Here is a 72,089-nt window from a genome sequence, read left to right as displayed (position 1 = left end):
GATTTCAGACTTGTCAGCCCTGCAATCCATGACTCAATTCCTTAAAATAAATCACCTCTCTGTGCACATGCTCTCTCACTGCGTCTCTAAATATATATATGATTTGTCTGGAGAACAGAGAACAGGTATGGTGACATACTTACTTTTTAATATATATTTTTATATTACATTAAATATAATATATTTTAATATGCATTAAATATATCACATATATTTATGTACACAATATATTATATATTTAATATATAGTATAGTACATTCACTTTTATTTATTTTCAATTTTTAATAAACACGGGCCTCAACTATTCAAAAATAAACTAATGAGAAAAAAAGGAAAAGAAAAATTGATTATGCATGTGAGGTTTGATCACTGATATTTAAAATTACCTTTATAAATTATCTAATTTGATTCCCACAGTAATTCTTCTTGGCCTATAGAGTTAATATTATTATTTATATTTGACCTAATTAAAAAATAGAGGCAGAAACCCAAAGGCTCGTAGGAAGAAAGTAGTGAACCAAGAGGTGTCTGACCCTGGGTGCAGTGTTAGTTACATTACAACAGGCTCCCTAATGAGCCCTGGGACCGTTAATGAAAGAAAGGAACATCTGCTTTAATTTGAGGGTAAACCAAGATAGTGGCAGAAAAGTGGAGAATGTGAAATCACAGGCATTTAACCAGGAGCTCAGTGATTGACTCTTAACTCTTCCCTAGGAGGGTAATGCCCCTAGCATATGTCAGCTACATTTCTAAGATAGCGCAGCCACAGATCAGGGGATCTGTGTAATCCTTGCCCATCAGGAGACTTTATTTTATCCCAGAATTCTGGAGCACAAAGGAAAGGAATTGGAGACTGCAAGAGCAAGGCGGGGTCTGCTGGAATGACAAAATCAGATCCTCAGACGTTCTTATGCCCACAGAAAAGCACTGACAAAATGTTACCAGTTTATAGTCTGTGCCATGACAAATATGTACACAGATTTAAAGATCAAAGGTGACTCACGGGAGTTCCCAAGGAGCTGGCGCAGGAAATAGGAGAGATTTTGAATTATGCTAACATACTCGAGGATATTGAAGTCACTGAAAGGAGAAACAAGGAAAGTAAGCATGATAATAATTTAGAAATGATACTGACCACAGTTGTTTCTTTTTTCCAAAGTATATATGGCAATTCACATCAAAGGTGAGATAAATACACTACCAGCTTGTGCTTATCGCCAAAGGAGAATTAGGGTCAGTTGAAAATTTTAAACGCTCTACCAGTTTTTCTGTTTAACTAGATAGTGGGTGGCTTTGGATCGAGAATTGTTATGAAATAAAGTAAATGTAAGCCTCAGGACTTGCAACAGTGTTTACATGTCTTTCTGTTTTCGAAAACTTTTGCAAAAATAGTATTTCTTAAATTACTTTTTCTTAAGAAAAGACTGATAAAAATTATGTAAGTTCCACAAAACCTGCATTTATCTCTTAAGTTGGAGAAAGCGATCTATAGTGTGTAAGGGCTCCTTAATGACTCTCACACACACAAAGGGAGGCCCCAGGCCATGGACAGTACAAAGCTGAACTAGTTTGCAGAATAAGACCTGAGATGTGTGTTTCCCAGGGAAGCCTCGATGTAGCAAATCAGAAAGTGCAAAATATTTAGAGGGAGAAGGAAGGAAGCCCAATGGTAATGTACAGTCCCTCAAATACCCCAAATCCTGAGTGGAGTCTGTGAGACCCACAGGTGCCTTGAGTAGGGAGTTACTGCAGTGAGAACTCACACCAAAGAGGGTTGGTTTCTGATTTTGCACTAAGGGAGAGAGGACAGCTAATTCGGTGTAAGAGAAAAGAGAGATCAACTCTTTACCGATAGCCAGAAATCCTTGTGACTGTCCTACAAGAATTAAGTGGCAAAGACAGTGTGGAAGATAGAACCATCTACCACAAAGTCCATGTCCCTCCTTCCCTGCCCCACTGACCTTAATGCGCTATGACATGAGCTGATCTCTAACAAGAGGCAACAGAGTCAAAGTCTCTCTGGAACTGGGTTGGGTTGGTTTAGTCACACTGACCAGATACCAGGATGACTCAGAACTTCCTTTTTCTGTGGCACATCCCTCGCCAATTCTCCCAGAATCTCCTCTCTTCTGTCAGGAATAGAAGAAGGCTTTGTGAAGAGATGAAAAGCTCAGGCGAGAGACATACATTCCAGAAGCAAGGATCTTTCGGTATTTGGGGAAAAAGTGGTTCGTTTGTCCTACAGTAATAAGAATGAAAAAAGAATACAGGTGTTTTCTACTATTTATTTTTCTTCTGTATGTCTTTGATGGACATGGCTACTTTCTATTGAATTGAAGCCAATTAAGTTAAACATTCAGAGTTAACCACATTTAACAAGTACTTAGTTTGATGCACATTTATTTGAACACCCAGTGTATATAAGACACTGAAGATTTAAAGGAACAGGATGCAATCTTTACCTGTTAGAAAGGTATAATATATCATCATAGCTCTTTGTCAACAATTGCATTTCAATATAAAACTGGAGGCAAAAATAAGCATGATTAAAAGCAATAGTGTTTGAGGTTGAAAAGAGATACATTAAGAAAAATATTACTTATATTCTTTTCAAAACCCATACTTTGAAAAAAAGCTCAAACTCATCCATCTTGGAAACGTTTATCTTCCTAATAAGAGGGAAATTTATGAACGTTAGCTATTTTAGAGACAAGAAATATATCTACTAATGATGAGGGCCAATGTAATAAGTCTACTTTATCCTGGCAATCCAAGGGGATTATTTTTTCCAGTGTGTTCTAAGCTATTTTTATAGGAGGATTACTATTTGTGATAATTATTTAAGCAGTGCTTTTTCCTGCCCCCTATGTCACGCACTGTGTTAGGCATGGTGTTGTAGAGACAACAGAGATGGGAAGCAAACACTGTCGTTGGTGAACCTTCCCCCTCCCCCCACCTGCCAAATATTTGCCTATAGCAATCTATTGTAAGAATGAGATGGAGCATGATGGCCTTTGTCCATCCTGCCTGCTGAGTAGCCGGCTCTGGGTGCCAGGAGCCACTCTCTCTCTCCCCAGGAATAGCTCTCAGAAAATGTTGGATGAACTGTAAAAAATAAACACTCTGGCTTTCTCTTCCCAGGGGGAGCTCGGAAGTATGCTCTGCACTGTTCCCTCCACAGAGAGACTGAAGTATGAACACTTTATCAGCATCTATCCTTACCTATGTCGCTTGTCCACTTTCCCACTTATGGCTCCGGGCAGCACCGTAAACTCAAATTCTTGTCTCAAGGCCTCTTTCTGGAGGAGTCCAGTCTAAACTACATACAAAATCACCACTCTTATCCTTTACCAGGTAGTGAAGAAGGGGGCAGTTATAAAGTGGGGAAAGATACAAAGAAAGCATAGAGGTCAGTTCAAAGGCCACTTCTGGACAAAGTTAATGGTAACATAGAGTAACATGGTAGCTAAGGAGAAGGTGAAGAAATGGATGGGTCTGAAAAAGCTAACTTTTGAAATCAAGAGGAATTGATCACGGATGAGCACAGACCTGTGCTGTTTCGCACAGGCTGAGATGGATTTGAATGGAAATACTTGGTCTCATTTTAGCTTGATGATATTATATATGTTGGAATATACTAGATTTGTTGTCAGAATGGACATAGATCTTTAGATTCTTTCCCTTCATCTACCGCTTGGGATCTTTAGATGTTCAAGTATGACGCCCAAATACACACATAAAGCCAATTTGTCTGAACACAGAAATAATTGCACTTCACTTTTCCTGAATTTAATCACATGATTTAATATTATATGAACATTTAACACCAAGTCTGACACATAGTCCGGCTGTGTTTATTTTTCATTTTTTTTTTAGATTTTTTTTTTGTTAAAAATTTTTTTAATGTTTTTATTTATTTTTGAGAGAGAGAGAGACAGAGCATGAGCAGGGGAGGGGCAGAGAGAGAGGGAGACACAGAATCCGAAGCAGGCTCCAGGCTCCGAGCTGTCAGCACGCAGCCCGATGCGGGGCTCGAACTCACAGACCGCGAGATCATGACCTGAGCCAAAGTCAGACGCTCAACCGACTGAGTCGCCCAGGCGCCCCTAGATTTTTTTTTTGTGAAGTAATTAAGACCCAAGAAATTGAGCACAGGGTTCTCCTGTACCTTTCACCCAGATTGCTCCAAATATAAAATTTGCATTATCAAAACTAGGACTTGAAAACAGTAAAGGCCCTTGACTAAACTGTACACTTTGCTTGGATATCAACAGATTTTACAGGGACTCATCATACGGTTTTAGTAAATGTTAGATGAAGTCATAACATCAAAGCTTCTGTTCTGTTGTTTTCCTTTTGCTTTGCTGTAATAGTAAGAGTGACTTCCTAAAGAATAAGACAGACACGGGGCGCCTGGGTGGCGCAGTCGGTTAAGTGTCCGACTTCAGGCAGGTCACGATCTCGCGCCCGTGAGTTCGAGCCCCGCGTCGGGCTCTGGGCTGATGGCTCAGAGCCTGGAGCCTGTTTCCGATTCTGTGTCTCCCTCTCTCTCTGCCCCTCCTCCGTTCATGCTCTGTCTCTCTCTGTCCCAAAAATAAATGAACGTTGGAAAAAAAAATTAAAAAAAAAAAAAAAAAGGAATAAGACGGACATGAGCCAAAGATATTGTTCAGTCGTTCCCTACATGAGAGTATGTGATGGAAGTAAGGGGGAAGGGGGCACTGGGGAAGGGGGGACATGAAGTGAGATATGCCAGTGAGACATTTGCTTACTTTGTAATTAAGAAAGATTTTTTTCTTTACATTTTTGAAGAAGGGCTTATAATTTCAAATTGCAATAATATACTGTCCCTGCTCTTTTAGAATTTATAATCTAGTCTAGACAATGCACACAAGGCGGTCAAGATGGCTTAGTATACGATCGACCATCCAGCCAGACCCACTCAGACATTTCCTAATAGTACGATTTAGTGAAAAAAATGTATTTCAAGTTTTTATACCATGGAAAATAACTGATTTTTTTCCAACCACAGGACTTGATCTTGACTAATGTGTAAGGAAGTGCATTTCTGAGTGATGTTGTTTATTTATGTAATTCCTTTGAGGCTATACAGCTTTATTATGACATTAATTTGGTGGATTTACACATAGAGTGACATGACATTAGTTCATAAAAAGTCACAGCTTTTATCTCAAAGGAACTCTTGCCTAATGTTTGAATGGAAATACAGGAATTCCCTTAAGTCTAGACCTTGAAGTCTACATTCTTTGCTTCCAGCCCTAAATTAAACTCTTTCCTTTTTTATATGGCTTGTTTCTTTATTTCTTTCTAGTATTTTTGGATAATTAGATTCCTATGAAGTAACATTGGGATCAGAGCTCTTTAATTTGCAATAAGTAAAAACAAACCACACGGTATATCTCATGCTTTCTCAAAGAAAAGAGTTCATGTAATTTCCCAGAAATTTGGGGAGACAACTATTCTATGCTATTTCTCTCATTTTTTATAAGTTAGAGTTTATTTTTACATAGTCATTAGTCGTGACAATGATTGTTAGATTCTAAAGGCAGATGATATTTCTTCCTTTTATAATTGCTTATTTTGTTCCACAGAGCTTTTGACATCCGCATACTTGAGTTTCTTTTGTCTCCATGTAAGACCCATTCAAACCAACATTTCATGAAAGTAGCATAAGGTGTGATTTGTTTAGGAAGATATTGGCCCTTTGTCATTCATTTCACCCTGACACTTTCCTAAGTGGTAGAGAAATCAGTTTATTTAACCAGTATGTGTATATGTGAGGGAACAATTGGTCCCTTGCTTGAATAGAACTTTGGGGGACACATACACAATGTACCTCACTGGGTCTTAACCCAGACCTCTGCCCTTGGTTTAATTAGGTCATTTTAACCACTCATAGGCTTATCCAGAAAAACAAAGACCCAGCCAACAAATCACGTTGCTATCCATTCAAACTGAATTCATCAACAGCAGCTTCTCAGCTCATGGAGGGGACTGTGCTCACAAAATTATCAATTTTGTACAGTTTCCAGCATGCAACTCAATAATTCAATATAATCATCTGTTTCAAGAAACTTCACGTAATAATAGACAAGGAAGATAGAACTAACTGGATGATTGGAAACAACTCATAACTGCCAACAGCCCAACCAAATGCTAGTAAAGGAAGAGTGGGGTTGGTGGAGGCAAAGCAAAGCCAAAAAGAAAAACGAAAAAAAAGAGCTCTGCATTTTTAGGTAGAGACTGATGGGTTGATCCTAAGGCCCACTTTTTTTCTTTTCCTTTTTTTTTTTAATTTTTTTTTAACGTTTATTTTATTTTTTGAGACAGAGAGAGACAGAGTATGAACAGGGGAGGGTCAGAGAGAGGGAGACACAGAATCGGAAACAGGCTCCAGGCTCCGAGCCGTCAGCACAGAGCCCGACGCAGGGCTCGAACTCACAGACCATGAGATCATGACCTGAGCCGCAGAGTTCCCAAAACCTCAAAGCATTTCAAGAGATCCTATAAGAAATAACTTGGAGATGTCATTAATGCTGACATTTAATTGCATTTCAATTTATTTCACACTTTCTAGACTTGAAGGATTTATAATTTAAGTCTCTTATCTCAGGGAAGAATGCATAATTTGTTTCAATTGTCTGTTGTTTCAATTAGCCTCTGGTGATCATTTCATATTGAAAGGGTTCATTTTGGGAAGATTTGTTTCTGCCTCCCGAACAAAAGGTGGAAAAAGCAGAAGCAGCTGAGATTCCCTACAGCTATTCATCCTCCCGGGGACCACACTGAGCAGATCTGTCTTTTGTGGATAGGATTACTTGATGGAAACATATTTTTTTAATTCACTGTCTTATTACAGAATTATTCAGTGTGGGACTGATGTGGGAAGCCTGGATCCGTTCTCCCCTCCCTGTTACTGCCTGTGCTTTTTATTCATGGAAATTGTAGGAGAGTTAATGAGCTTTGGAACTATAATCATGAAGAAAAAAAATTCTCATTGTGTCCTTGTTGATTCCAAGAATATTCCATTATTTTTTTTTTTAGTACCATTGCCACAGAGTTTTCTACTTTCTATTGAGTCCAATTAATTGATTTTTTTTTTTTTACTCTTAATAATAAGACATTGGAACATAGTCACAATTGTAAACCAACAGCTTCTTTCTGCTAGAACGGATGGTTGGAAAAGGAGGCAAGTTTTCTGTCTTCTGAGGCTTATTGTACTGTTGGGGAGTTAATAAACAAGGAAAACACAGATGGAAGAATAGTGGCTTCAGCAACAGTTGTGACCAGGTAAAGAACATGAATTTGGCAATGGAACTGGTACCATGATTCAGCCACTTATTTGTCTTTGTAGCTCTTTCCATTAAAAGATGGTTCTTTTTTTCCCACCCTTGACTCTGGGCTGGCCTCATGACTTTATAGAGTAGAGTTGTATGCCATTTCTAAGCCTAGGCCTCAGGAAATCTATGTGCTTCTGGTCTCCCTCTTATATTCCTGTCACGTGATGAATACAAGACAAAACTAGCCTCCTGGAAGATGCAAGACAGGAAGCCTAGTTGCAAGTCATGCTGGGATGGCAGCCAGCCAATCACCAGACGTGTTGATGAGCTGTGGCTGAAGCTGGAACTGCCCAGTCACGCCCAGCCAACGTCCGCAGAGATGCTGAAATGACGAATGGACCAGATTTGTGACAGAGGTTATACATGATAAAAAGAACTGCTCAACAGACTCATAGATGCCTGAGCTGAATAAATCTGACTATTTTAAGCCATTAAATTTTGCCTTAGTTCATTATGCAGCGATATATAACTGATGTATAAAAATGGGAGTATGGTTTCAGGCTGTCGTCTACAAACTTCCTACCAATTTAGTTATGAGTTGGGAAGGCAACTATAATTACTATCTAAAGTAACTACAGACAACATAAAAATGCTTTTAATTAAAATTCATCAATACGAAGTCTGTTTGGGGTAGCAAGTCTTCTGCAGTTGACCAAAACTCCCAAAAGAAACGAGAAAACCCATAGACACTGCACGTCTTGTAGACAAACGTTTCACGACAAACGTTTCACGACAAACGTTTCACGTCAATTACATAGACGGTCTGACTGCCTTCACTGCCCTAGTGCATTCATTCATTTACAAAACACCTAGGTTTGGGGTTCTGTGATTATTTGTAAAGATACAAAGTAGCATTGGATCCTGAAATAAGAGTTCAGATTCTGTTGGAGGAAAAAAAAAAATCATGCAACAGTGCATGGTACAATGAAATAAATGCTAAAACACAATAAATACCACACACTGCCCCCTGAAGAAAGTAGCAGCTATAAAGTGGCAAGTGGTGCAATAAGACAGTGTAAGGAGGTCCAAAAATGCTAAGCTAAAGAGACAGATGAGAAAGTGTGGAAGACAAAATTTATCTCCACATTAGGGTGGTGATTGTACTCAGGTTATGGCAATAGAGGCGATTTTCATCAGTGAGGACCACTTCAGAGAAAAGGAATGAGGCTTGGGGTTTTATAAAGGAAAGTAAACAAAAAGCTTAACACTGAGTTTCATGGGAGTCAGGAAGGGTAGAGGTGGGTCTCATCTGTGAGTTTTATAGGAGTCACTGAGGAAGAACAGTGCTGCTAATGGGGCAGCAGAGCCAACCTTTGTAATTAGCAACAAAAAAACGTTGGAGAGATTTCTAGATCTGTCCTGCTTTCTAGGAACCCATGGCTCAGATAAAGGGCAACATTGTAAGGTCTGAGGGGAATTTTGGAGTAAGGATGTTGCAATGCTTATGTTACTAATTCAAATTTTGTATGGGATGCATATTTATAAATCATGTGTCGTGTGATGTTGAGTTTTTCTCACTTTCAGTTTAAGGCTCATTTATTATTTTCTAGAAATTGCAAATTTGTGATTCAAAAGTCAATGGCACCAACATCTCTGTGTCTCTGTAATACAACATATCTGTGATACGGACATCTCTGTAATACAATGAGATGATAGCCGTGTGGACTGCATTGGTAACAGCCATTGTGGGTCATGGACAAAGTGGAAACAAAGTTACCTTGTTTTTGGTTCACTCCTTCCAGGGCTGTAAAATCCCTTCTACATCACCTTTTGTCTCCACTCCCTTCCATGTTATTCCTTTACTCTTCTCTCTGGCCTCCCCTTCCTTCCTCTTCCCCCTTTCTCAGTGTATGTTTTCCTCTTGAATCACACCACAGTTGAACCAGATCAGCCATTAGAAGCTCTAAGATAGTGCACTAATCAAGAGTTTCTTACAATGAGAGGATTGTAAGGATGAAAACTGGCTTCTGTTTAGTTTCTGGTGCCAGAACAGATCAAAATAGAGCTGGCTGATCTGCTGGCAGAAGCTCTGTCAAAGAGATAGAGTGACCACTTCAAAATGAGTGGTATTTATATAATTTTTTTTACAAAGTGTGAGAATTTATTCATATACACACATATGTATACATATATTATGTGTACACATTCACAATACTAACACAGACACATGCATGTGCTACCACATTCATCTATTTTCTGTCTTTTTTTTTAAGTTTATTCGAGAGAGAGAGAGAGAGAGAGAGAGAGAGCACAAGTCGGGGAGGAGTAGAGAGAGAGGGACAGAGAAAGAATCCCAAGCAGGCTCCACACTGTCAGCACAGAGCCCGATGTAGGGCTTGAACTCCCAGATGGTGAGATGGTGACCTGAGCTGATATCAAGAGTCAGATGCTCCACCAACGGAGCCATCCAGGCTCCCCAACGCTCATCTATTTTCACATGTATTTTTTCTTAGTTCCACGTCTCTGACCCTGTCCTTATGTCTCCCGCTTTTGCTCTCATTTTCTAATATATTTTATTTTTCAGAGTAATTTTGAGGTTCCAGCAAAATTGAGCAGAGATACAGAAATTTGCCAGGTATTCCCTGCTTCTAAACATGCACAATTTTCCCCGTTATCAATATCCTCCACCAGCCTGCTACATTAGTTACAACTGATGAATTGACATCGATACATCATTATCACCCAAACTCCATCGTTTACATTAGGCTTCGTGCTTGGTATTGTACATTCTATGTGTATATTCTATTGCCGAAGTGTAAAACACTGAAACACCAAATGCTGGTGACAATGTGGAGCAACAGAGCTCTCATTCATTGCTGGTGGGAAATGTAAAATGGCACAGGCTCTTCGGAAGACAGTCTGGCACTTTCGTAAGCATATTCTTTCTATATGATCCAGCAATGTGCTCCTTGGTATTTACCCAAAGGAGTTAAACCTTATGTCCATACAAAAACCTGCACGCAGACGTGTAGAGCAGCCTTATCTGTAATTGCCCAAACTTGGAAGCAACTAAGGTGCTCTTCAGTGGGTTAACAGATAAGTTGTGGTACAACCAAACGTTGGAATATCATTTAGCACCGAGAAGAAATGAGCTATTGAGTTATGAAAAAACATGGAGAAACCTCGAATGCATATTACTGAGTGAGAGAAACCAATCTGAAAAGACTATCTACTGGATGATTCCAACTCTATGGCCTTCTGGAAAGGCAAAATTATGAAGAAAGTATAAGCCGTGGGTTGCTATGGGTTGAAGGCAAAAGGGCATGGATAGGTACACATGGAAGTTTTACAGCAGTGAAAATACTCTGTATGATATTATAATGATGAATATATGTCATTATTCATTTGTCCAAACTCAGAGAATGTACAACGGAAAGAGTGGGCCCTAAGGTAAATTCTAGGTTATGATGTGTTAATGCACCCTCGGGGGACAGGATAGATGTTGATCCTGGAGAAGGAGGAGGCTCTGATAGGGGGGTCACAGAGAGTATCTGGGAAATCCCTGAACCATCCTCTCTATTTGGCTGTAAACATAAAACTGGTGTAAAAATTAAAGTCTTTGAAAGTTGTATTTGTTGTTTTTTTTTTTGTGACCATCTGATGTACTCTAAAGTATCATAATAATTTCTAACACGTATCAAAACCCTGCTGAACTAATTTCCTATAGTCTTTATATGTAATCTAAAAGAGATGATTTTATCATCTCTTTTCCATAAAATTAGAAACTGAAGACTTGATGTTTAAGTGCCTTTCCTTGGAACACAAAACTCATTGTCATGCTAGCATACGCACAAACTTGGGTTTTCTGGCTACAGCATTCCCACTGAGGAAGAAGTCCCGAGTTTTCCACGGGGCGGTAAATCTCAGAGGCAGAAAGCCTGGGTTTCTTCATTTGTCAAGTGAGATTAATGTGAAGACATTCTTTGCACACTTTTGAGAATCAACTCTAACAGATTTAAGTCTCACATGTTAGTTTTATTTCTTTTTTGAAAATTTGGATAACACTGCTCTGTTTCATTTCCTTGGGAAATATTATAAATCTTTCATTTGTGAGGTTGTTCAGATTTTCTTCTGTTTTCCATGCAAATCCGTTCTCCAATATGGCAAAAAGAGGTTATTCTGAAATATAAATCTGATTAAAAACTTCAGAGCCTGGTGATAGCTCCCAACTCAGCTGCACTTTGGATGTATCTGGGCATTTGGAAAATATAGATTTCCTGACCTTCACCCCAATCCATTGAATTAGAAAGTCCAGACATCGTGTCGAATCCCTCTACACTCGTATTGTTCTTTCTAGTCTAGCTGCTTCTCTGCATTCAAGACAAATTAATTTCTTATTCTGTGTTAAGTAACAGTAAGTTGTTTTTTATTGTTTTAACCCTCTTTCTGTGGATCGTCTTTTTTGAGATAAGGCAGGTCCAAATATATCTACTAAAGCTTAACGACTACTTTTATGCCTGTGAAAAAGAGACTTCCTTCTCCCCTTTTACCCACTTTCTTTAAAGTTTTACAACTTAACCATGCAGCTTTCTTCATCTTGAAAACAATTTCCAAGATCTGAGATTAAACTCAAATGTTTAAAGACAACAACACATACACAATAAATACACCATGGAGCCGATATGTTAAATCACTCAGTGTGCAACAAGGAAAACAAAACTCAAGCAAGTCGGGGTGCCGGAGGTCAGGTTAGAAATTGCAAATTCACAATGACCATAAACCTTTCCAGCCTCTGGCTTCTGACCCTGCTTCAGATTGCCTCGCAGCCAATCTTCACCTGTAATCAAATTTTGACAACGGGGAAGGGGCTGTGGGGGTGCAGAGGGAACCAAGAACAAACACAAACAAAACAAAAAAATAGAACAATAGAGACGGTATCACTCTTGTTCTGTTTTGTTTTCAAAATGTTCTAGGAGACAAGCGTATTTCTTAGTATCCTTTAGTAGTTACTTAGTATCTCTGTGCCTTAATTTTTCTCATGGATGAAAGGGGAATAGTGGTAATGATCTCTTAAGGCTGGTAACTATGCAGATCAGAAGTTTTATTCTTTATTAAACACTTACCACAGGGCCTGGATATAGTAAATGCTGTGCAAGAATTAGCTAACGTTCTTGTCATAATATTTCTTGCATTTCTGTTTTCTCTGAAGGTTAGTCAGGTTTTAATCAGAGAAGTAGACTCACTGGATATTTATTATCCTAGTGCTTCTGGGCCTCAGCTTGGGTTTGCTCTCCCCCGCTTCTTTGTATCCGTTTTCCCTTCCTAACTCCCTGCCTTGCAAACTCCAAGCTCCAGGATCAGACACGCAGACAACAGGCTTATAGAGACCGCTAAACCAGCTCCAACAAACGCCCCAAGGCCAGATCTCGGTGGCAAATCCCTTCATAGAAATTCATAATTCAGTCTCCCCAAATTTCACCTGAAGATATAATCAGAAAAGAACACAAATGTTTGTATGCAAGGATATTTCTCACAAGATCGTTTAAGAACGCATGAAACAAATGGATTCGCACAAATGCCTAGTAACAAGGTAATTATTAAATATAAAAATGAAGTTACATTCAGTTAGCTCTTCAAAGGACAATGAAGATGTAGTCATGAGCTAAAAACAAAAGCAAAATACTCATTTATTCTCATATGATGTATATGTTATACCGAAGAAAATATAGAAAATATACTAGATTCTTATGTTAGAAAGATGATAGAATATTATTTTCTAAATGTTAAGTAAATAAAGTGAAAAAAATTGGGGTCTACAGGTAATTTTCATTATCTAGCTAATAACATTACATATATTAAAAATTTCTAAAATAAGCATTAATTGCTTTAATTATAAGCATAAATAAAGCCTTCAAGTACTGCTAAATAAATTAAAATGGCAACAGTAGAAAGAGAAACAAAAGATTTGCATTTTACCATATAAGGCTCACATACCAAATGTTAAAAATATATATATTAAGACGTAAGTAGATGAATGATGAAATGACATGAACTGAGATTTCCAAAAAGAGAGTCAACATAATTAAATAATGATTTAAAACATCACATTGAAAATGACATAAATAATTTAAAAAATCCGTTTCCTACTGAGTCTGACATATGGCTTGTGTTCAAAAAATCATTACTGTTACTGTTTTTAGTGGATACAGAATGATAATAAATCAGCCAAAGATTTAAAAAGGGAAAAAAGATCCAATGCAATGTTGTTGGGTAGGCGGTGCAAACAGAACTTTCTCAGGCACTTCTGGGAGTATAAACTTTTGAAATATTTAAATACTTTGATCTAGGGAGCTGGTTCTGGCCAATGATTCTATGAACATATTGAAACTATGGGTAATTACCAAAAATGTTGATGGATGTATATGTACATAGACTCGCCATACTCTTATTCATAATAGCCAGAAAATAGATCAAACATAAAAAGCTAAACACTATTAAATTAGTCACGTAAATTGTAGATTACACATAAAATGAACTGTCACGCAACCACTGATAAGTATGTTTATAAAATGCTTTAACTACATAGAAATGCTTGTTCAATAGTATTGTATTTATAATAAAGTGAGAAAGGGATCCTAACTACAGAGATGCTAAAACAAAAAAAAAAAAGAGAAAAAATGTTCTCTAAAAAGGGTCATTTTAGACTTGTTCTTGATACCTCATGACAGTTGAAAATACACAAAAATTATTGTCCACATTAATTGGGAAAGGAGAGGGTAGGGCATGTGAGGCTGTTGAAATACCGTATGTGAGAACAGGAAGCCCTATTTGCAGGACCTGGAAACTCCATAAAGCAAATGAAACATCCAATCCACCACGGGGCTCATCTGTGGATAGGGTCCTCATCATAAAAGACTACGTGAGTTATGTTAAGGGGCTTGGATTTTTATCTTCCGTGTTAGGAGCAAAAGGAAGAATTTGTCTGTGGGAAATGATGACCTAAGATTTGCATTCTATTGTGGCATTTACAAAAGTCCCAATAACATCAACCAGCCAACGCTTGTTGGGAGTTCCATGCCAGACCCCTTTACCGACTGCTTTACATATAGCATCTCATTCACGCCTTGCAACTTCTGCTTTGACACAGACATACCATTTGAAAATGTTGGCATTTTAAATAGATGCTGAAGGGAATATTTTCCTTAAAGTAAGTCCACGTTCCAGAGGCATAATACATAGCGCGCAAAGGAGCTGGCGGGGGGGGGGGGGGTGAAGGAGCAATTTGAAATCTGAACAAATAAGCATCACTAAACCGTCACAAGGAAACAAAGTAGAGACTTTATTGGAAAGGAGTTTTGGAGACTAGGGTAACAAGAAGAACACTCTGACCATAAGATCTGCAAATGTCAGGCAGGAAGAAAATTTCTTTTATAGGGAGGAGTACACAAGACTAGGAATAACGTGTCGGGGGGGAGAGGGATGTCAGCGAATGTTTTACACTGATGTCAGTCAACTGTCCTGGGGGCCCTTAATGAGGGCCACATGCTGGCTCAGGCAAGTGTCAGTCATGTCTAATGTTCTGTCACGACACACGTGCATCGTGTGGTGTCCCCGTGGTGCACTGAAAGTCTATGGGACTTATGATGTAGCATAGTCTACTCCCAATGCCCAAATCTTTACCTCCTCTCTATGCTCACCACCAATACCTTTATTGACACCACGAATAACTTTTCCCCGTTACTGCAAAACCCTGTTATCTAGTCCCTGTGTTGTCTGTCCATCTCATACCTGGTCTTCGATTATTAAAAAAGATACCCGATTGTGTCACTTCTATGCTCCGCAGCTACCGTGGATAGTCTACTGCTTGGGACCCGGACCCCTTTGCCTTCTGACCCAATGCTTGGTGTTGATTCTTAAACAAATGGAACATGCCACCCAAACAAGGCACCTTCCTGTTTAATTCTACTATCAGTTTTTAGAAACGCTTAACCCTCAAGTATCCTCTGTCTACCTATATCTACATCTCGTTTGTCAACTGTCCACACATCATCGCTTTTGTGAAAGATACAGAGACCTCTACAGCAGGACGTGGGGGTTTTCATCCACAAAACTCCCATCTTACATGTCCATCATACCTTCGTGCGGGTTCCCATTATTGTGTAGTACCCATCCTACATTCATTACTGAAAAACTATCTGATCGATGAATGGATGGATTCTTTCTAGCTCTCTTTTTTAGTCTTGCCACAAAGTTTTGCCTCTGGGTATATGTATCTGTGTCTTTCATCATCTCTTACACACTTAAGTTTCTACTCAGTGATTTTATAGATTCTCTTTCCAGTTCTCAACCTTGGGTCACATTTCAGGAAGGCCTATTGGGGAAAGTATGGAGATGACTACATGTATACATTGGTGATGCTATAGCTTTCATGTTCTGTTGGGCAGCACTGCCTTAGAACGCGTAAGCTCTTATGTCGATGACGTCAATTATTCAAAGTCACAGGCAACAAGTCATGGCCAACTAGTTAGGTAGACAGATGAATGGCTCATGTCGAACATACTAAAATCTTTCTTCTGCTGTAAAATTCTATCATAAATAAACAGTAGAAAGATTAAGAGGTTTTATTATCCTAAGGGGCATAAAAGATGAAATCAACATTGCATTTCTTCTTATCCCCTTGGCCAAAATAACGTCTCAGGTGTTCCCTGTATTTGAACGAGCTAGGTTAAACCTGAGAACCACTCCTTTAAAACGTATTTATATTTCAAAAGAAGTACGGAACTAACGACTAACTAAATAGATTTTAAAATTGATAATAGCACAGAAGGAGACGTTTCATCAGTAAGCATTGTCTCCTGAAAAACTATTTCTAAGATGCAGGCTTATATACAAATAGGAATTGATAGCCTTGTCTGTACTTTGATTTGATTTGACAATTTTACAAGTGACTCTTCACGGCTTTCCATTCCAGGTGTCATAGTCTGACAACCCAGGGTTTAAAAAATCAGGGCTCTCCACAATATAAATTGTTTACAACGAGTTGAAGGTCTTGGAATAAAGCTTTCACCATTCAAAAAAGTTTGGGGAAGAATGAAATAAATAGATAAAGATTTATTTCTAGAAAGCAGAGTCCATGTGCAAGGAGCTCTGGCTTATAAACCAAGGGCTCTGGGAAGCTAATTATGTGATTTCAAACACATGCTAAATATTCGCATTCTTGAAATTCTTCATTGCCCAAAGGAAATATTTGGATAAAGTTATTCCTGATTTTTTTTTATCATTAGCCCATTGTGACTTTGATATTAAGGGTGATCTTCAAAAAGTAGCATTTCCTAATCAGTATTTACATTATTTATTTCATGAAATCAAAGAGCATCTTAGAGCTGGAAGTCACCCTCTCACTTCAAATTTAAGGTTCAGATGACAATGACCCTCAGGTCAGGTCTCAGTCATTGGCAGAGTTAGAACCTGAGTCCTCTTCTCTAGATGCTAAGGTTCTGTTCCCTTCCACAAGCTTTACCCACCTGATTCTGACCAGCAAACTAAGATGAGAATGTTAATTTTTTGCAATGTCTTTGTTTTGTTTTGTTGTTAGCATTTCCCACTCCCATCCCATATGCAAATGATTGTACAATAACACTTCCATAAACGCCATGTGAGTCACACTTTGTGTGTGTGTATTTGCAAATGTGTCTATTTGCCCTTTCTCATATGTGTAAATGTAGCCTATATTTGAGAGAAAAAAAAATGCATGATGAAGTCATTAGCTTCTGAAGTAGATGAGAGATGTAATAACTGAGTTCCAGCGATGGGGAGAAAAGAAAAAAAAAATAACATTAATAACTAAGTGAATGTATTTCTTTACATGGGCACAATACATACAAACATATCATTAGTCAAGTTCTTATTGTATTTCTTGGAGATGAAATCAGCAAAGGAAATTTTGGTGTCATGGTCACTTGAAGCTTTGATACCTTGCTGCTTTTTTTTTTTTTTTTACTTAGCCTCGCAGTTTATGGATTGTTGCTAATGTTTATTGGACATATGCTGAACTGCTACATTCTATTTGAGATTCAGAAAGATATGATCATTCAGGAGTGAACATGTGTTTCTGGGATCATTTCTTTGGAGCACGGTGTATAATTACCATTAGCACTTATTTAAAAGATTAGTGATTAGGTAAAGTTACCACATTTAAAGAAACATGTTCTTTCTTTTATGAGTCTTAGAAAAGGGAAGATACTAAGGTTCCGTAGAATCTATTATTACAGTCTAGCTGGTCCTATTCATTGCTGTCTCCTCAAAATTATTTCACTCAAATCAGTCAACATGAGCAGAATTTATTCATTAATGTATTGAATAACTCAACAAATATTTATTGAGCACCTTCAGCTCCTCATGCTGGGAGGAGAGTATGAAGGAAACAGATGCTTTCCCACTCCCATGGATTTATATTTTAGTAGGGGAATACATACAGCAAATAAACAATTTCTTTTAAAAAATATAGTAGTTTAGGTGGTTGTATTAGTCAGGGTCCTCCAGTAAAATTGGCTCACATTATTGTGGAGGTTTCATAAATTCAAATGTGCCCAGCCACCAGTCTGGAGCCCCAGAGAGGAGTTCAGTCTGGGTCCAAAGGCAGTATTCTGAATTCCCTGTTGTTTGGAGGAGGTCACTCTTCAGGCTATACAGTTCTTCAACTGATTAAACGAGGCCCACCCACACCATGGAGGGTGATCTACTTTGCTCAAGGTCCACTGATTTAAATATTAATTTCTTCCTAAAAGCATCTTTACAGAAACATCCAGAGTAGTGTTTGATCAAATATCTGGGCACTATGGCCCAACCAAGTTGACACATAAAATTCACTATTACATTGGTATTAAGTGGGATGGGGAAAAATGAAGCAGGATAAAAAGGTAAAGTGTGGAAGCAAGTGCTATTTTAACTAGGGTGATTATGGGAAGCCTCTTTAATAAAATAGCCTTTGAGCAGAGACTTTCAGAAAGAAGTCTTTCAGCTAACTAGGTGGATGATGTTGTGGGAAGAGGAAAGAGTGCATGCAAAGACCCTGAAGTGGGAATATGAATGAAGTTCAAGTGAGGGACCAGCCTGGCTACTTGGGGTAAACTCGAGGGGTGGGGTGGGGGGAGGATGGAGGGAGGAAAGGGAGAAAGTTGAAGAGTTTCAGGAGGGTAAACTTTTTCTGGCCTTACTGGCCACTCAAGAATTCTGAATTTTAGGTTCTGAGTAAGAAGTAAGTAACATGATCTGACTTGTATGAACTACAATCCGATATTGACAATATTGCTTTTTAAATTTTACCTGTGATCACCCAAGCCTGGATTTGTTTCACCCCTTGTGCCCTTGTATCAATCTGGTGCCCTTAATATAGCACTTACCATGCTTTGGTTTCTATTTTCCTAATTAGACTATAAAATCCTTTAGGGTATCCTAGTTGAATACCTACCAATTACTCCTTGTCTACAGAAATTAATGAGACTTGTTCTACATAAATAAATCTAGAGAAGGAAACAAATGTATTTTGTTTTAACTCCCTTATTAATGAAACAGCATATGTGTACCTGCAAATCTTTTTAAAACATTTAAAAACCAATGAAATATTTTCTGGATTTAGTATTCTGACAACTTACACAAAACAAGAATTGTCCAATATGGTAAGCTCTAGGCAGGTGTATTTTCTGAGAATTTGAAATGTGGCTAGTCGGAATTGAGATACCCAAAATACCCACTGGATTCCAAAAAATAAGTAAAATAAAATAAAATAAAATAAAATAAAATAAAATAAAATAAAATAATAAAATACCCAGTAGATTCCAAAGACCTGTTGTGAAATAAAATGTAATGTAAATATTTTCTTTTTTTTAATTTATTTATTTTTTAATTTACATCCAAGTTAGTTAGCATACAGTGTAACAATGATTTCACGAGTAGATTCCTTAATGCCCCTTACCTATTTAGACCATCCCCCCCCCAACCCCTCTAGTAGCCCTCTGTTTGTTCTACATATTTAAGAGTCTCTTATGTTTTGTCCCCCTCCCTGTTTTTATATTATTTTTGCTTCCCTTCCCTTATGTTCATCTGTTTTGTCTGTTAAAGTCCTCATATGAGTGAAGTCATATGATTTTTGTCTTTCTATGACTGACTAGTTTCACTTAGCATAATACCCTCCAGTTCCATCCACGTAGTTGTAAATGGCAAGATTTCATTCTTTTTGATTGCCGAGTAATACTCCATTGTGTACATCTTCTTTATCCATTCACCCATCGAAAGACATTTGGGCTCTTTCCATACTTTGGCTATTGTTGATAGTGCTGCTATAAACATGGGGGTGCATGTGTCCCTTCGAAACAGCACACCAGTATCCCTTGGATAAGTACCTAGTAGTGCAATTGCTGGGTTGTAGGGTAGTTCTATTTTTAATTTTTTGTGGACCCTCCATAATGTTTTCCAGAGTGGCTGCACCAGTTTGCCTTCCCACCAACAATGCAAAAGAGATCCTCTTTCTCTGCATCCTCACCAACATCTGTTGTTGCCTGAATTGTTAATGTTAGCCATTCTGACAAGTGTGAGGTGGTATCTCATTGTAGTTTTGATTTGTATTTCCCTGATAATGAGTGACGTTGAGTGTTTTTTCATGTGTCGGTTGGCCATCTGGATGTCTTCTTTGGAGAAGTGTCTATTCATGTCTTTTGCCCATTTCTTCACTGCATTATTTGTTTTTTTGGGTGTTAAGTTTGATAAGTTCATTATAGATTTTGGACAGTAACCCTTTATCTGTTGTTTGCAAATATCTTCTCCCATTCTGTTGGTTGCTTTTTGGTTTTGCCGATTGTTTCCTTCCCTGTGCAGAAAGAAGCTTTTAATTTTGATGAGGTCCCAATAGTTCATTTTTGCTTTGGTTTCCCTTGCCTCCAGAGATGTGTTGAGTAAGAAGTTGCTGTGGCCGAGGTCAAAGAGGTTTTTGCCTGCTTTCTCCTCGAGGATTTTGATGGCTTTCTGTCTTACATGTAGGTCTTTCATCCATTTTGAGTTTATTTTTGTTTATGGTGTAAGAAAGTGGTCCAGGTTAATTTTTTTGCATGTAACTGTCCAGTTTTCCCAGCACCATTTGCTGAAGAGAAGAGACTATCTTTATTCCATTGGATATTCTTTCCTGCTTTATCAAAGGTTAGTTGGCCATATGTTTCTGGGTCCATTTTTGGGTTTTCTATTTTGTTCTATTGATCTGACTGTCTGTTTTTGTGCCAGTACCATACTGTCTCGAAGCTGTGTAATACAGCTTGAAGTCCAGGATTGTGATGCCTCCAGCTTTGGTTTTCTTTTTCAAGATTGCTTAGGCTATTTGGGTCTGGTTCCGTACAAATTTTAGGATTGTTTGTTCTAGCTCTGTGAAGATTGCTGGTGTTATTTTGATCAGTATTGAATTGAATATGTAGATTGCTTTGGGTAGTATTGACATTTTAACAATATTTGTTCTTATCCAGGAGCATGGAATCTTTTTCCATTTTGTGTGTGTCTTCAATTTCTTTCATAAGGTTTCTATAGTTTTCAGTGTGTAGATTTTTCAGCTCTTTGGTGAGATTTATTCATAGGTGGTTTTGGCCCCAAATATCCATAGTGCCTAGGGGGAGAACTGGGATCTTGCCCCAGCACCGTGGTCTCTCACCTGGATTCCATGACAGCCTTTCCCCCCTCTGCTCCTCTCTCAGCTGCTCTAGTCCATCCTGCAGATGGCAGCCCAAGTGACCCACTGAAAAGCCAAATCTGACCTGATGGGGCCCTTCCCGGGTAACTTGACTGTGTGGCTTCCTGGATCCATAAGAAGTGCACAGGGACCCAGGTGCACCTCTCCATTCTCTCCGCAGTACTGGCCTTCTCCTCGCCACTCTGTCTAGCCACAACCACCGATCATCTTGTAATTGAATGATAGCACCACATACCTTCCCGTCTGCTGCCTCTACCTGGAACTGTACCACTTGCTTTAACCAGCTCCTCCTTGGAAGCTTCCTTGAACCTCAAACTACTTCAAATCCCTCAACCCCCTGATATAGCCAGTCATCCTATCCCTTACATTCCTTAAAAGGACTCATGATCTAAAATTAGAGAATTAGGTCTTTGATTTGCTTAAAATCAAGTATTATAATCTATTACTATGTATTTATGGGTTTGGTTATTTGATTAATTTCCGGCTCCCTCTTAAGTGCAATCACCATGAGAATTAAAGCCACATCAATGTTATTTGTACCCAGTGCCTGGCCACACAGAATGAACATATTAAATGCATTTTAAAAATAAATGATCCTGGGGTGCCTGGGTGGTTCCTTTGGTTGAGCATCTGTCTGGCTCTTGATTTCAGCTCAGGTCATGATCCCAGGGTCATGCATGGGATTCAACCCCACGTCAGGCTATGCACTGACTATGGAACCTGCTTAAGATCATCTCTCTCTCTCTCTCTCTCTCTCTCTCTCTCTCTCTCATTCTCTCAGGGCGCCTGGGTGTCTCAGTCGGTTAAGCATCCTACTTCAGCTCAGGTCATGATCTCAAGGTCCAAGAGCTCAAGCTCCGCGTTAGGCTCTGTGCTGACAGCTCAGAGCCTGGAGCCTGCTTCGGATTCTGTGTCTCTCTCTTTCTGCCCCTTCCCTATTCATCCTCTCTCTCTCTCTCTCTCTCTCTCTCTCTCTCTCTTCATCGCAAAAATAAACGTTTAAAAAAATATTTTTTAAAAAAGGTTGCCTCTCTCTCTCTCTGTCTCTGTTTACCCCACTTACACATACTCTCTAACATAAATGAATAAACAAATAAATAAATAATAAAAATGAATGACAAAATAAATGAAGGATGAGGTGCTGGCCATAAACCTATTTATGAAGCCTGCTTATGCTCATAGGAACGCTGAACAAACTCCAACCATGATGGAGGGAGGAGGGCTGGATAACTCCTTGCCCACTGGTGGAAGGTGAGGGGACCACAGGCAGAGGGCACAGATGTGGGAGGGGAACTTAAGAGGAGAGACCTCTGAAGGCCAACGTTAGGGGCAGAGAGAAGGAAATCACAGGAGCCACAAATTCAGAGGAGTACTTTTCCCCAGTGAGCATCACGACAGAGGGCAGGACAGAGGAGATGGCTGGGAAACACCTGGAATTCTGCAATCCCAAATTAAAAATTTTTAATGTTTATTTATTTTTGATAGAGAGAGGAAGAGCACGAACTCATCTGCAAAGAGTGAAGGTTTGACCTCCTTCTGGCCACTTGGATGTCTTTTCTTTCTTTGTGTTTTCTGATTGCCCAGGCTACTACATCCAATACTATGTTGAATAACAGTGGCGAGAGTGGACATCCCTGTCTTGTTCCTGACCTTAGAGGGAAAGCTCTCAGTTTTTCCCCATTGAGGATGAGATTAGCATTGGGCCATTCATATATGGCTTTTATGATCTCGAGGTATGCTCCTTCTATCCCTACTTTCTTGAGGGTTTTTATCAAGAAAGGATGCTGTATTGTGTCAAATGCTTTCTCTGCATCTATTGAGAAGATCATGTGGTCCTTGTCCTTTCTTTTATTGACGTGATGAATCACATTGATTATTTTGCAGATATTGAACCAGCCCTACATCCCAGGTATAAATCCCACTTGGCTGCAGTGAATAATTTTTTTAAGGTATTGTTGGATCCGGTTGGCTAATATTTTGTTGAGGATTTTTGCACCCATGCTCATCAGGGAAAATGGTCTATAGTTCTTTTTAGTGGGGTCTGTCTCTGGTTTTGAAAGAGAGGTAATGCTGGCTTCATAGAAAGAGTTTGGAAATTTTCCTTCCATTTCTATTTTTTGTAAAAGTTTCAAGAGAATAGGTGTTAAGTCTTTAAATGTTTGGTAGAATTCCCCTGGAAAGCCATCTGGCCCAAGACTTTTGTTTTTTGGGAGATTTTTGATTACTAATTCGATTCCTTTACTGGTTATGGGTCTGTTCAAATTTTCTATTTCTTCCTGTTTTCAGTTTTGGTAGTTTATATGTTTCTAGGAATTTGTCCCTTTCTTCCAGATTGCCCATTTTATTGGCGTATAATTGCTCATGCTATTCTCTTATTATTGTTTTATTTCTGCTGTGTTGGTTGTGATCTCTCCTCTTTCATTCTTAATTTTATTTATTTGGGTCCTTTCCTTTTTATTTTTGATCAAACTGGCTAGTGGTTTATCAATTTTGCTAATTCTTTCAAAGAACCAGCTTCTGGTTTCTTTGATCTTTTCTACTGTTTTTGTTTTTGTTTTTGCTTTTTGGTTTCAATAGCATTTATTTCTGCTCTAATCCTTATTATTTCCTGTCTTCTGCTGGTTTTGGGTTTTATTTGCAGTTCTTTTTCCAGCTCTTTAAGGTGTAAAGTTAATTTGTATATCTGAGACCTTTCTTCCTTCTTTAGGAAGGCCTGGATCGCTATATACTTTCCTCTTATGACTACCTTTGCTGCATCCCAGAGGTTTTGGGCTGTGGTGTTACCATTTTTGTTGGCTTCCATGTACTTTTTAATCTCCTCTTTAACTTCCTGGTTAGCCCATTCATTCTTTAGTAGGATGGTCTTTAGTCTCCAAGTATTTGTTACATTTCTACATTTTTTCTTGTGGTTGATTTCGAGTTTTATAGTGTTGTGGTCTGAAAATATGCATGGTATGACTTCAATCTTTTTGTACTTGTAGAGGGCTGATTTGTGTCCCAGTATTTGATCTATTCTGGAGAATGTGCCATGTATGCTGGAGAAGAATGTGTATTCATTCCACTGCTTTAGGCTGAAATGTTCTGAATATATCTGTTAAGTCCATCTGGTCCAGTGTGTCATTCAAAGCCATTGTTTCCTTGTTGATTTTCTGTTTAGACTATCTGTCCATTGCTGTAAGTGAGGTGTTGAAGTCCCCTACTATTATGGTATTATTATCAATGAGTTTCTTTATGTTTGTGATTCATTACTTTATATATTTGGGTGTTCCACATTTGAAGCATAAATGTTTACAATTGTTAGGTCTTCTTGGTATACAGACCCCTTGATTATGATGTAATGCCCTTCTTCATCTCTTATTACAGTCTTTATTTTAACGTCTAGATTGTGTGATATAAGTATGGCTACTCTGGCTATCATTAGCATGATAGATGGGTCTCTATCCCCTTACTTTCAGTCTGAAGGTGTCTTTAAGTCTAAAGTGGGTCTCTTGTAAACAGTGTATAGATGGATCTTGTTTTCTTAACCATTCTGTTACCCTATGTCTTTTGACTAGAGCATTGAGTCCATTGACATTTAGAGTGAGTACTGAAAGATATGAATTTATTGCCATTACGTTGCCTGTATAATGTAAATATTTTCTTAGTAATTGTTTTGTATTAATTATCCATTGAAAGGATAGTATTTTGAATGTGTTCTGTTAAATAAGATGTATTATAATCAAATTCAAAAGTTTTTCCTTTTCCTTTTTAAAAATGTGCCTACTAGAAAATATAAAATAACACCTGTGGCTTATGTTTCTGACTCACATGGTATTTCTCCCAGACAGCATCGGTCTAGAGGATTCCAAACTGTGCTCCACATATCGCAGGTATGCGGGCTTCTTGGTTGTGATATTTTTGCCATTTATTGTGAATTGGGCCCTTTCTTCCAGACCCTGTTCCTGGTTTTCATTTCCAAACCTGTTGTATTCTCAGTCGACGTAAGGATCAAGACCTCTTGCCCTCTGCTGCATCCTCAGACACAGCAAGACATTTGGCTTCACCTTAGAACATTATGTAATTGTTCCCCGGCCATGACTTAAAAAGAAAAACAAAGAACATCCAGCTAATCAGCAATATGAAATAAGAGAAGAAAATGTATCATAACACCTTTGAAGGGAGCAAGTGATAATTTAGACAAAAAGAGTCCCCAGCCTTTAGAATCACATGTAAATTTCTGAAGGTACGTACTGTGCTTATAACTCATCCCTTTATCCTTTCCTTTTCCTTCCCTGCACTTCTCAGTCCTGCCAGCATTGCAAGAGATGACCAACCCAAGGAACATGAGGGTGTCCAGGTCCGGCATAGGTGCCACTGTGGGGCCTCCTGAGGATGTCACAGTGAAACCCTGGAGGACTTAAAGCATCTTTCATCCAAGAAGGGACTCTTGAGGGTGTTGTCTTCCAACCTCAAATGATCATAAATCCATTCATCAGGAAGTTGTCTAATTCCCAAAGCTTACTGGCAAAAATCCTAAACCCCTAACTCTCTTAGGCCCTCGTCTCCACAACACTGCAGTTTGGGTGTTTAAATTTGACCTACCCTCCATCGACCTTTCTCTTTTCTCTTTTGCCCTGCCTCCATTCTTACACAACCAAACTCGTATGATTAAAAAGCACCCTAATATCTTCAAACTTTTCATCAAATATTTTCACCACCTCCTTGAATGGAAACTTCTCTTAAATTATCACATCTACTGCAACAGGCGGAGAGAAAGGCTGTTTGATCTGTCATCTTCTTCCAACCTGAGATCTGGGAACTACAGGAGGTATCCACGGACACTAGTATTTCCAGACTGTTTTTGTCAAGGCTTTTCCACATTTCTTACATGGGATATTGCAAATGCCTCTGAACTGCCAATCTGAGAAACGTATTCAAATGAGTGGAAACTCTAGCTGATTTCAGGAAAATGCCTCTAATTTATTTGCCACACCATAAGTCAAAGTGACCTTTCCAAAATGCAAATCTGATCATATTATTCTGACACTTAAAGCTTATTTCAATAACTTCTATTTTTTTAGTTTAAAAAAGCACATAAATAAATAATTCTTTATTAAAGCTCTCATGTCCTACTATGATTTGACTCCTAAGTCTTATCTATATCCGCTCTTTCATTTAAATGTCAAAGTTATACCCTACCAGGAATGATCTTAACTTTTTCCTTTAGGATGCCTGCCCCTAAAGATTTATCCTCTGTATCTCAGCTTAGATAACTCTGGGGAGAATTTCTAATGACAGTAAATAGGTATGTGTATATATGACCTCCAATTTCTCACATAAGACCTATGTTAATAGTTATTGTTTATCTTAACATCTGTGTTTCCTAGTCAGTTGTATATTTGTTGAGGACAGAAACTATGACTATATTGTCCAATGTTGTATTCCCAGGGCCTAGCATATGCACAGAGTAATCACAAAATACATACTGATTGAATGAATGAATGACACCTTTGAAATAGTTAATTTTGTAGCTAACAATACCAGACAAAACAGATCTCAAGTTATAAATAATGGTTTTTTGTATATTTCAGTTCTCTGGATTAGACTCTCTTGTGAGAGAATATATAAGTATTTATGATTACAGATTTAGAATTGTACAAACACAAACTTAATTCCCACCTCTGCTACTATTCAGCTGTTTGACCTTGAAACAATTACTTTTCTAAGTATTCTCTTCTTTGGGATAGAAGTCTGTACTACTGACTATGTGCTGTAATTGAAAGAAAGAAATATGGTGATGGCCAAAAATATCAGGTTTACTGCTTACCTAGCACAAAGTTAATGCTCAATGACACCAGCTATTGATATATTTAAGCTAAATCCTTCCAAAACCATGTCTTCCAACTTGGTAATTCCTTTTATCACATTAAAATATTTGAAGGCTCCATTTGTATGGTATTCAAATAAATTTCTGAAGCATGAATGATTTTCACTTCCAATAGATATATGGGCTCAAGGCAGAATCTCATGTGGATAATGTGTCCATGAAACATCAACGTGTTAGCTAGTCTTTGGTCTGTACATAGTTCACTAGTTATGACACAGGCCAAAAATTGTTGCTAGAGACATAGCTAATAATAGAATAGCTATGTTTTGCATCAGATACATATTCTTTTGACAGAAAATGAGGCAAAATACCACCAACGATAGCTTTGATAAATGCTGGCATTGATGCCCTTCTCTGTGTCTCTTGGCCTGCCTAAGAGGATCACAAATTAGCTTTCTCAACTCTGCCTCCTCTTAAGTTCAAGGCAGGAAGAGAGAGGAAAGTCCGTTTTCCAGACACCCCAGAAAACCTTTCCAAAAGAAATGGTCTGCAAAGTGTTCTGTTTTCCAAATCTTTTGGAAGGCAGCAACAGAGCAATGGTGCCAACCTGCATTGTTTGCTGTTAACAAATACCAAATTCTTATTGAGTTCTAGGCTTTGTGTTAAGCAGTTGACTTACATATTTTTAATTGGGTTGAAAACTGTGTCCCTCCCACCTTCCCACTGCCCCCTGCCCGTACACACATACATGTTATGGTCTAAAATAAAATGATATGTCAGATGATTATTTCACCTTGCATTTGCTGGAAGAAGAATTGACCTTACGACTCTACCATCATGACCTTGAATATTCATTAAGGGCTTCCCTCAGCTTCTGGGTGAAGTTCCAAGGTGGGTGAGCCTTGGATTACAGTCTAAATCGGGATGCAGGCCTTGCACGTAGAGAGAAGGCAGACCTAACAGGGATAAAAGAAAGGTTAAGTGCCTGTTTGAGAGAACAGTGGTAGGTGCAAATTGATGTAAATTGTTTTGGAAAATTAGCTTGGAAAGAGGTTCCGGTTCTTTCAGCACAAGGGTTATATATGAAGTTAGGAGAGGTTTTAAGGGGATCTAGAGTGCCAAGATATGTAATATGGATATTGCTTTTCAAACAAGGGAAACTATTAATGGTTTTTTTGAGCAAGGGTAAAGAAATGAAGGAACACCATTAAAAATAATTCCATAGAAATATTAATCTAGGAGCTATTTATTTTTTAGAGAAACATTGGAACGCCAGATAAGGCAGAGAATGGACCAGGAGGGCTAGAACAGATTCTTACTGAACAGTTACATTCTAATTGGGACCTTTTCTGAATTGAGGGCAGACAACGCTAGGATATATCTTCAGAGCTTCTCTTTTCATAAGAAACACTTTCTTTTTCGGATATGACAAAATGGTAATACTCCAAATCAAAGGCATGCACCTACTTTAATTCAAAAGGAACACTCTTCTAAAAGGAAGTTATTACACAGCTCAGTACAGCCTGCTGTACCAATAGAACTGGGCAAATTTCTCCACAAGAGCTTTTGACTTCAAATACATTTGGAGACCCTGAATTATTCAAGTCCTTCTGCATTTATGATTGGTCAGATTGGATTAGCAGAAAGGTTAGGTGTTTGGAATGAAAGACTGTTGGCCTCTGAATCATACAGAAATGGCAGTCTTTGTCCCAGAGAAGCTTACAAAACTATTCATGTATTTTTGCTACTGAATGTCATAAGCTCAGAAGAAAGCTCTGCACCGGTAAACGTTATCATCTGATTGATGAGCTCATTTTCCCTCCCAAGTGTGTGTAGCCCAATGAATCAGGTAATAAAGAGGTCAGCAACTGGAAGTTTGCACTTAACTACCGTTTATTATATTTTAGAAATGATTCAATATGGTGGTGCAATATACAGGATAAATCATCTCCTTTGTATTTATCCATTCTATCACAGCCATGAGAAACTGACATTTCCTTTTGAATGGCAGGGATCTTGAGGATCCCTGCCTAACAGCTTTGGTCCTTCCCAAATTTAGCTTTCATTATTTATATATTAGTGAACATTTTGAATGGGAGAAGTCAATGCTTTCAGTTATGTGAGTAGATCTCCATTCTGGAAAGGATATACTTCCATCATCCTCATAAGTAGATATAACTGGGGTTGATATCAGGTGGAACGTTACTAGAATATTTTAGAATTATGTATTGCCATTCTTGAATTGTGATACAAGCTCCAGTGGTTTATGCTGGAAACTTAAGTTTGGAAATTGTTGAGGAAACAGAATTTGCAGTTTGAGAGTGACAGGACTAGAAAGAATCCTTAAAGCATTAAGGTCATGCCGTGTATTTTATTTAATACTACGGTGAACTTTATTATAAAAGCAAGGCTCACCAAAATGAGGAATTAGAGTTAGCAGATAAGTAACATTCGTGATTGGAGGATGATTGGCTTATCACCAGCAACATACCAACATTTCTTACATTTACTTTATTGTTTATCAATACTTCATTGAAGAATTGTTCAAAAAAATTTTTTAAGTTTTTATTTATTTTTGACAGAGAGAGAGAGAGAGAGAGAGAGAGAGAGAGCGAGCTGGGGAAGGGCAGAGAGAGAGGGAGGCACAGAATCCAAAGCAGCTCCAGGCTCCGAGCTGTCAGCACAGAGCCCGACACAGGGCTTGAACTCACAAACTGTGAGATCGCGACCTGGGCCGAAGTCGGACACCCGACTGACCGAGCCACCCAGATGCCCCAGAGAATTATTCAAATTTATTGAAGGCCTCCTATGTCAAAGACCCTGAGTCCAACATGTCATGGAGTCCAAAAAAGGAAACTGCATCTGCCGTGGTCCTTTCTTCAAGGAGTTTACCCTTTACGAAGGGAAGGAAAACATTCCTAACAACAGTACAAAATGCTAGCATCATCCAGGAAACGACAACTCAAATTCTACAGGGATTCACGGGAAGGAAGATGGCTTCTAGCTGGGCCCGGAATAGCATGGTGCAGGCATCCGAGAAGGTGTCAGAGGCTACTTCTTTGAGAAATTAAAGAAGAGCTGTGGTTTAAGACCTGCCCAAAATGAAGCCGAAGGGTGCCACAGGAGACGACCGCAGGGGGCGGCTCGTTATGTAGTGGTTTAATTGAAGGCAATGGCCGGTAAAATTGTGGGCATAGGGGGCTGGGGCCAAGGGAAGAGAGATTTGAATGCTCAGCTTTACCTACTGGATTAAGGGAAGCTTCTGAGTGTTTTGAATAGCAAGAATGAATGAAAGGTAGTCCAGGAAACTGAATGGCACGGTGAGTTGGGACTTGGGTGGCATAAGATGTAAAAAGGCTTAATGAGGAGATTCTGGTAATATTTTAGGAATCGCAAAATACAAGGAGGAACTGAGGGAGTATAGGAGATGGCAGCTAGATGTGTTAATATTACAGAATTGAATTACTTTAATGACTGCTCTGGGGTGGGAGAGGCAGTGGAAGAATTGGGACTACAACCCCTGGCCCTTGGAATGAGATGCACTGGAGCTCTTCTCAGGGTGGCTGAGGAGGACAGCACTTACTCTTGGACCCATAAAATGACATTATGCTCCAGAGACGTGAAAATCCTCTCCTGTCTTTTTTTTTTTTTTTTTTTTTTATAGAAGGATGTAAATGTTAAGCGCTGTTCGCTAAGCTGTGAAAATAATCAGTAACATTTGATGCCTTAATTAAAGACTGGGCTGGGATTTTTGTTCCTAGAAAAATTAGTAGAGGGACACAAGAATAAAATTACCTTAATTAAGACTTGTCTCCGATGGAGATAAACTAGGCCTCAGCTTTATAAAGTATCCCAAGACATTTTTTTTTTTTTGCAATAATTCAGCTTACCTTTTGACCTTTAAAACTTTCCTCCAGTTCATGCTGTATTTAATCCACCAGGTATCTCTTGCGCAGATGAAGCCGGCGTGGGGAGCAGTATCCTGGATTCACAGTTGTAAATTCCAGGATCATGGACATTATAAGACAGAGCCAGGAGCTGGCGCAGCCTGAAGTCAAGTTGCCCTTCTCTCATTTCACTATGAATGCATACTTCTTAGTCACACTTCAAAGCAATCATTTCTCATTCAAAATTCATTGCATCTTAATTGCAGATTTATTAACACGCTGGCGGCTTTGTATTGATTTCGGCAGGATGTTGTGGAAAGTTGGAGCAGGCATAGAGCACCTTGTAGGATTGACAGCACTTCACACGAAGTGCCCAGAGTGTCGTTACATGCAAACAGTTGAAGAGGAGTAGAGCATAACAGCATTCATGAGCGGTAGGGGTGAAAAGAGCACTATCAGAAAATAGGAGGAAAAAAACAAGACAAAACACAGTCGGGACTCATAGTTTTAATGTTAGTGAAGTATGAGGGGCTTTGATTTAAAACACACCTTCTATTAATTCTAAATGTCAGTTTCCTGCCCACACTTGGCGCCAGATTCTTGGGAAGCAAACGCGATGCCCACAAGCAAGTCGGTGATTATGAGATGTGAAAATCATCAAATTCAGAGAACCCGCGTGAATAGGTCATTGTCTGCAAATTCAAAAAAGGGATCCGTTGGGTACATATCTTACCAAACTTTCAGATGAAAATGGAAAACCTCCAGCATGAGTCTGTACGAAACTCACTATGTGTTTTATTTGAACCTCAAGATGATTAAGAATTTCGATTTGGTCTCTATGTTTAACAATTTAGATCCAAAAAGACTCAAGAGACAGATGTAAGTAAAGTATTCCTGTATGTCACTGTTATAGAGGGGTGATCATAGAATTGGGGTCCCTCTTCTGACAAAGGGGAAAATGGATAATACATTTGAAGCCAGGACCACCCCAAGGGAAATCTGAACCATAGAATATCCTCCACGGAAGATATCTTTAAGGAAGGGACATTTCCTAGTCTACACCCTAGGACCAAGATAGCCTTAACTCTCCCCTGATCTTGATTAAACTTCAGATAAGCCTCTTCCTGACCTTAAGCTCCTGACCTCACTTTTCTTGGCACATTTGCTTCAGGAAATTTGCAGGTGTAAATTCTTTCTCTGCCCCTTTGAAATGTATGATCTACTTTCATGCAGAAATGTCTTTTTCAAAGAAAAGGGGATAGGAAACATCCCTTTGAGACCTCATAATCAGGAAAGATAAGGCCCCTATCTTACTCCGTGAGTAATTTTTGAGTGGGTTATCATGGACCACACTTTAACAAATTCCCATTAGACTTCCTGTGAGAAGTGGATATTCTCAGAATGGTCTCCTACTTTCTGTGGGTGGTTAGAAGCCTGACTTCCTTAAGTACCAACTAGCAAGTACAGATCGCCTGATCACTGTGAGCTGCTTCCCTGCTAAAGTCATGCAGTACTTTTTCACTAGCGTGTGAATATTGCATTTAAAAACGTTGCCTTTTGTTTCAGGAAGATGAGCTCAGTCTCTCCCCTGTTGCGAGTCTTGACCCTTACCTGGATCATTTCGAACGAAGTCTTCCTCATCATTTTTCACAAATATCTGATGCACTTCTGTATCTGCAATTAGAAACATCAGGTTAGTAAATATAGAATTTAATAAAATATGTATATTTGTGTATCAGGAAGGAATTGCTGAAATCCTTTACTCCATTAGTATCCTGCTTGGATAGATTTTAATACATGTGCAAGGCGGGGGAAAAGACATGTAGGTGGAACTTTCATAGTTTCTTGTTGTCTTTCCCCTGGACACTTAACCGCCCAGGATGTGAACATGAGTACAGAGCAGTGTAAGTTTAGAAGGAAGCTGCTTGCTTTCGAGCTCAGGGAAATCTCCCCAGTTTCTTCTTTCTAAAATTTGCCCCAAACACCATCACATATCTGCGCCCTATGATCCATGGGTAATATATTATTGCACAGGATGGATTTGGTAACCCAGGCCCCGATTGTCTACCTGAGAACCACCCAAACTTTGTAATGCATACAGATGACCTAAAAAACTTGTTATTGCAAAGCAGATCACTGGAATTTAACCCTAGTGAGTCTAATCCCGTTTTTCTTTGGTGGGACTCTGGAAATTTTCAGAAACTCCATAAGTTATTTTGGAGCAGTTTACCATGGATCATACTTTAAGAAATTCCCATTAGATTTCTCGTGAGAAGTCCATATTCTCCGAACTCATCCCCTGGTAATTGTTCCTTAACACCAGTTATTTACAAGATCGCCCCCAAACAAATCTCTAGTTCATGACCAGCCCAAATTTCAGATCAATCGCAACCAGGACCTTGGTCTTCTGTCCCATCCAAGAAAGGGGATTGAACATTTAGTAGCTCATACTTTGGTCTAAGTTAAAACTCTTGAAATTCCTGCTCTGAATCTTCCTAAGTTAATTTCTAAACCTAAAGGTCAACATTTGACTGGAGCAATCTACAGATTTCTGCTTAAAAAGGCTGGATGCTTGGGGGCACCTGGGTGGCTCAGCCAGTTGACCGTCGACTTTGGCTCAGACCATGATCTCACGGTTTGTGAGTTCAAGCCCCATGTCAGGCTCTCTGCTGTTAGCACAGAGCCCACTTTGGATTCTCTGCGCCCTCACTCTCTGCCCCTCCCTGCTTGTACTCTCTCTCTCTTTCTCTCTCAAAGATAGATCAACATTTTTTAAAAAAGTACTGGGTACTTTAAAAAAAAAATGAATTCACATCTTTGAATTATGCTTACCCAGAGAAGTTGCCAGAATTTGTTTCTCTGATGGAAATTTTTGAAAATAGCTACATTGGATTCTTTTGTGCACAGATCAATGAATGAAGCTTGATTGAAATGTTTTATTTCAATGAAATTGTTCACGAAATCACATGGGGGCCTATGTGATGACAACCACATTATCTTTCATGTCCACACTTTCACAGACAATTAACACAGAGCCTAATAAAGTATTGAAATCAGAGTAACTTACTTTGTCTTCTAACTTTCCATTGAAACTGTCAGTCTTCCTGACTTTTTTTCATATTATACAACGAACGGCCTACATCAATGGAAGTTTCCATATTTGTGTACCCCCTACAGTAATTGGTAGTGAATACAATTTTACCTATATAAATTTATATATATTAGCTCAAAGATTTTCATGTTTTTATCCTTAAAGAGGCAAGTAGTGCAAGACTTGACAAATAAATTTTTATTGTTATAATTGACAGCAATAAAAATGACAATAGGTAAGGGTGCTTGGCTCAGTCAGTTGAATGTCCAACTCTTCACTTCAGCTCAGGTCATGGTCCCACTGTTGTGGCCCTGCTTCAGGTACTGCACTGATCATGGAGCTTGCTTAAAATTCTCTCTTTCCTTCTGCCCTTCTCCCCTGACTTGCTCTCTCTCTTAAGAAAAAAAAAAAAGAACAACAATATAATTCTATGATTCATTGAGTTCCTACTGTGTATAGATACTTGTCCTTATTGTACTTTTCCAAATGACCCTTCAAGGTAGTAATGATTCCATTTTAATGACAAGGAAACTGATGATCAAGGAGGTAAAATAATGTGTAAACCTATTTAGTTTGTTTTTATCTCCTGGCTATTCAATTTTAATGCCTGTGTTTCCTCAATTAAGTCATATTGCTTAATTACTTGGTAGAGTGTGTCTGAGCTAGGAACTATTCAAGAATAGAAACTTGCTGTTTGTTCAGAGTGACCTTCCTTGTCCTCCATTAGTGGCTTTTTACCCCAAAGTAAAACTCCACCTTATTTTATAATATTTTTCATAATTTTCAATTGATTTTAATTCTATTAAATATCCCTCTTCTCGGGACACCTGAGTGGCTCAGTCGGTTGCGTCCCACTCTTGTTTTCGACTTAGGTCCTAATATTGCAAACTATTGCACAGAGCCTGCTTGAGATTCTCTCTCTCCTTCTCTCTCTGCCCTCCCCTTGTTTGTGCTCTCTTTCTCTCAAAATAAATAAATATTAATAAATAAATAAAGAAAGAAATAAATATCCCTCTTCTCTCATTAGACTATGAGCTCCACAGACTTGTTGTGTGCTCCCTGATAAATCCCATCTTTTAGGGGCGCCTGGGTGGCTCAGTCGGTTAAGCGGCTGACTTCAGCTCAGGTCATGATCTCATGGTCTGTGAGTTCGAGCCCCGCGTCAGGCTCTGTGCTGACAGCTCAGAGCCTGGAGTTTGTTTCGGATTCTGTGTCTCCCTCTCTCTGACCCTCCCCCATTCATGGTCTGTCTCTCTCTGTCTCAAAAATAAATAAATGTTAAAAAAATTTTTTTTAAATAAATAAATCCCATCTTTTAGCACAATATCTAACATAGAATATTTAGTCAATATGTGTTGAATGTCAGAATAAATGGCTGGTCATATGTCCTGAATACCATCTATATAGAGAGTACAGGCAGAAAATGGAACCAAACATCTCAAACGCTTGTTCCCCTAAATTCCTGTGTGAAAGGCCCTGGTGTATATAATACCTAATAATATTTTGTTTGTAGTGTGGTCTAAATGTGTTTGCAGAACAAATTTTACTAGTTTCAATGATGCCCGTTCTTCTCAGATGGAAAGTTCCCCAGAAGTCTGTATTCTTAACATAGTTTTACTTTTCTTAGCCCTTCTCAGCAAGGTGGTACAAAATACTTTTGTCAAGTTGCACTGGAGATACATTTTCTTCAGAGTATTAGTTAATAATTAGGAGAACATCTTAAGAGTGCCTTGTGATGTAACCCAACTACACCCATAGTTGGATTTTCTTCAATCCTGTTATTTTCACCTAAGGTCTTCATCCATACTCTAGCATTAGAAATAGACATATTCCACTAAACTTATCTTCCTTCTATGTGTTTCTTTGGTTGCTTTCTGCATCCCCATTACATACCTGTTTGATCTAAAAAGTCTCTGCTATAAACTTTGGACAATGACCTAGATTTGTGGCTTATAATGTCAATAGCTGCAACGGACTTCATGAGAGAACGTTTTTGTCACTTACAACTTGACAATTCAAATACTCAGCTGCAATACCGGACCATCTTGACTTTATTTTCCAGGAGATAGAAGCACATGTAACACCACGAGCACCTGGAAGAAAAAGCCCTCAAAGAGCTATAGGGACATGATTTACTCACATCAGACACCCATTATAGTATTTTCAGCATCTCCTCAGTCAACTGTAGAGCATCACACTGGAAGAAATTCTAAGAAGTTCTCTAGAAAAGATGTGCACTAGGTCAAAACTTTACTGCATCTATGCGATTAACTTCCCTTGTTTGGGACTTACATCGCTCACAAGGATATTCCAATGAAGCAGAATGTACGGTAGGTATGAGCACAGAGTGTGTAACCAGCATTCCTGAGTTTAAATTCGACTCCAACTCATTAATACAGCTGTGTAACAAGTGGACAAGCTACTCAACCATTCTAGGCCCCAGTGTCCGTATTTGTAAAATGCAGATGATAATAATGAGACCTAAGGCACATCGCTGTGATGATTAAATTAAATATTTCAGGGTGGCCAGAAATACTATGTAAGTATTTGTAAAAAACAAAAAAAACAAAAAAAAAACACAAAAAACAAATGAAACCAAAACAAACAAACAAACAAACAAAAAACCCACATAACCATTTATTCCAGACTTAAAATCTATTTCATTGGCAGAAGTAAAGATTCTATTCTAAAAATGTATCTGTGAATTTCATTTATCTTATATGTGGGGTTTCGTGTACGATGAGACTAGGAGATCTGGGCACCTTAGTATTCTGGTTATTCACAGTCACTCTCTAAATGTTTTTTTTTTTACATTTATTTATTTTTGAGAGACAGAGACAGAGCGTGAGTAAGGGAGAGGCAGAGACAGAGAGAGACAGAATCCGAAGCAGGCTCCAGGCTCTGAGCTGTCAGCACAGAGCCCGACGTGGGGCTCGAACCCATGAACCGTGAGATCGTGACCTGAGCCAAAGTCGGACGCATAACCGACTGAGCCACCCAGGTGCCCCTCACACTCACTCTCTAAAGGAGGTGACACAGATGAAGACTTTATTACTCTCCTCATTTTCCAAAAGATGCCGCTGAAGCAGACACTTCAGACCATTCCCCAAATCTTAAGAGCCGTTTAACTGTAGAATGTGGATTATAAGCACTTTTCCTTCATTTTCTATCAATCTATACTACAAATCTGTCCAGGTGCTCTATTTCCCTTAAAAACAAAAATGAACAATTTGGTTTTGCAATGCGAAGATACCAGCGAAGAGAAGATACTTTAATTTAGAGACATTCGGAATTAAAGCCAACTAAAATTGTCTCACACACACGAAATCTGGCTGGTGGAGGGTCCATGAGGTGCCAAACGTATGGCACTGTTTATTTCCGCACAAAACATCACCAAACTTCTGGCTTAGCGGACCTTCATTTGGAATATTGCTCTGTCCACTGGCTGTACCAAATCAAGATGAGGCTAATGAGCCCTTTACTCTGTTTCAAGTTTTCTTTCCTAACCTGAATGAGGCATTGGTGAGGAAAAGACTCCTCAAATTTTTGGCAGAGATATTTAAATAATAAAGCTTTGGTGCGGAGGCAGGTGGACCTAAATCTTGTCCACCACATGTACAAATTACTTCCAGCAAGGATGGACCTTGGGTTACTCTGAGTCCAACCACATCCTATCCTCTTTGCCCTAAGAAATTCTGAAAGAACTGGGTTCCAAATTTTCTAAGCTTTTTTTGATTCTTTATTTTTATTTCTTATAAAATGTGGAGTCTATAGAGTCTTTGTACCGTCTAGCCTCTATTTCACAAGCAAACTTACTTAGTATATACCCTAAAGAGTCATGTATCACCACTCCTACAATAATCTGCAGCATGTATCGAAAGCCAGCACTTTCCAGGACCTTATTTTTCTGTTCTGAAAATTCTCAGCTCAAAATTCTCTGTTCTTCTGGTTTTTTCATATATAATATTTTCCACATTCTTTTAATAATTTTCTGTCTTCTCCTCTGGGCCCTCATTAAAGTCTTAATTTCCTGCTTTAAGTATAGAACCCCAAAGATGAAAGAACACTTTATAACCTTAATTGCACCGCTATTCCCAAGAGAGTTCCTAGTGATCTATGTGTACATCTCACGGATTCAGATTTACTTGTTGTAAAAGAAACACGCTACATTGCTGATCATGGTTGATAACTATTGAATCATTTTGCGGACAACGTAACCAAAGGAATACCTTCTAACATAATTATTTGGACTTCTTTATTTGGACTTCTTATACATCTTCGTGTGAGGCATCGAACACCCATATCTTTATCTGCCAATTTCTCTACCTTGGCTTTTTAAAATTAAAACCTTGTGATCGGTTCTGAATTTGTCTAGCAACTACAGCGTGTCGATATGAGTGTGTGTCAGGAAAGACTCCCTGGTTGTGACCGTAAGAAAATGACCCTGAGCAGGTTAAACCTAAGATAATTTATTGGAAGGTCCCCAGCGACTCTCAATCCACAGGAGAATGGGCCACCAACTTAGAAATAAGGAGTACCAAGGCAGCTCTGGAGGCTGGTGAACCGGAAAAGGAGCCACAAAATTTGCCACGATAGGCAAAGTGGTCAGGGTAGCACTTTTGCTACATTTGGTCCAAGGTGCAAGAATAATACCAGTAGCCAACATTCATCCACTACCATGCGTTCACATCTGTTAGCTCGTTGGTCCTCTTCACGAACTGTTGAGTGCGGTGTTGTCACTCTCCTCAGTCATAACGGAGCCAACTCAGGGTACCTAAGCTACCTGTTTACTGCCACACACCTATTAAGTGATAGTCAGGATTCAAGTGGCATCAGTATGTCACTTCTTGTAAGAGAACTCTAAGAATTTTCAGTCCCTTTGATCTTCTCAAAATTCAAATCTAACGCCAAGGTCAGCAGATTAGCCTAGCTTGAGTTTTCTTTCCACTCTCTGGCCAGCAGAGGAAGAAACTCTAATTACAGTCTCACCAGCCTAATTCCAATGAGGAAGGGCTAATTTCTCATAATGAAATTAAGGACTGCTCGAAAGAGGAAATGGATGTCTGTGAGCCAAAAATAAAAAGGTGTGCTATAAAAAGCCTGTCCTTCAGGCACTCCACTGAAATGAATACTTGAGGTTGCCTCCTTTATTTAATAATACCAGACTAGGTAAAGATGCTAATTTATTTTACATTGCTACGTTTAGTTTGATGAGAAAAAGATGCATAGGTAGCTACATTTGGATTACAGACCGTCCTCCGCTTACGAAGGTTTGACTCTCAGTTTTTCAACTTTACAGTGGTGTGAAAGTGAGAGGCATTCAGTGAAAACCGTATGTTGGATTTTGGATTTAGATCTTTTTCCCAGGCGAGGGATGTGCAGGAGAATCCTCTCTCATGCTGCTGGGCAGGGGGAGGTAGCCACAGCTCCCAGTCAGCCAGGCCATCACCAGGCTCCCTACCATTCTGTACCCATACGCCCATTCTGGTTTCACTTTTAGTCCAGGCGTCAGTAAATTACATGGCTATTCAACACTTCATTATAAACTAGTCTTTGCTTTAGCTGATTTTGCCCCACCGTAGGCGCACGTAAGGGTTCTGTGCATATTTAAGGCAGGCTAAGCTATGTGTATGTTAGGCGCGCTGGGTGCATTTTTGACTTCAGACACGTCCTACTGAAGGTAGGTTTATTAACGCTTAACCCCATTGCAAGTCAAGGTGGATCCATACAGCAGGATAAAGAGACCTTGACTGAAACGGTTTTCACTCTGTAACTGTAAAATTGCTTATCTTCCAAATAAAATGATCACCGTTATAACCGAGGGAAGTGTCCGCCGCGTGGAAACAGCAAAGCTATTGGCAAGGATTGTTTTAAGAACAGGAGGCCTTCCTCAAGGAGAGTCTAGAGGAGTTATTTCTGAAAAGGAAAAAGAGTTACAAACTGTCTTCTTTCCGCCACACAACACAGAGCATCTTTCAAGGTCGCTATGAGTGCATGCATTTGAGATGCGATGGAATATGCAATTATTCATAAAACTAATTCATTGGCTGTGGGAAAAGAAACCTTGAAATAAATATATGCCTGGTGTTTTAAGGTAAGAACATTATTCAAATACGTGGATTATGCTGGCATTGTTTAACTAGGCTGAGGTTTCTTGCTTTTTTTGTTTGCTTCTTTAATGTGATTTGCTAATTTCATGCTTCCAGAATGTCAACAAGGGTAATAAAACAGCAATTTAAGGCCGCATTAAAAGCTGAACTAAATGGCACCATTCTACTGAAGACATTAAAACAAAATTACAGCATGTCCTCCTATCAGAAGGCATCTTTGTGGCTTTAATGCAGAATGGGGGGGGGGGGAAGAGCTTTATTTCCCTCTCTCTTCTTCTGCCCGAGGCAATTGTAGCCCTGTGGGACTAGATGCCCTGGACTGTTCTTGCCCAAATCATTCTTGTTGGGATGACTCAATTCTCTTTTCGCTTGCACATTCACTTTCTCCTTAGGGCAGTCCTTGTAGTATTTAAGGACAAATTAATTGTGTACAGAGACAGTGGAACCACATTCTCCACTTTCTTGATGGGATCTCACTGGAAGGAAGCTCACCTGGGCATTTCAGGATGATGAACTTATTTTGTCTCTATGCATCAGTGTATTTAGTGTGGCCAATGTTTAAGACATTGTATCGGGGACTTTCCTTCCCACTCCCTCAAACCTGCACATACATGCCCTGCAGGCAAGGCAGCAACAATGCTCTCTGAAGTGCTCTCTCTTTCCTAATCAATTTCATGTAGCTTTCCCCATCAGTATGCACCATTAGTCAGTTTTTGTAGCATACTTTGTGAAAATTTGTAAGGTCATCTTTACATCATCTTCCTCAAGTAGAGACAGAAGGGAAAAGCCGATGAAGGACACCAGAAACATGGGACTCGTATTCAGAAAAAGACTAAAGACACATCTAAAAGTAATTTCAAGTGTTTGTTAGTATTGGTACTATTTAAAGCACTTTCCTACTCAGTGTCTTAGTGTAGCCACATGTTACACTGTTGCGGTAGGAAAAGAAGACGTTCCTTAACTTCACAGGAAAGAAGCTAAGAGTTTAAGTCAGGGGTTCAATGATGTGAGGTTTCTTCTAAAATAATGAATATAGCTGTAAAGCTTCAGGGAGAATTCTGTGTTTAGGAATTATGCAGAAAATTCAGGATTCTTCTTGGGCAAATCACTAATGCCAGCCTTAAATGATATTTTTATGAATGTAAGCTCTCAAGAATTTTTATGCGTCTCAGAAAATTTAAAAGACATGTAAGTCTTGCTCTCATATACAAGGATAACACACATTAAATTTTGTTAGTTTTTAAGCTGTGTGATCTGTTGATCTTGACCGCATTTCATTACCATCCCAACCAAGGGCCACTCACTCTATTTTTGTTATAAATGTTTGAGATATGCTAACATATGACGCCTATCACAGTAGTTTCATAATGACTGTCTTTCTAATAAAATTGGAGGTGTAGGAGTAACATGAGGCAAGATTTAATACTTTGGACAGAATTTTACCAAGTATTCTGGAAACAAGTAGATCTAGAAAGAAACAATTCACCATAGGAATTAATTCCTTACATCTCAAATGATCGTTCTTGCGTATAAGTGAAAGTAATTGAATGTCAAAGCCATCTAAATAAAATCCTAGTCATCTAAGAAAGCCAATGTGACATTTAAACAAGTAATTACAGTAACTACTGGATATTGGTTGCCTGCTATTGGCTGGCCACACTTCTAACCCATTCTAAAGCTTTCTTCCTGAAAAGTGAATTCAGTCATAATCACTGGCCTCTCTGCTGTTTCCCTCATCCTGACCGAGGGGAGATCAAGTGACTTACCTGATCAGTAATTTGTGAAGTTCATGTTTGGCTCAGCTCTGCCCTTTATTTGGCTTGAGAGCAAGATTGGTCCTGAAAAGTGTGAGTTCCCTTTTTCTCCTTCCTGGGCTGAATGTTGCCCAGACCCTTAATGTTAACTGGTGCTCTGTTCCACCTCTGCCTATGCCTGGTGGATAAAATTTGCCCAATTCTGGAATTTACTTGGGAGACTCATTCGGCTGTCGCTCAAAGCCACCTTATCCCCATTGACGTTAAGGACATTTTGGCCTCCATATTTACTCTTTCTCTTCTCTCTCAAAGTGTTCAGAACCTGGTAGAGAATGGAGATGCTATTCACCGAGGGCCCCTTTGAAGACCTGAGGTTTGCAGCACTGAGGACAAAAGTGTCTTAATCCATTGAATCCACTCAATGGCCCTTAAAATGTCTCTTATTCTCAGTTTGCAAACGACAAAGCAGAAGCTCAATGATTAAAATACTCAATGCCATATTGTAAATGGTTAACAGGGATCTGAAGAAAATCTGCTTGTCTCTAAGTCCCATGTTCTTAACTTTCCAGTCTGCTTCCTAAGGTACTGTGATGAAAGATGATTGGCTCTTGCTCTCGTCCCCCTCATGAGTAACCAGAGTCAAGCAGGTATGAAGTTAATTGCCCAAGGTCATGCAACTCATCCCTGACTTCCTCAAGGCTTGCAACCGGGTTTCTGCACTTGCCTTCTTCCATAAATTTGTAATCAAGACGAGGAACTGAAGCAAAGCAGCATTTTGCCAGGTGTGGCTAAAGTCTTTCATAAGAAATCTGATGCCACATTTGCACTTGACCACAGGACATAGAAACTGCAGAAGCATAATTAAATATCTATTTTCAACTTGGGTTAAAACCAGAAAGAAAAAAACAACAACAACTGTTTTTGGTAGTAGAGGGCAGGGGAGAAGGAGGTTCAAAAAAAGAATAATTTTTTGTTGTTGTTGCTAAGGTGGAAAGAATTATGCAAAATCATTTATCTGCAGAATATGAACATAAATTATTTTCGTATTGCTAATGGTAATACACAAGTCTATTCCGATGGTGTTATTGTTTCATTAAGAAGAGATTTGATGGGGCGCCTGAGTGGCTCAGTCGGTCGGCATCCGACTTCCACTCAGGTCATGATCTCTCGCAGTCTATGGGTTTGAGTCCCGCGTCAGGCTCTGTGCTGACAGCTCAGAAACTGCAGCCTGCTTTGGATTCTGTGTCTCCCTCTCTCTCTCTCTGCCCCTTCCCTGCTCATGCTCTCTCTCTCTCTCAAAAATAAATAAACATTTAAAAAAAATTAAAAAGAACAGATTCGATGATGAAATTGATGTTTTCTGACTTGACTTATAAGTCCAATCCCTGTATATCTGTGACTGCTACAGGGGGTGATACAACTCAACAATTTAGTTAACCTGGTTTTTCTGATATAACACCTTACAATCCTTCACAACCCCTTGGGTGCACTGACAATTTCAATCTTATACTAAAGTATATGCACTTCAGTGCTCTCCTCCGTACATACATTTACAAATAAGATAGAAATTATATAACTGGCATCATTCAAATATCTTCCATAAAATATTCTTCCACGTATATCGATTAGCTATTACCGCTAACTCTTGAAAACCTACTGGCTTAAATAAGCAGCTATCTATTACTTCTCATGATCCTAGTGGCTAGGTGAATTGAACTGTTGTCTACAATCAACTGAGGGCTGGTTATAAGGTTTTGCTGATGATGTTTGTGTTCTCACACACGTCTCAGGCTTTGACTAAAATTTTTTGCCTGTGTTCCGTATGTTTTTTCATTCTCCAACAGGCTAGCCCAGCCTTGTCCCCAGGCTAGCTCAGATCTGTTATAACAATTATTGCAGAGAAGCAAGCAAGAAAAAGAAATGTAAATGTGCAAGAGATTCTTCAAGCCTTGGTTTATATCAAGCCTCCAAATATTCTATTGGCCAGTCAGGTAACATATTGAGCCAGAGTCAGACAGAGAGGACTACAGGGTAAAAATTACAGGGCAAAGGGTGTGGTTATAGGGAGGTCATATTTTTTTAAAGTTTATTTATTTAATTGAGAGAGAGAGAGCGAGCGCAAGTGAGGGAGGGACAGAGACAGGGAGAGAGAACCTCAACGTGGGGCTCAAACTCACAAACTCTGAGATCTTGAGCTAAGCCAAAATCATGAGTCAGACACTTAACTGACTGAGCCACCCAAGTTCCCCTGTAGGGAGGTCATTAATAGAACCCATCAATGCTATTATTGTGCAAGACGATGTCAGATATCTGATGGGTTAATAAAAGTGTGTATTATATTGGTTAAACTCTGATGGTATTTATAAGCAATTTAATGCTGACCAGCAACCTATTGTTATTCTTATTACTGCACATATAACCGGCTTTAGCAGTTTGAATCATAAGTCACCTTGGTAGGTTAGATAACATCTGAGTGAATAAAGAAGGGTGGGAGTCAACCCTAGGAATACTTTTAGGTATGTGTGACTGTTTTCTAATGGCTATTTTCTTAATTTTTTTCCAGCTTCTTTATTAGGAGATACCTTACATACAGAAACTGCACGTAACCAATGTATGCAATTTGGTGAGTCTAGACAAACGTACACATTCATGTTACCATTGTTGCAGCCCGGGTAAGAAAACATACTTGTCAGCGTTCAGATTTGTCCTGTGTTTCTTTGTGGTTTTTGTTGTTGGTGTTGTTATTGTTTTTGCTATTTGTTGGTTTCTTTGTGTGGTAAAGACACTCACCACTCTCCTCCTAATAAACGATTTCTTGGATATGGCACACCAAAAGTACAGGCAACAAAAGCCAAACTACATAAGTGCGACTACAACCGAGGAAAAAGCTTGTGTGCAACAAAGGCAACATACTTTCCAACCGTATATCTGATAAGGGGTTAATTTCCAAAACATATAAGTAATTCATAGCAATAATGGCAATAATAATAATAACCCAATTAAACAATGGACAAAGGACCTTTTGCCAAAGACATACAAATGGCCAGTCAGTATACAAAAAGATGCTCGACATCAATCATCAGGCAAATGCAAATCAAAACCACACTGAAATATACCATCTCACACCTATGAAGATGGCTATTACCAACAACACAAGTGTTGGCAAGGTTGCGGAGGGATTGAAAGCCTTGTGCACTGTTCGTAGGAATGTAAATTGCTACAGCAATGAAAGATAGTGTGGAGGTTCCTCAAAAAAAAATACAAGTATTATAATAATCCAGCAATCCCATTTCCAAAGGAACTGAAATCAGGATGTTGAAGAACTCCCAAATTCACTGCACTATTTTTCACAATAGCCGCAATATCAAAACAACCCGTATGTCCACTGACAAATGAATGGATGAAGAAAATGTGGCATATTCACACAGTGGAATATAATTCAGCCTTCAAAAGGAAGGAAATCCTATCATTAGTGACAAGCTGGATGCCCCTGGGAGACACTAAGCTAAGTGAGATAAGTCAGTCACAGAAGAACAAGTACTTCCTGATTCCTCTATATAAGGCATCTGAAGTAGTTAAAGGTATAGAAATAGATAACTTAATGGTGATTATTAGGGCATGGAGGAGGAGATACTGTCCAATGTGTAGATCTGTGGCACAGCACAGTGTCTATAGTTAACAATAAGGTATCGCGTACGTAAACATTTCTCTATTTTCTTGAATGAGTCAAATAATCATCTTTAACACCAGGACTGATAAATATCTTGAACAGTGATTTGAGGGCTTAGGGCTGTGTCTTCTGACTTTGGTGTTCCTTTCCAACTCTGAATCAGTATAACAAAGCTTTGCTTCTAGGCAAATTTCACTAAATGAACACCAGTTACAATTGAGGTGGATTGAACTCACTTTTGTTTGCATCTGATTCCTGATTATATCTTTCCAATCACTTAGTTACTTTAATCAATTATCTGTTGAAGCAACGTGGTTCTAGATGTAATATTAACAGCGAAATTAAATGAGAGAAAACATGTGGGATTTGGAGCATTAAGCACACAACTAATTCAATGATTTTGAATCCATTGATTTAGGTTTCACTTTATTATGAACATTTATATTGATATTGCAATTAAACAAGAATGCTAGTTTGTGGGTTGAGTGTATCAGCCTTTAACTTACTGTCACTCTTATTACTGGATGATTTATACTGGGAAAAGAAATGAGGTTGATAACATCATTCACATAGGCTAAACTTATAGACACAAACTATAATGCCTGAAACTGTCATCTGATTACATCTATGCGGTAGGACTTGGGGGATATGTTGGATAGCACTGGAAAATATTGACCTTCTTGACTTTATGATTGTGTTGCCTGTTAACACTAAAAATGTAAAGACCGTATGCAGCTATGGAAGACATATCTTTTAGAAACTTGCCATGGGAAGAGCAAATAGTAACTGAATGCATAAAAACATAAGACATGACATGTGGAATCATACAGACTTGAGTTAGAATCTTAGTTCTACATGTGTTAACTATGATTTACTGGATTTTTCTAAGCCTCAGTTTCCTATATGCAAAGCTGGGAATAATTATTGATTCTCCCAGCAATTCACTGGGAGAATCAAATGTGATAATGCATGTAAAATTCAAAGAGCGGTGTGCCTGTGTATTGTAAGTGCTTACTACATTATTCTTTAATAAAACTCATGGAGAATATAGAAAACAGGTACAAATGATTATAATGGATACCTAAAAATTCATAAAAATGGTAGCTTAAATGGGTGTGTTTAGCGTATCGAATACTGCAGTAGTATGTTAAATGAGCACGTAAACTTAATTGAAATTTAATCTATTTAATTCAAAATTAAGCCTTCTTTGCAACTTGGCAGTTATCCCAGGAGAAGTGTGGAATTGCACAGGTTTGTGATTTATGCTCACAAGGGCCCTGGATTCTGATATTTTTCTTGTGGAGCCAGCAACTAGGAGAAGAGTTTTCTATTTTGTGGTGGTTGCTAAAAACTGGTGTATAAAGTGCATCCCCTCTCATTTCAGTGGTTTGTGCATAATGAAAGCACATGAGTTCATCAAATATGTAATTTTTTAAATGTTTATTTACCTTTTGAGAGAGGGGGGTGGAGGGTCAGAGAGAGAGGGAGACACAGAATGTGAAGCAGACTCCAGACTCCGAGCTGTCAGCACAGAGCCTGACGTGGGGCTTGAACTCGCGGACTGCAAGATAGTGACCTGAACTGAAGTCAGATGCTTAACTGACTGAGCCACCCAGGTGCCACCAAATATGTAAATTTAAACAATCCTAAAGATTCTAATTTAGGTTATGGCAGGGGACCAAGAAATGTGCATTTATATATATATATATATATATATATATATATATATATATTCACAGATAACTCTGGTGTAGGGAGTTAGAAGCAATGCTTTGAGAACCACTGCAAAATGATCTGCTTTGAGTATCTTGAAAATAAAAGCCTGGAAGTCCAGGCTGGAGAGAGAGGAACATCAGGATTTGGAGAAGACAGAAGCTTGATTGAAATGGGGCTGATGTTAAGTCAATGTTTCCATCTTTGAAGGTGTTTGACAATCTATAGTCCCTTGATTGTGATGGGAAATGCATTGATGGTGAACTTGATCATCACTGAGTAAAGACAGGAGATACATGTGAATGCTTGTGTGACCTAAGTTTAGGATCAATATCAGTTTATGGGGGGGGTGGGTTTGGTAGATATATTGAAAATGAAAGAAACCATCTATGGAAGAATAACAAAATTAAATTTCCTGTTATGCCCATTAACAACACAAAGGGCTTCACTTAAGGATTTAAGAGTTTAAAATCCTTGGGGAATATTGAAATTTAAAAATCTAGAGCATTTTGTATAGATACAACAATTATCTTTTTTTAATGTTGATTGATTTATATTGAGAGAAAGAGCATGTGTGAAAGTGGGGGGGGGGGGTGGTGGGGGCAGAGGGAGAAGGAGAGAGAAATCCAACCAGGCTCCGTGCCATTAGAGTAGAGCCCATCAGAAGGCTCCATCTCAGTAACTGTGAGATCATGACATGAGCAGAGATCAAGAGTGGGAAGCCTAATGAGTTGACTGAACCATCCGGGTGCCCCTTGCACAATAATTACCCACTATACCACATGGAATCCATTTTAAAATTCCTTTTAAAAATGATTAAATCTCTATTATGTGACAGACCCTGGATATTTATCAACATACCAGATCCTAAAAGTAAAGCTCTGAGAGAATGATTTCTTTAGGAAATACATCCATTTCAATGCCCAGGTCAAAGCTCTCCTACACTGAAAACAAAACAAAACAAGAAATAATCAGTATTTTTTAAACAAGTGAAGTTAGTTTTTTCTCAATAAAATAAAAATGATAAATTACATTGAAAATAATTTTGACATAATATGGGAAAATTAGGAAAACCCTTGGATTCTTCTATGCCTTTGATATAAAATTTGTTTTATCAAAATAATCAATGGTAAGTGATATAGTATGATATTTTTCACATGATCATTTGTGAAAATGATTTGTAAACTGAATGATAATATAAAAATGTAGATCATTTTACATGCTGTCCCCTGAATAACACAATTCAGTACAGAAAATATGATGCATGTAAATCAAGGTAATTTAGACATACTGAATAAAGAATGATAGGAATTATTGTAAAAGAAACAAGGCTTATTAAATATTCACTACCTATCAAACACTGTTGTATATACTTGTATTTCTTTTTCTTCCTTCCTTCCTTCCTTTTCTTTCTTTCTTCCTTCCTTCCTTCCTTCCTTTCTTTCTTTCTTTCACTCTTCCTTCTTTCCTTTTTTCTTTTCCTTTCTTTTCTTTTCTTTCTTTCTCTCTTTTTTTCTCTTTCTTTCTTTCTTTCTGTCTTTCTGTCTTTCTGTCTTTCTTTCTATTTTCTTGGTAGGCTTCATGCCCAGTGCAGAGTGCAACATGACTTGAACTCTGGACCCAGAGATCAAGACCTGAGCTGAGATCAAGAGCCGGACACTTAACTGACTGAACCACTCAGGCTCCCCTATTAACTTTAATTCTTAAGTCCTGCAAGGAAGCTGTTTTGGGCCCCGTTTTACAACCGGTAATGGAAACACAGAGATGTTAAGTAACTTGTCAAGGATAGTACAACTTGAAAATGGCAAAACCAATATTTAAACTTAGACATTGCTACACTTTTTCATTAAAATTCTCATAAATCTCTCTAGCATATAATGTGTATTCAGTGTTTACTTCCAACTGCATACAGAAACAAATAAGTAGCTATGAAATGTGTGATGCTTTCTTTAAAAAGGATTTGGAACTGCTCATATATATTAATTATATTCTTCAACCTTGATCCCTTAACCAGGTCTACTGTTCCCCTTGCAACATTATCATGTCATTAATTCGTTTAGCAACCCCAACAGAATGAAAACATAAATTTCCTGTGGGCCCAATCTAAATTGTCAGATCGTTTTTATTTATTTTTTTTAATTTTTTTTCTTTAAATGTTTATTTTTGAGACAGAGAGAGACAGAGCATGAACAGGGGAGGGGCAGAGAGAGAGGGAGACACAGAATCTGAAGTGGGCTCCAGGCTCTGAGCTGTCAGCACAGAGCCTGACATGGGTCATGACCATGAGATCATGACCTGAACTGAAGTTGGACACTTAACCAACTGAGCCACCCAGGCGCCCTTGTCAGATCGTTTTTAGTACAGATGTCCAGAGAATGAAGTTTCTTGATGATCACAGAGCATGTGAAGTCTCAACATCAGTGTCTTTCTCAGCAAATCCTCTGTAATTGCACCATTATTTTAGCAACAGAGATTTCTTTCTTCCCATGGAAAGTTTACAATAACTTGTGCTTTGTAATTATATAGGATTTTTTATTATAAAAATAGTTCAGTGTCAGCTAGAAGTAAATTCTGTCAGTTCTAGTAAAATGTGCTGTAAAGTTAATTTTAAAGTAACACTTAAACCATCCCAACTTTGCAGCATCTAATTTCAATAGTTACACTGTCTTCTTTAACAATATAACATAAAATAATATATGCTAATTTATTTAACAAATAAAAAACAAAAAGCCTGCTACATGACAGCCCCAGTACAATAGCACTCGTTAAGAAGCATGTTGGGGTAGCCTGTTAAGATATTTAAGTCCTTAATTACAAATCACTCTTCCTGGTTTTATGGTTGGTGTAAGTATCAAGCTAAACAGAGTGCTACGTAGCTACAAACAGATGGAATCAAATATAACTAAGAAAGTGGAGAAATAAAACAACTTCATTTTCCTTGCACATGTGGAAAATAGAATTAAAAATGCTGACCTAAGCACATTGTAGCTGAGGGAAGAGCCTCCCCGATGAGACTAATTCAAGAAGTGAACATCGGCCAATAAAACCAAATTATGTGCCTTTTTCACATTTATGTGAATCTCTTATTTTCTTTTTATTTGTTATTTCCCGTACCTTTTAATCTTCATTTTGTTTGTTTTGTCTTAGACTTCAATTTGCAGTGTTATTTTCAACTTACCTATTATTTTAAGGTAAACGCAAACCATGTCCCCAACCCTGTTCCTTCCAGGTAGGTGCTCAGAACATGAAAAAAAAAATGGTACTGGGTGGTTACTATTATTTATTTATTCTTATTTAAAGTTTTTTGAATGTTTATTTTTTACTTTTTGAGACAGAGAGAGACAGAGTGTGAGCAGGTGAGGGACAGAGAGAGAGGGAGACACAGAATCTGAAGCAGACTGCAGGCTCTGAGCTGTCAGCCCAGAGCCTGACGTGGGGCTCGAACCCATGGACCTCGAGATCATGACCAGAGCTAAAGTCAGATGCTCAACTGACTGAGCCACCCAGGCGCACCTCTTATTTAAATTTTTATTAGAAAGTGGGTATGAATAAAAAGCATGCGTCAAGTACTAAAAGAAACATTACACCAAAGCTTGCACATCTCACTCATAGTTTATCATAGAAAGATAAACTGGCAAAAAAAAAAAATCAAATTTTTTCTGCTGTGACAACATTCAGTACTCAAAAGCAAGAAGCCAGAGAAAGAACTACCCACACACACCACAGATGGTGAGAAGATTTACAAGAGAGTAGGCTGAAAAATTATTTGAGAGAAAATGTAGCACAACTAGGGTAAATAACTGAGGTTCAAATGATGCTATCCTGACTCTGCCTACAGTTTACATGATTATATTTAGATCTTAACATGATAACTAATGTTTATCTACAATCGTGGGAAATAAAAAAAATCAATCTTTTGGCATGTTCAAATTAAGTCATCCCTTGCTTTCTTAAAAATAAAATAAAAATTTTCCATAAATAAAAATGGTAGCCTTAAAAGGGTTGAGAAACTTAATTCTGCAAAAATATTCATTTCTTGTTGGTGCTGGATTTAAGAAAATTTGTGCTGTATGATTTGGCTGTTATCCTTAGGGGAGAGAAGAGTGAGCAAAGAATTTGGGTAGGTAAGGCAGGAGACACTGAACTGAGATTCGCCATCCAAGGTAGCAGAGAACTCTTTTTGTCCCCTTTCAGAGGGTGTATTGGAAATATACAAGTGTGTGGGAAGGTATGAGGAGGGAGAAATAACCACTGAGCATAAAGTAGGAGCCAGCAGAAGGCAGGAGGAAAGCTGTCATCAGGAAACAGATCAGCCTGCCCCTGAGTTAATGCCAATCATTTACCGTCTTGGCCTCAGATAAATTCAAAAAGGGTATCAGATGACCTAAGAGGTCTTTACCAGCTGCCAAATTGGAGGAATTTGTGTCAAAGGGAAAATTCATGCTTCTAGATAGACCCATGACTTCTGATTGGATAGAAAGTTGCTGGTCTTGGCTCTCTTTCTTTCTTTATTTTAAATTAATTTTAAAAAATGTATTTATTGTTGAGAGACACAGAGAGGCACCAGCAGGGGAGGGGCAGAGAGAGAGGGAGGCACAGAATCCGAAGCAGTTTCCAAGCTCTGAGCTGTCAGCACAGAGCCTGACAGGGGGCTGGAACCCATGAACCTAGAAATCATGACCTGAGCCAAAGTTGGATGCTTAAAGGACTGAGGCACCCAGGCGCCCCAGGTCTTGGCTTTCTTTGTTAATTTCTGTCCATTCTGTTTGGAAGCTGGCTAGATTTCCTGCATCCCCAAATAACAATGGCTTTTATTCTCATTCTTCCCCAAACATCCCTTGGGGTAATTGGTTTTCTTCTGAGAAGAGAGAACCAGCCATTCTCTGATTAGGTGCATAAAATCATTGTTTATTCTGGCATGGTGTTTTGTAGGCTCACAGAATGATAAAGTGGCAGGAAATCAGAATTACATAAGTCAGTTTCCTTAGTCCACAGCCAAAAAAAAAAAAAAAAAATGCCCAGAGACATTATGGAACCAACTCAGAGCCACACAGTCTTTACCAATAGATCTAGGAAGATTCCACATTGTTTAGCTTACAAACCATTAACTCTCCTCTTCACCACTATGTGGTTAATTTCTTATCACAAATTATATTCTAGTCTCCCTTGTTTCTCAAATATCATATTAAAATTTGGGAGCCTCTTTAATGCTTCCTCTTTTTAAAGCATTCTGTTTATTGATATTGGCTTTGAGAAAAATATGCTTAATGAGTATTTCATGAATCTAATTTTTGGTCAACCCCAAGTACTTTCTATTTGTCAATTTCTCATTTTCCTCTTTGCTCTCAAGCTTATAACTCCACCCTTTATCTTCCCTGAACTGCAATTGGTATTTATTAACCTCCATCCCTGTGCAATATGACTCTGCTGAATGTTGACTCTAACTGACGTGGAACAGGGGTGGGGGGTGGGGGTGGAGAGTGCAGTGTTGGTTGCCACTTGATCTCAGGTGCAGATTTAGAATTTAGCATTCCTTTGTATTCTGCAAAGACTTAATTCACACTTCTATTTTTTGTACCAGAAAGGAAGATAGAACACCATACAGTGAATTTCTAGAATGCAAAATTACTTTGAGTGAGTATGCATTCACAGAATGCCATAAATGGATGGACTATTAGAGTTCAGTCTTCTTATCTATCCATCTTGTTTTCATTTATTGCACACCAGGCATTTATCAAGTTGCTTGCCAAAGAACTAAAGATGAAAGCACAGGCCTTTGAATGAACAATTCACACTTTATTAGGAGTGGCGGGAAGCAGAAAAGGGAGTAATCACCGTCACTGTCCACTATGAAGCTTCATACTAGGTTGTCTCTCAGTGTGCAACATCTGCAAATGGGCAGACCCAGATCCATTCAGGGAAAGCTTCCAGAAGGAAGCAAAGTCTGAGCCTGTTGGAGAATTATAAGACGTGAGCCAGGTGAATATGTAGAAGGAGGGCAGAGAGGAATACAAGACACAATTATAAAATCCAGAGCTTAGTAGAAGGAGCACGTTCAGGAAAATACAGTTTTGGAATGACTGGGCTGCCGGAGACTTCTTGAGAAAGGACGATAGGCATCTCCCATTCCTGTAGTTAGCTCCACGCCAAGCTAAAGAGTTGGACCTTCTTATGAAAATTACAGGAAACCCTTGGAAGTCTTTAACTCAGAGAGCAACAGGATGAGGCTACGTTTTCGTAAGCTGCTGCTGATCTCAATATAAAAGATAAATTTGGCAGAGGTTGGGGTGTTTAGAGGTGAGACTAGAAAAATAGCAACCAGAGAGGAGCTTCTTATAATAAACCCAGTAAAAAAAAAAAGATGAGGTCCTGAGTCAAGGCAGCCTTGGTAAGAGTGGAAAGTCAAGATGCACTGAAAACCATTAAGGTGAGAAAATGGATACTCCAGAGGACAGAGGGGCCTAAAGATGTGAAATTAATCAACCTGGGCCACACACTTAATGAGTACCAGAGCTGCGACTGAAACCAGGTGCCCACTTCCAGTCAAGGAACATTTCTGCGACACCACTCTGCCTCTCCGAGTCTATACTTTGACAATGACAATAATTAAATTTAAGATGGATGGTCTATTTATAGCAAAGGGCTATATTTAAGAGACCCCATTTTTCCTCATTATCCAAGGCAAGTAAATGCAGGTGTTGATTCAAATAGAAAAGGATGCTAGCAACTCCCTCAATGCTTGAACTTCTTGAAAACAAATAGGCGTTGGCTGTCCTTGATTTAACCTTAGAGCAGGTACCACTTCCCTTCACCAGTGAGCAAGGTGACAATAGATTTCCTGTCCTGTCTCCCCTGGACTTTTTGTTAACCCAAAGCAACTCGTCAGAAGGTACTAATTCCAAGAAAGAGGCATCTCCAATCAAGCCCTTATTCCTAAAGAAATTTTGGGGGAGTAGATAGGAGTAGGAATCAAGGAAAGCAGTGGGGTAGCAGTAAATTACTACATCTCCGCATATGACTCCTCCTTAGGCAAATGCAGAAATTATGTGAATGCCGCATCTTTCATGCAAGGTACAAATGGAGGGAAACGTGTGAAAGGGCTTGTAGGAAAGGAATGTGTGAAAATAGGGAAACTGAAAGTTAGGAGTTGTTACCAGTCATTCCTCCAAAGTGAAGATGCTTTAAAAATAAGTTATTTTATGTTTTGTTTTGGAAGGATTCCAGAGGTATGATGTTTCTTTGCCCAAACTTCTGTTTCTCCAAATAAAAGGTAGGTGCTTTTGGTATACAGAACACTATAATCACAGATTCCAAATTGTCCTCAACTCAGTTTGCTTATGCACATTTCTTAGATTACTTGTGGTAAATGGTAGCTGCCCGAAATTTTGTGGGAAAGAGGATCACCTACGTTTCCCACAACATCACTACCAGGTTATAGTGCAAGTAAGTCTCATATCGTGCATACAGATGTTTAATTATAATATAATATTATTATAATATTATAATTATTAATATTAATTTTTATTCTCAAAATCATTAGTAAATGCATGCAATGAAAACTGTTCATAAGAGCTGTTCTGCAGACTAGAGAAAGTCCCTGCACCTGGAGAGAACAAACACATTCCATGCTGCAGTGCTCATTAGATCTCCACAAAGATGTACACACAGACTCACACACACCATGTGTGTTCCACATAAAGACATGTCCTGAATGCACTTTCATTGTCAAACAACCTTACAAACTGGAATACATAAATATACTTCTAGTACACAAGCAAGGAGGTGCAAAAGTATAAATGGTGGTGTCATGAAAACAGTGTTGGTGGAATGTCAGAAAAAGAGGTTGTTATTATATTGTAATTGATAGATGAGGGTGGAAGAGATAGAACCCTTGATCAGAAGTGAAAGATTTTGAAGGATACCTTGGAGATGCATTCACTTGAAGATTTATCTATGCATTTCTATGTTAGACGTTTTGAGAGTGAACAACCTAGGCTGTGAGTTCTTGCTTCTCACAGCACTGAAAATTTAACCCTACCTTTTGATTCTGGATCTAACAACACTAACATATTTTTGGGGAAAAAATATATATATACACACACACACACACATATATATATATTTAGATCATATATATTACATATATAACATATATATAAAGATATATATAGATCATATATATTACATATATATTACATACACATATATATGTAATGCATATATATGAAACATAATTTATGAAACATAATTTATTGAAACCGTGTCATCCATTACCAAATACATCCATACCCTCTCCTGCCATTCATTGACTCTCAATGTTTGAGACATTCTTTGTAGCCCTTCCTGCCCTTTTCCCCATCTCCAACTTCACTTTTCTAAATCCTGTTTATTTTGTGGGTCTCCACATACATACCCCCTACCCTTCTCTGATATCCTCCACTAGTCAAATCTTGCCACTCTAAGCTCCTATTGTACGCTACATTTCCCTGCTGGTAACATTCATTACATTTGTGATTAACTATCCAAAGATAGGTTATATACTCCCTGGGGAAAGAGTTAATCACAACCTTCTTTACTGATGCAATGAAGGCAATGCTGGAAGAAGCAGAGGAATGAATAAGTGATATGGAAGACAAAATAATGGACAACAGTAAAGCTGAACAAGAGAGAGAAAGGATTATGGAGCATAAGAATAGACTTAGGGAACTCGCTGACTGCATAAAATGTAATAACATTTGTATTACAGGAGTCCCAGAAGAAGAAGAAGAGAGAAAAGGGGGCAGAAAATTTATTCGTGGAAATAATAGCTGAAAACTTCCCTAATCTGCGGAATGAAACAGACAGATACAGAAGGCACAGAGAACTCCCATCAAAATCAACAAAAGCAGGCCAACACCAAGACATATTACAATTAAATTTGCAAAATATAATGATAAAGAAAAAAATCTTAAAAGCCGAAAGACAAAAGACCTTAACTTGAAAGGGAAGACCCATAAGGCTAGCTGCAGATTTCTCAACAGAAACTTGGCAAACCAGGAGTGGCATGATAGATTCAAAGTGCTGAATGGGAAAAATCTGCAGCCAAGATTACAATCTTCTTCACTGCTTCTTTAGGTTCATGAAACTGCTGCTATTCTATTGTTTTTGACTTAAAAATAGCAATTTCATGTGGTTCAAACTTTATATGCTTTAACACTTAGAAGAAAGAGTACCTGTCTGAATACTAAACACAATTATATGTCTTAGGCTCTCTTTATCAAGCATACTTCTGTGAACACAATCAAATGTTAATGATGGTCTAATTTATTTTTATTAAAATGATCCATTGTATAAGCATTATTTATTTAAGTGAGATTATTTGTTAATTGACACATCTATGTTACAGAACATATTACAAGAATGAGATGGAAAATTTAATAGTAATTTATGCTAGGGTTTATGACTAATGAATGAAATTATCTTTACTTAAATCAGGTGGCTTCATTAGAAGTGGGGGCATGCCCTGGGATACCAATGTCCCCTCTCCTTCCTTATTCCCTTATTTAACTCAGCATGGAATTTCCTCTACATCCTCCTTCTCATGGGGAAATTGTGGAGACACACACGATCTAGAGTAGACAGCCTCAATGATCACCCTTAAACTTCCCATTGTGGGAGAATAAGCATTGACCTAAAGGTAGTCATGGCCTTGGAGAAAAGGGTGCAGTAGAAGGCGATTCCCTAGAAATACAAAAGATTTCAAGACTGTGAATGGGAATGGCTTATTGTAGTAAGTATTTAGAGCAAGGTTTGGCAAACTATGGCCCTTGGGCCAAATCTAACTCACTACCTGTTTCTGTAAATAACACTTTATTGGAACACAACCCTTCTGATTTATTTGCATTTTGCCTATAGCTGATTTCTCACTGAAACAGCGGAATTGAGTAGCTGCCATGGAGACCATATTCCTGCCAAGCCAAAAATATTTACTATTTGTGTCTTTACAGAAAAAAGTTAGTCAACTCCTGTTTTGAGATATGTGTTTTTATGTGTCAAGTTTTTAGAACCTTTAGGTCAAAAATTAGAAATATATAGTAAAATATTAGATCGCATTAGATCATGCAAACAGTTGGCTTCATTATTCAATTTTGCTTACTTCAAGATAAAGTAGTGGCATAATCACCATGAGGATTAACTTCCATTTAAGTCTGAGCTTAAAGAGGAAAGCATAGTTTGTTGAACATGAAACAACTTCTGTCACAATGGTCATGAACTGACCCAAGATGTTGGTGACAAATCTGAATCACGGAAACCTCCTTTGTTTGCTCATTCATGTCTTCAGAGTAGGTTGATATAAAGCTGCAAAGTACAAAATTCAGCGTCTGAGTTTATATGCTCAACTGGGATCCCTGTGGATCTTCCTTCCTTTGATGAGCTGTGAGATTGGCCCCAGTCAGACTGAAAGAATAATGAAATAATAATCCCCATTTTTCTAAAGATTATGGGCCTCTACCTTGTATTGAGGTGCTTCCCCATATAACGTGAAGAAATGAAGTGTGGAGCCCAAGACCCCCTCAGGTCCAATCCTGGTTGCCACAGATGGCCACAGACTTAAGTGGGAATATGGGTCCTCTCAGGTCACATCTGCTTCTAAACACACCTTAGAATATAGTAATTCAAGGTTTTTCCCCAACCGGTTTAAAAAAGTTGTCATTTACTGGTTAGCAATCTCTCGTCTTAAGCTCTGAGTGGGGTTGCATTTTCCACACGTGCCAGATCTCGACTTCCTTCTCGGATGTCATTTCTCAGCCATTGTACTTTTTCTGTGGCCAAACGAGTTATTTACCCCCTAACTGTCATTGGACAAGCACCTGCCAATTCATTACTCATAGCTTCTGTTATGTTATAGTCATTAGAAAACCTCCAGTCATTTATATATGGCTTTTATTTCTGGATACACACATTACCAGAAACACACACACACACACACACACACACACACACACACACACACAGAACCCGTATAATCTACTTATTATCTGTAATCATCTGTGTCTCCTTCCTTCTCTCTGGATTTAATTTTTTTTTCATGAGGAATTTGTTATTCATATTGGATTCTCCTAGAAATATTGGCTTTCTGTTTGGCTTAGAGGTGAGAATCTCTGTATCACTTTTTCCCAAAAGTGCATGCAGAAGTTATGAACCAATAGCTAGGAGTTGTTTTATGTTTCTTTGTTTGTTTGTTTGTTGAGTCTTTCTGCTTTAATGATACAATATACTGGCTAGTTCGAGTTCTTCAAAATATAGGCAAGAAATTCACCAGCAATCTGTAGGAGAAAAAGGAAAAGTGTGAACTCTGAATCAGATGAAATAACTGTATCAAAAAATCTAGCTGAGTTTTTGTTGGTTGCAAAGCCATAGAATAATTACCACCAAAATAATGAAAAGGTCAGAACATGTTATAATAAATGAAGTGTGTTTGTGTCTATTGCCAACATCTCTTACTTTAATTGACATTTGCTTTTAAAGAAATACTGTGACATTTACACTTCAATTATATATAATAAGAATACTAACCAAGTTTCAAAACAAACAAAAGAGCTGAAAAATTAAAATTCTACATTTGGAACAGAAACAATTTAAACAGAACAGAAACATTTAAAATCAAATCTGAGTTATACATGCATACTCAAAACCACTGGATTCACCATTGACTAAAGCATCTGAGTCCTGCAGCCTAAGTTAATAAGAAGGTTTTTAGTAACTGAACCAATAATTTTTAATTGATACATTTAGTTTTATGTCAATATGGATAATGTGGAACTTAAACTTCTTATATGCACTGCATTTGGTTTTAGATTAATTTTTATAAAGCAGAATTCATGTTGCTCATTTGTACAACAAATCTTCAATGGATTTGCACTGCCTGCTGAACAAAATTTCCACTCCTTCACATTAACCTTTAACCTGCTCCAAATGGTGGACTTAACTAACCTGACTTATTGCTTATTTATTCCTTGTATAATTTTAATTATTTTTAAATAATTGACTTAATATCTGTCAAATTGAGACCTGCTTCCTTTCTCTGGGCCAGAATACAATTGGGTCATTTATATCCAATGTGATGAAAATCACTAGGAAAAAAAAGTACAGAAGCCAATTAAAAATTTTACTGCTTTTATACCTTATTAAATGCAATGCCAACTATTACAATGGCGTTTCCAACTGAACCTCACAAGGCATTAACTTCATCAACTTTTGCTGAAAAGAAAAGAACTTACAAGGCACTACGTGGCAGAGTGGAGGTTGGGAGAGGGAAAATCCTTAACATATAATTATGTACATATATATACATTTGCATTTCCTGCAAAATTCTCTCTCTGCTTCCATGCCTTTCTTTCGGTAACTTCTTCCATTAAAACTACCTGTTAAAATCAGGTATATATGTGTATAAAAAACTCTTATAATATTCCAAGGGCAAGAGGCAGTAAAATGTACTCCCAATTGCTAACATACTTTATAATTTTGTTTCTACTCAAGCATGTACTCCTTATTCTAGCAGTTAGTTAATCCATGAGATAATTATAACTTTATAGTATTTTTGCAGAAAGGCTCCTAAGCCACATCTAATTCAAAGATTTTCTCGTAAAAATAAGAAAAAAATATTACCAAATGGAATTAAATAACTTTGCCAAGGTGAAGTTCTAGTTGAAATTCTTATCTCTGCAACATGTGGTCCAAACAAGTGCAGACAGCTTTTTCTGCTATAAACACAGATATGCTTGATAAAATAAGACAGAAACAAAACAATATATATACAATATATACATTATAATATATACATTTTATATAAATGACAGAAAAAAAGAACAGAATTCATAGAAATAAGCTCAAGGGCCAATACTATGATGAACAGGGGGTATTTTCTTTGAATATAAAAGCTCAGTTAGAAATATGACCTACGTGTTTAAACCCCCAAAATTATACAATATCCCTGCTTAACTAAGATTTTTGGAATAACTGTCCCTTCCATTGAACAATATGAGAAAAATTCTTCTCTTCAGCCATTGAATCTATAACACTTTGCTTTAGGTTCTGGATGGAAAAGGAAAAAAAAATCTTATGAGAACAAAATAATCTAAGTTAGCACATGTATGTGTTGATTCTAAATTTAAATTATTTGAGGGCATTGGAAATTCCAAGCTAAGAAACTCATGTAAAAATGCCATTAGATTGGAAAAATGCACAATACTACTACATAGGGATACTTGTACAACTCGTGGTTCATGGGAAACTCCTGCGGGAGGTGGAGGGGAACTCAAGAAGAAAAAGTGAGCTTAGAATCAAAGAACAAAAACAAGAAGAAATAATGTACATGAAGGTAAGTAAGTCAGTAGATATAATGCTAAGTATAGTACAAAATAAACTGATGCTATAGGAAATCTGGAAGACAAATAAAATGATTCCAAGAGTTAAAAAGCAAAAGATGGAAGGAAGTGGAAAAAAAGGGAAAATTTTTTAAAAATATATGAGAACACTTGGCAAAAACTATATAGTCTTCAATATCAGAAATCAATAGATGCGTTCAAAGTAAGATTAAACATAGCTGGGGGCACCTGGGTGACTCACTTATTTGAGAGTCCTACTCTTGGTTTCAGCTCAGGTCATGATCTCATGGTTTGTGATATAGAGGCCTGCATCGGGCTCTGCAGTGACAGTGCAGAGCCTGCTTGGGGTTCTCTCTCTCCACCTCTCTCTCTCTGCCCCTCTGTTGCTTGCACTCCCTCTCCCCCTTTCTCTGCCTCTCCCCTGTGAACGTTGTCTCTTTCTCTCAAAATACATAAATAAACTTGAAGAAAGTTAGACGTAGCTGAACACACTATGGATTGATTGAAAGTTAAGTGAAGAAATTACCCATGTGGAAGTATGCATTTACAAAATTTTTTGTTAAACATAGAAAAGACATCAAAAGACATGGAAGACACAGTTAAAAGACTGGCTAAGTATCTCCAAACTTATTTCAGAGGAACCCAATAGAATAGGCAAGTGTAAAATGTAAAGAGTCATTTTTAACTAACAAAAAATATTCCAGATGTCACAACAGACATGAGTATTCAGACAAAGGATCATCATCAGAGAAATACAAATCAAAACCACACTGAGATAATCACCTCACACCAGTCAGAGTGGCTAAAATGAACAAATCAGGAAACTACAGATGCTGGTGAGGATGTGGAGAAATGGGAACCCTCCTGCACTGTTGGTGGGAATGCAAAGTTATGCAGCCATCCTGGAAAACAGTGAGGAGCTTCCTCAAAAAATTAAAAATAGAATTACCCTATGACCCAGCAATAGCACTGCTAGGAATTTACCCAAGGGATACAGGAGTGCTGATGCATAGGGGCACTTGTACCCCAATGTTTATAGCAGCACTTTCAACAATTGCCAAATTATGGAAAGAACCTAAATGTCCGTCAACTGATGAATGGATAAAGAAGGTGTGGTTTATATATACAATGGAATACTACTTGGCAATGAGAAAGAATGAAATCATGCCATTTGCAGCAACATGGATGGAACTGGAAGGTATTATGCTGAGTGAAATAAGTCAGTCAGAGAAAGACAGATATCATATGTTTTCACTCATATGTGGATCTTGAGAAACTTAAGAGAAGACCACGGGGGAAGGGAAAGGGGAAAAAAGTTACAAACAAAGAGGGACAGAGGCGAACCATAAGAGACTCTTAAATACAGAGAACAAACTGAGGGTGGATGGGGGAGATGGGGAGAGGGGAAAATGGATGATGGGCATGGAGGAAGGCACTTGTTGGGATGAGCACTGAGTGTTGTATGGAAACTAATTTGACAATAAATTATATTAAAAAAAACACTAAGGAATGACACCAACCACAAAGCAGAATAAATAGTAATAGTGCATTTTTACACAAACCATATGGGAATATAGAATACAAAAATCACTAAAAATAGTTAAATAATCTAAACATGAAAGTTTATCTGTTAAAAGCAAACAAACACCACATGAATTTCAATGAAAGGAAGTGTCTCATCAAAAATAATAAAGGCCAGATAATAATGGAATGGCATTTTTAAGTGCTGAGAGAGAATATCTATTTACTTCTGCTTCTGTGCCCAGTTAAATTCTTGTTGTGAATACAAAATAAAAACAAATTAGAAAAAATAATTCTGAAATTTCCACTTATATTAAAAGAATGAAGTATGGAAGGATTGGCATGCAAACAGCAATTTTGAGAAAATTGTTGGCAAATGTTTAGGTAGTTCTAAGTAATCATTGATGATGACACTAATGATAATGTTTAAACTGGAAAGCCAAATTTGGTAACCCAAATTTTAAACACATTCATCATGAAGGAAGATGAGTCAGAGTTGAATAGATTAAATCAATCTACAATTCTTGTTTAGATGGGGAGAAGAGACGTTAAACAAATATTGTTTTTGTTAAAAATTTAAACACAACTAATAAAATGTGAACTATATACACATAGTATCTAGTGGGAATGTAAACCAAACTTGAGAATTTAATTAACGTTATTAAGTTAGGGAAAATATATATTCGTATGTATACACATATACTTAACATATATATGAACATTTGAACATGTGTACATATATAGTCACATATACATGAATCAAAGAAAAAGCATGGAAACTGTAAAACATGAAATCAAATGGTAGGAAAATATCCAAACTGCCAAGCACACTGTCAATAAACACATTTCAAAGACAAAACTTCTCCAATTCAAGAAAATAACAAAGTCCAGGTCTGTTAATGATGAAAGATCCATCTAAACATAAGGAAAGAGAAAGATTAAAGAAAAGTTAGGAAATTATTGAATATTTATAGCATAATAACTGAGAGCTGTTGCATTAATTTTAATTTTTGACACAATAGATCTTGAGGAAAGATAATATGGTAAAGGAGTTCATTAATTAAGGAGAATGAAATCATTCAACATAAAATACAAAAGACTAAATATATTTTTACCTAAAATATAAGCCAAAATGTAAATAAGACAAAAAGTTGAAGTTACAAAATCATTTTCTAAGTACACAATGATAGGGTTAGATTTTAAAACAATTTTCTCAAAAATTGATAACACCTAGGGAAAAACGCTCCATTGAGTGAATGTGTACAGAATCTGATGTTCAATATTAAAGGAATGTATTGTTCTTTCAGGTCTCATGAAATATGTATAAGTCAATCATGGAAAAGGCCACAAAACAATTTCAACAAATGCCAGTGAATCAATATCCTATAGGTCATTATCTCTAGTTAGGAAGTAGTAAATTTAGAAATCATTGATAAAAGTATAACCAATTCTCCAATAAGCTGATAAATGAGAGAAAATTTGTTAGTAGCTTCTACATCAAAGAAGAAATAATTATCAAAATTATAAAGTGTACATAAAAGGATACGACAATGAAAACATTACATATTTAGCCACAGCTAAATAATACTCACTGGGACATTTATAACTATAAAATATGCCTTACAAAAATATTTAAAATTAATGAGTTTAGTATTTAATATAATAAGTTAGTAGGAAAATAATAGTGTTAATTTAAGTAAATAAAAAAATTAAAAAATTAAAAAAATAAGTAAATAAAAAACAAAAAAAATAGGATAAATGTCTGAAAACTTTTTATGCAAAAGACCAGATATTAAATATTTTAGACTTCATACTGTTCCTATTAAAACTATTCAATTCTGCCATTGTAGTATAAAGCAGCCATAAATAATACATAAACTATGAAAAATTCAAAACTGCACTCTCAGAGAGTAGATAAATCTAACAGGCAGAAAACCAGTAAGGACATAGTTGAACTTAACAATACCAACAATCAACTGGATATAATGCACCTCTGTAGGGGCACCTGGTTGGCTCAGTTGGTTAAGTGTCTGACTCTTGATTTCAGTTCAGGTCATGATCTCGTGATTTGTGGGTTTGAGCCTCTCTGACAGCACAGAGCCTGCTTGGAATTCTCTTTCTTCCTCTTTTTCCTCCTTCCCCACTCCCACACACATGCACTCTATCTCTCAAAATAAATAAATAAACATTTTTTAAAAAAAAATAATGCACATCTTAGATATTTCATTCAACAACAGCAGAATACACATTCTTCTCAAAGACACAGGGGACTTTCACCAAGACAGACCACATTCTGGGCCATAAAACACATCTTAACAAATTAAAAATTATAATAACAAGAAAAGCAAAAGAGAGAAAGAAATCATGTAATGTCCTTCAGACATTGTAGTCTCTGAGACTACCAAGGAAAGAAATCATATCACAAAGATAGTTGGAAAATCACAAAATATGTGGAGATTAAGTAACATACTTCTAAATAATTCATGGGGGCAGAGGAGAAATCTCACAAAAATTCAAAATATTATAAACTAAATAAAAGTGAAAATACAACTTAGCAAAATCTGTGCAAGGTAGCAAAAACAGTGCCTAGAGGGAAATTTATAGCATTGAATGCAAATATTATGACAGAAGAAGGATAAAAAAAATCTAAGTTTTCATCTTGGATAACTAGAAAAAAAGCAGCAAGTTAAATGCAAAGTAAAGAGGAGAAAAAAGAGAATAGTCATTAAAACAGAAGTCAATAAAGTTGAAAACAGGAGATCAAAAGAGAAAATCAGTAAAACCAGAATCTGGTTATTTGAAAAGATCAATAAAATTGGTAAGCCTTTGGCCAGGTTAACTAAGAAAAAAGAGAGAGAACACAAATTACTGATATCAGAAATAAAAAGGGACATCACAATAAATCCTATAAACATTCAAGGCTAATAAGGGAATAGAATCAGCAACTCTATGCCCACAAATTTGATAACCTAGATGAAACAGACAATTCCTTAAAAGACACAATTTGCCAAAATGCACACAAGAAGAAATAGACAATCTGAATAGACCTAAAACTATTAAATTGAATCAATAACTAATAATTTTCTGAAATGGGAAGCACCAACCAGAACTGGATGCGTTGACTATTGAATACTACCACACATTTAAGGAAGAAACTATACCAATTTTCTACACTATGTTTCAGAAGATAGAAGCAGACAGAATAGTTCCTAACTCAAAATTCTATGGATCCAGCATTAAACTAATACCAAACCAGACAAAAACATTACAAGAAAAGAAAGCTACAGACTGATATCTCTCATGAACATAGGTGTAAAAATCTTCAACAAAATATTAGTACATTTAATCCAACAATTTATAAAAAGAATTGTATACCACGACCAAGTGGAATTTATTTCAGGTATGTAAGGCTAGTTTAACATCCAAAAACCAATTAATGTAATTCATTGTATCAACTAACTAAAAAATGAAAAATCACATGATCATAGCAATAAATGCAAAAAAAAAAAAGCATTTGACAAAATCTAACACTCACTCATGATAAAAACTCTCAGTAATCTAAGAATAAAGAGAAACTTCTTCAACTTGACAAAGAATATCTATAAAAATCCTAGTTACAATTAAACTTAATAGTGAGAGTTGGGGCACCTGGGTGGCTCCAGTTGGTTGAGCACCTGACTAGCTGAGGACATTATCTCACGGTTCGTGAGTTCGAGCCCCACGTCAGGCTCTGTGCCGACAGCTCAGGGCCTGGAGCCTGCTTCGGATTCTGTGTCTCCCTCTCTCTCTGCTCCTCCTCTGTTCACACTCTGTTTCTCTCTCAAAAATAAAGATTAAAAAAAAAATTAAACTTAATAGTGAGAAACTAGATGCTTTCTCAGTAAGATCAGGTACAAGGCAGAAATGTCCCCTCTTACCTCTTATTTTCAACATTGTACTGAAAGTCCTGACTAATACAATAACACAAGAAAATGCAATAAAAAACATGCAGATTGGGAAAAAAGAAATAAAAGTTCCTTTGTTTCTTGGTTTACAGATAACTTGAGTATCTATATAGAAAATGTAAAAGAGCCACCAACAAAAAAAAAATCCTCCTGGAACTTATAAGCAGTTATATCAAGATTGTAAGATACAAAGTTAATGTACAAAAGTACATTTTCTATATACCAGCAATAAACAAGTAGAATTTGAAATTAAAAACACATTACTATTTACATTAGCACTCCTTCAAGTGAAGTTGCTTTCCTATATACGATGTAAAAGGAATGAGAAGACAATCCCCAGACTGGAAGGAAACACTTGCAAAAGAGACATCTGATAAAGAACGACTGTGCAAAATACACCCAAACAAAAAACAAAACCTCTTAAAACTCAACAGTAAGAAAACAAACAACCTCATCCAAATATAGGACAAAGATCTCAATGGATGCCTCACCACAGAGGATATACAGATGGGCAAATAATCATGAAAATATGGTCAACACCATATTTCATGAGGGAAATGCCAATTAGAACAATGATATCCTACTATACATCTTTTAGAACGGCCCCAACCTGAAATATTGACAATGCCAAATGCTAACAAAGATGTAGAACAGGAACGACTCTCTTTCATTGCTGGTGGGAGTGCAAAGTGCTACAGGCACTTTGGAAAACAGTTGGGCAATGTCTTACAAAACGTAACATATACTTATCATAGGACCCAGCAATTGTCCTCCTCTGTATTTATACAAGTATAAATGTATACATTATACATTTGTCCAAACACAATGAAGCTGAAAATTTATAGCCACACAAAAACCTGCACATGGATGTTTGTTTATAGCAGTTTTATTCGTAATTGCCAAAGCTTGGAAGCTACCAAGATGTCTTTCAGTAGGTGAGGGAATAAATTAAATGGTTGTGTATCCGGACAATGAAAAGTTAACCATGTGAGGAGAAATGAGCTATCAAGCTATGAAAAGACGTGGAGGAAGCTTAAATGCATATGAGTAAGTGAAAGACGCCTGTCTGAAGGTAGGCAACATACAGTATGATTTCAAGTCTATGGCCTTCTGGAAAAGGCAAAACTGTGCAGACATTGGAAAGATCAGTAGTTGTCAGACGTAGCGGGGGGCGGGGGTGGGTGGTGGTGAATAGGTGAAGCACAGAATATTTTTAGAGCAGTGAAAAGATCACACCAAAGTATCATCGGGGTGGGAATATGTCGTTATACATTTGTCCAAACCCATAGAATGTACACCAAGAGTGAACCCTACAGTAAACTCTGGACTTTGAGTAAGTATGAAGTATCAATGTAGGTTTACCAATTGTAAAACATGTACCACTCTGGTCAGATGATGGGGCAGGCACTGCGTGCATGGAGGCAGAAAGTATATGGGAAATCTCTGTACGTCCCCTTCAATTTTCTGCAAACCCAAAACTGCTCTACTGTTAAAAAAAAAGACAGTCTTAAAAAATGGTAAATGCCTCCTGAACTAGAGTCAATAATATGTGTGTCATGTGCTTGATTCTGGCTTATAAAGAAACAGAGGAAGCCCTTCTTGGCCCCTAGCTAAAGTCATTTCCTTCCCTAACTATGCCTTATTGTACTGGATGATATTAAGTTTCATGTGGCTAATGCTATCGTTATCAATAGCAAAGTATCAATGACAAGAATAAATAGTACATGCTTGGAAACTAAAAATGGTTTGTTGCTTAATGGTTCAAAATGTTATCCTGCCAGATGGAGAATTTCATTGAATTTTTGTTACCCAGGAAATTTGGTAGAATTGAAATAATTCTGTCATTTGAAAGACAGAGGGAAAAAAAAAGAAACGGAAGGCAGTTCATAAGGGTGTGCACTATTCAAAAGGCGTTTCTTTTCTCTGGATATAAATAATGTCACCAATATTGATTCTGAGGTTTATGCTCCCGAATTTCCAACAGTGACTAGTTATGAAGGCTGGGCATTGGAACAAATAGAAAAATGAAATCCAATTCAAGCCATGTGAGTAGATGGACTTACTTCTTTAAAAGCTGTTGCTACTTATGACAGAGTCCGAGGTAAGACGTGATCTGTCTCCTTAAGACTGTTAGCTGATAAACTAAATAGTTAGCTATTGGTTTTGTTTTGTAGACTTTTCATTAAATAGACAGTTTGCCATCACTGAGGCATAAATAGATTCTCTTACTCCCAGGCCAGACTTGGTGCTGCTCATAAAACTATCACATTTTTAATGCAGCACTCAGAAATATTATACCCCCATATTCTATACACAGCTTACCTCTCAAGTGTGACACATGATGAATGTGTGTGTTTAATTATCCTGATGCCACTTCCTTGTCTATCTTCAGACAACTTCATTGATTATTTCTCAAAATGAGAGAACATGCTGTCATATTACAGGTGTTTCCAGTGAGTTCTTCTGGTAGTACGATGAGGAATGGACGTGGATGAGACAGGAATTTTTAGGTCTGTATGAGAGAGGGAATGTTTTGTTTCTACCTAAGGTTGCTAGAGTATAAATTACTGTGTCAATCAAAATTTTATTTTCCTTACTCGGACAGAAAGATAAAAGAATCAATGCGTGTGTCTTCTCAAACACTTTTCTTCTTGTTACTCTCATTGTCCTGACGCTTGTCAAATTTTGGCTCAGAGAAAATACTGGTTTGCTCCCGTGTTCAGCATTATCACTCTCCATCCCAAACACACACAAATATAATGTGTAGTTTTAAGCAGGTTAATCTGACAATTACCTATACAGTATATTTGTCTTCCCCTTGTTTTCCTTCTCTTGAATATTTTGGGGATGCTTGTGATATGTTTAATGGCAACTAGGTGGATACTTCCTTTGCTTTGGAAATGGATGGATGTTGACACTTCTCTAAAGAAGACATCCGGATGGCCAACAGGCACATGAAAAGATGCTCAACGTCGCTCCTTATCAGGGAAATACAAATCAAAACCACACTCAGATATCACCTCACGCCAGTCAGAGTGGCCAAAATGAACAAATCAGGAGACTATAGATGCTGGAGAGGATGTGAAGAAACGTGAACCCTCTTGCACTGTTGGTGGGAATGCAAATTGGTGCAGCCACTCTGGAAAACGGTGTGGAGGTTCCTCAAAAAATTAAAAATAGATCTACCCTATGACCCAGCAATAGCACTGCTAGGAATTTACCCACGGGATACAGGAGTACTGATGCACAGGGGCACTTGTACCCCAATGTTTATAGCAGCACTCTCAACAATAGTCAAATTGTGGAAAGAGCCTAAATGTCCGCCAACTGATGAATGGATAACGAAATTGTGGTTTATGTACACAATGGAGTACTACATGGCAATGAGAAAGAACGAAATATGGCCCTTTGTAGCAACGTGGATGGAACTGGAGAGTGTGATGCTAAGTGAAATAAGCCATACAGAGAAAGACAGATACCATATGGTTTCACTCTTATGTGGATCCTGAGAAACTTAACAGAAACCCATGGGGGAGGGGAAGGGAAAAAAAAGAGGTTAGAGTGGGAGAGAGCCAAAATATAAGAGACTCTTAAAAACTGAGAACAAACTGAGGGTTGATGGGGGGTGGGAGGGAGGGATGGGTGGGTGATGGGTATTGAGGAGGGCACCTTTTGGGATGAGCACTGGGTGTTGTATGGAAACCAATTTGACAATAAATTTCATATATTGGAAAAAAAAAGGAAATGGATGGATGTTAAGCCCCTACACTGACCTCTTACCTGGGTACCAAATTAGCTACAAGAGAGTGATCTAGCCTCCTGTCTCGGGGCTACTGAGAAACCTGTTTAACTCATGGATATTCCCGAGGCCCCATCCACTAACAACAGTTTTTAGGCCACTACATGCTGGTGCTGAGCACACATCCCTCAAGTTACCACACGGAGGCACCAGTCTCCTCTGCCTGTTTGTAGAGCTATGGAAATGTTCATGAGATTCATCTCTCACTCAAGCTTTCCTATCTTAATTCACTCTAGAGTTCATGTCCATTTTAACAGGTGACCTCTTCTACTATTGTGCGTACTTACAGTTTTTCAGACTCATTCTTCTTAATCTGAAAACAAAAATGTAATTGCAGTTACTCAATTTCTTGGCATTATGCAAATATCACAAATGCTATACTCCGAAGAGCAAATTAATGCTGTCAATAAGAATACTTACTTGTGTTAAATTTTAAAGCCTGAGGAAAACCTATAGTCGATTATCCCAGTTGACCCCCAAACTATGAATTTTATATATGGACAAACGAAAGTCCTTCAGTTTTGACATGAAAGTCTGATCTTAACCCATGGATTCTCATGCCAAATACAGGTCTGTTTGTGTAAACTTCGGTTCAACTACCTACATGAAGTTCATTTCTTCTTTCTCAACAAATAAAAACACTATATTAGGCTCTGATGTGGGTCACAACAAGCAAAGAAATCCACCTGATTTTTTTCCCTCACTGCACCCACGCTCTGATGGGATAGACAGATAATAACCAAAAAGTCACATAAATAGGTGTAAAATTACAATCACATCCACTGCTTTGGTGTGCAAATACGGCATGTGACAAGAGCCTCTACTGAGAGAATTTGACCCTATGAGTTAAATTGACAGAACTTCTCTGAAGAAGTAAAATGTAAAAGGTGAGACTAATCAACTAGGTGAATAAGGATAGGAAAGAAAATATTTATGGCAGCGGAAATAATCTGTACAAAGATTCTGCACTGAAAGACGGGGCAGAAGAGCTAGAGTCAAAAATGGTGGAAAGAAGGCAAAAAGAGGCAAATGCGGTTGGTGACCAAAGGAGAGATCAGCACCACGCTGGCCTTGAGGACAAGTCAAGGAGGTATGCTCTTCCAAAGGCAGCAGGAAACCAAGGAGGGCAAGCCTCAGCAAATCTGCTGTGTTGCCCTGGGTCAACCCTGGGTTCCCTCACCTGAATGAGACTCTAGCCTCCTCAGCCTCCCACTTTCCTTCTGATTTCTCTCAAGGTCTATTCTCAGCAGCCGCCAGAAGGATTGATTTAGACTCAGGTAAGATCGAGTTACTTGTCTGCCCACAGATAATTACTAACATCCTGTCTTTCCCAGAATAGCATCCAAAGTCCATCTGCTGACCTTAAGGCCCCAGATGATTGTGTTCACAGCTACCTCTCTGACCTCGTCTCCCAACCCTCTTTGCCCTGGCTCTCTCTACGACTGTTACAAAGGCCGGTGATTGTTCCAGAAGTCTTCAAGCATGCTCCTGCCTTTGTGCTTTGGCACTTCCTCTCCTCTAGACTGGCCTTTTCCTGGGTATGCGCATGACTCACGGCCTCAAGTACACAGGTCTGTCCAGACACACACTCACCAGGGAAGTCTTTTCTGACCTTCCCGTATAAAACAGCTACCATCCTACCCCATGACTGTCCATCACCACCCTCAGCCTTATTTTTCTTCATTCTTGCTACCTGACATAGTACATTCATTTATTTGTTTGTTTTGGTCAGTCTGCTCCTGCTAAAATGGAAGTTCTTAGAGACCTGGGGCTTGTTTGTTTACTGTTTTATCTCTAGTGGGTAGAAAAAGGTCTGGCACAAATTAGGTACTCAATAAATATTTGCTGAATTAATGAATAAATAAAAGGATAAATCAATGTAAGACTATGGGATAGTCATGACCACAATATTTGCACTCATCAGGTAGTTCCCATTTTTTCTCCTGAATGAGAATGTTCCCTTATGTGCAGACAGCATAGAGATATGTTCCTGTCATCATTCAAGAGCCATCTCAAGTCCTGCTTATTCTTCAAAACTTCCTCTCACTATTTGGCAATCCTTTTCTTTAAATTCCCAATAAGCCTGATACTCTAAACCATTAATTTATCTAGGATTATTCATGGTCTTTTCTTCCTTCTGCGTAGTTTTCATCTGCTGAACACAAGTGTTAGTAATTTGTATTTACTCAAACTTCCTTTCCTTTTCCTTTATGTAGGGTTGTCAATGTAATACTATTTAGCAAGAGGTAAAGACACACTTGTCACTTGCTTGTGATAAGTACTACCTATCATTCTTAAGTAGAAGCAGGAAAAAGCGTGTATTTATCAAAAAAAGCACTCCACTTTAGTTGAGGCATAAATAACTTTTGTGTGATGGAATAGTGGAAATGGATATG

Source organism: Herpailurus yagouaroundi, unplaced genomic scaffold, assembly GCF_014898765.1.
Source record: "Herpailurus yagouaroundi ecotype Mexico unplaced genomic scaffold, PumYag 141, whole genome shotgun sequence".
Taxonomy (NCBI): domain Eukaryota; kingdom Metazoa; phylum Chordata; class Mammalia; order Carnivora; family Felidae; genus Herpailurus; species Herpailurus yagouaroundi.
This window is presented reverse-complemented; position numbering follows the sequence as displayed.